The 71344-nt window shown below is 37.5% G+C and overlaps 4 protein-coding genes across 7 annotated transcripts; 1 reads left to right on the top strand and 3 right to left on the bottom strand.

Annotated features, from left to right (window-relative positions):
* Nucleotides 1-731: 731 nt before the first annotated feature.
* On the bottom strand, nt 732-8446 carry LOC141326045 (uncharacterized). Of its 2 annotated transcripts, none has more exons than XM_073834749.1 (8): nt 8319-8446; nt 4913-5087; nt 4643-4817; nt 4348-4536; nt 4179-4241; nt 3946-4038; nt 1027-1163; nt 732-867 (listed from the first exon to the last, which is right to left on the bottom strand). In XM_073834749.1, the coding sequence occupies exons 2-8, from the start codon at nt 5048-5050 to the stop codon at nt 814-816; spliced, it is 849 nt and encodes a 282-aa protein (XP_073690850.1). In that variant the 5' UTR covers nt 5051-5087; nt 8319-8446; the 3' UTR covers nt 732-813. The 2 variants fall into 2 exon arrangements, with proteins under 2 accessions (XP_073690850.1, XP_073690854.1); XM_073834753.1 differs by having other exon boundaries at nt 4913-5084; nt 8319-8386.
* A 6925-nt stretch (nt 8447-15371) lies between these two features.
* LOC141336787 (uncharacterized) lies at nt 15372-30033 on the top strand. Its single transcript, XM_073842517.1, has 16 exons — nt 15372-15397; nt 16002-16173; nt 16498-16692; nt 18551-18655; nt 18759-18892; nt 19306-19362; nt 19584-19660; nt 19863-20080; nt 20193-20449; nt 20945-21061; nt 21989-22105; nt 23046-23162; nt 27391-27507; nt 27875-28022; nt 28437-28484; nt 28565-30033. Exons 2-16 carry the CDS (start codon nt 16014-16016, stop codon nt 28837-28839), a joined length of 2142 nt encoding a protein of 713 aa, XP_073698618.1. The 5' UTR covers nt 15372-15397; nt 16002-16013; the 3' UTR covers nt 28840-30033.
* A 10416-nt stretch (nt 30034-40449) lies between these two features.
* Nucleotides 40450-47659, bottom strand: LOC141336808 (nuclear body protein SP140-like protein). Of its 3 annotated transcripts, none has more exons than XM_073842538.1 (16): nt 47404-47659; nt 47260-47313; nt 46506-46710; nt 46108-46209; nt 45813-45946; nt 45563-45610; nt 45417-45467; nt 43429-43459; nt 43160-43309; nt 42102-42235; nt 41551-41619; nt 41350-41465; nt 41166-41271; nt 40983-41042; nt 40737-40880; nt 40450-40615 (listed from the first exon to the last, which is right to left on the bottom strand). In XM_073842538.1, exons 1-16 carry the CDS (start codon nt 47449-47451, stop codon nt 40535-40537), a joined length of 1533 nt encoding a protein of 510 aa, XP_073698639.1. In that variant the 5' UTR covers nt 47452-47659; the 3' UTR covers nt 40450-40534. The 3 variants fall into 3 exon arrangements, with proteins under 3 accessions (XP_073698639.1, XP_073698647.1, XP_073698654.1); XM_073842546.1 differs by having other exon boundaries at nt 41166-41268; XM_073842553.1 differs by lacking the exon at nt 47260-47313 and having other exon boundaries at nt 40451-40615; nt 47404-47657.
* Nucleotides 47660-53381: 5722 nt separating this feature from the next.
* On the bottom strand, nt 53382-65714 carry LOC141336777 (uncharacterized). The gene is made up of 24 exons (XM_073842507.1): nt 65511-65714; nt 61921-62090; nt 61661-61826; nt 61387-61563; nt 61075-61245; nt 60683-60832; nt 60373-60534; nt 60080-60262; nt 59697-59882; nt 59385-59552; nt 58913-59074; nt 58578-58748; nt 58114-58230; nt 57874-58007; nt 57594-57650; nt 57455-57503; nt 57161-57376; nt 56928-57067; nt 56780-56848; nt 55590-55720; nt 55397-55505; nt 55195-55269; nt 54946-55089; nt 53382-54821 (listed from the first exon to the last, which is right to left on the bottom strand). Exons 2-24 carry the CDS (start codon nt 62056-62058, stop codon nt 54741-54743), a joined length of 3156 nt encoding a protein of 1051 aa, XP_073698608.1. The 5' UTR covers nt 62059-62090; nt 65511-65714; the 3' UTR covers nt 53382-54740.
* Between the last annotated feature and the right edge of the window lie 5630 nt (nt 65715-71344).

Below are 71344 nucleotides of genomic sequence, written 5' to 3'. Positions count from 1 at the left end.
GTCCTCTTTTCCCTAGACATGTCCTCTTTTTGGACTTAAAAAACTGCGTCCGGCCGGGATTCCTAAATCGCCCAATATGTCCGGGATTCGGCTTTTGCTTTCTACAGTCACCGTTCATTGTCTGCGTTTTTGTATTAAAAATCGCGCGGGAATATTTTTTTTAATTCCCGCTCCCGCAAACATTCTAATATTAAATATAATTTTCGTGAATCATCTATCAATATGCGGAATATTTAAATCGCTTTGGAATGATGCAGCTCGTGTTGGATGTAGGAAATCCGCATTTTCCCCACGGAATTGGGCTGATTTTGTTGTCGTGGGTTGTTGCATAAATTCCATTTGGCTGAAATGCTTGTATGAAAACTATTTGCATTCTACCTGTGATAAAACTGTAGTAGATATTAGTTTTGTGAAGGATGTGTTTAGCTGTGTTTATGATTAATATGCATAACGGTGACTGTAAGATGTGTAGATTTGGTATGGAAATGACATATTTTGATACTAAAACTAGGACCCCAACCACCAACACAACCCCCGCCCCCCATGGCTAAATTAATGCTAAAATAGGGTGGATATATCGGTCTTTACCTCACTGTTTTCAGTTATGCTGTTTGTCGGAGCACGTAATAATGCTGCATTTATAATTCACTTCCACGTTCTGTCAGTGAGCTTCTTATAAAACATTGCTGCCCTCTTCAGGTGAAGGCAACATAGTAATTAAACAGGGAAGCTTTATTTTACACTTGGCCGATTTTATTGAAAGTAAAACAAATATGTGGATTCATGAGCTATAAATAATTAATGCACAGCACATCATTTACGAAGGGTAAATTTTCCATTACATTCAGGTGTCTTCAAAATATTCATCTGAAAAAAAGAAAGAAAAAAACAGGTAAGAAAAGCACAATGTAGCTTTTTGTTTTGTTTGAAAGACTACCATTAAGTTACATAATTGAAGAAATAGTTTAGTTTAGGAGAAAATGCATTTGAGTACTAAGACAAATAAGCATCAGTTCATATTCTTACCTCCATGAGACTCTTGAGAGTTGTGCCTTGGCATAATATACTTGTTTTCCACGACTTGCATGATCCTTTCCCAGCCATTTTCTCAAATATATAAGGGGAGATCGTTTCTCTTCCACATTTAATGCAGTCACTCTTTCCTGAGAATAAAGTTAATGTTTTGAAATGTTAATAAAACATTTGTGTAAATGATCTTAGTACAATAAAGATTAGTAAATAATTAGCCTAATTTATTTCATTAATGATTTAATGAATAGTAAATCACTGTATATGGTGTAATGTATATTGGAAAACACACACACACACACACACACACATGTTTGTTTTTGTGAATTGTGGGGACATTCCATAGACGTAATGTTTTTTATACTGTACAAACGATATTTGCTATCACCCTACACCTTCCCTACACCTAAACCTAGCCCTCACAGGAGACTGTGCATATCTTTACATTCTCAAAAAAACGTATTCTGTATGATTTATAAGCCTTTTGAAAAGTGGGGACATGGGCAATGTCCTCATAAGTCACCCTCTCCTTGTAATACCTATGTCATACCCATGTTATTACACCAATTTGTGTCCTGATATGTCACAAAAACAAACACACACACACACACACACACACACACACACACACACACACACACACACACACACACACACACACACACATGTTTGTTTTTGTGAATTGTGGGGACATTCCATAGACGTAATGGTTTTTATACTGTACAAACGATATTTGCTATCACCCTACACCTTCCCTACACCTAAACCTAGCCCTCACAGGAGACTGTGCATATCTTTACATTCTCAAAAAAACGTATTCTGTATGATTTATAAGCCTTTTGAAAAGTGGGGACATGGGCAATGTCCTCATAAGTCACCCTCTCCTTGTAATACCTATGTCATACCCATGTTATTACACAAATTTGTGTCCTGATATGTCACAAAAACAAACACACACACACACACACACACACACACATGTTGGGTTTACATGTTTTTTGGGGACATTCCATAGGCGTAATGGTTTTTATACTGTACAAACCGTACTTTCTGGGGACCTGAGAAATGGGGACCTGAGAAATGTCCCCACAAGGTCAAAATCTACTGGTATTCCTATCCTTGTGGGGACATTTGGTCCCCACAACGTGATGAATACCAGGTACACACACACACACACACACACACACACACACACACACACACACACACACACACACACAAAAACTGAAAGACAATAGATCAGCCTTAAAAGATGTAGACAGATTTGAACAGATTTGGAGGAATTTGGCATTAAATTATTTGCTCACCAATAAATCCTGTGCAGTGAATGGGTGCCGTCAAAAGGAAAAAATTAAATGATGATCTTGTTTCTTTGAAAATCACAGATTTTTACACTTCACAACATTAATTGATTGAGTTGTGTGGATTACTTGTGGATTATGTTTTTATCAGATGTTTAGACTCTCATTCTGACGGCACCCATTTACTACAAGAGAATCCATTAGTGAGAAGTAATGCTGAATTTCTACAAGTCTGTAGATGTCCAATGAAGAACATTCACTGGGTTTGAGAGTGAATACATTTTCAGCAATTTTTTTATTTTTTATTTTTCATTTATGGGTGAACTATTCCTTTAACCCACTTAGTGTTAATTAAAGACAGACTTAAAATAATACTAATAGCAATAGGCCTGTTAATAAATAATATTTTTCAATATATGGTATTAATTATTTTAGATGTCAGAAAAAAAGCAAACAAAGGAAATAAAAAAAAAACTAAAACACAATAGATCACATTGTAAAAACGGGTTTTATGGCAATTGTAGCATCTGAAAAATACATTTTGTTAAATGAATTGTTCAATTTAAAATTAGCTTAAAGTGTATTTATCATAAGGCGTAAAAGATGTATACGAGTTTGTTTCTTTACCAGAACAGATTTGGAGAAATTATATTACATCATTTGATCACCAATCGTTCCTGTACAGTGAATGGGTGGCGTCAGAATGAAAACGTCTTAAATTATGATTTTGAAACACAGCTTTTCACTTCACATAACATTAATTGAGTGATTACTTGTGGGTTATTGTGATGTTTTTATCAGCTGTTTAAACTCTCATTCTAACAGCACCCTTTTACTGCAAGAGGATCCACTGGTGAGAAATCTGTAGATGCCCAATGAAGAACATTCACTGGGCTTGAGAGTTAGAACATTTTCAGCAGAACACAAACAAAGATTTTTAACGAAAACCGGTGCAGTATGCCAGCCAAATAATGGACGTGGATGGGCACCAGACCTTTAAAAGTAAAGAAAAACATGCACAGACAAATACATGACGATCAACGTTTAACGAGCCTGATGCTAAACTCGTGCTCAGGACAGATGGACGTGGCTGTGTATCAAAGGTAAAAAATGATATAAATACTGTTCAGTTTCTCGCAAAAACCAATCATTTCGTGTCTTAGGACATCAATGTATCGTCACGAGCCGCAGGGTGTAATTTGGATTTCTCTGTGCATGTTTTTGTTTACTTTTAAAGGTCTGGTGCCCATCTACTGCTATTATATGGCTGGCAGACTGCACCGGTTTTCCTTAAAAATCTTTGTTTGTGTTCTACTGAGGAAACAAATTCATCTACATCTTGGATGCCCTGGGGGTAAGCAGATAAACATCAAATTATCATTTTTGGGTGAACTAACCCTTTAATAAATATTTTTATGTATATGGTACTAATTAATTTAGATGTCAGGGGGAAAAATGCAAATCAAGTTTTTTTTTTCATTTGATTTTGAAACACCTATAAGGAGACTAAAACAACAGAGCATAAATGCAGGACTCTTTATTTTTATAATGTTATTGTGCCTTGCGACAGAAGGTTATGCTGCTTTGAGATATTTAAACATTGAGGGTAACTTACTGTTGTACAAAGCATCCCTGTCCAGTAAGGCCTTTTCATTCCCACATGTGACAGGAAGCCATCTCTTGTGTTTAGGCATGTTCCAAAGATCCTCTTTGATAGAAGAGAGGAAAAAGCATTGAATTCAAATGAACAAATTATTTTATGTGTTTCATTTCTGTTATAAATAATGGTGGGAATGCACACAAAGTGTCCAGCAAATGTGGTTTAATTGCCCAAAAATGAATAGCAACCTGCTTTCAAGGAAGGAGAAAAAAATGGCTCCCCTGTGCTGGAGTCTGGAAGGCTCTGACGTTCTGGAGAATTTTTCAAAATGCAAAACAGAATTTTTGGAATTTCATGTAATTATTTATACAGATAAAAATACAGACTAGTCAATCAGTTATCTGACTTAGAACTCACCACTCTTTATGTGTTTATTTGTGGTCTTCTGTCTGTTAGTACTTTGTGATGATGGTCCAGCTTGGTCACTCACAAAGTTGCTCTCTGTCTTTCTCTTTTTAACCTCTCTTTCTTTTCCTGTGCCTCCATCCTCAGCTCTTTCTCTTGTTTTTTTGTTGGACTGACTCTTAAGAGCCGAGGAATTCGTAACTAGAATTAGAAAATAAATCAGCAGTGCTGAAGACCTCAGTGCAATGTGATAATAAAACTACTCTCAAATGGTGAGACAGAGAGGCTGATGGATAGCAAGACATACTGTATGATTCCTCAGATTTCCTAAGAGATGCAATGACTTCAGAGAGCTGGGGGTAACGCTGTAAAATATGCTCCTGGGCCACACATTCCCAGAACTTTCTCACTTTCCTCTTTCCACGTTTTTCAATATAATCCAATGCACAATATACATCCTCATTGTCATTCTCAAGCTTTTCCTTAAAAAAAAAGAAAAGACAAAAATGTAAAATGTTAAACCTTTTTGCTTTTATAATGATATATTATTGGTTTGAAATTTGAAGATCAATCTCACATAAAGCTCATCCGTAATGAGTCTATGATCTTTGAGATGTCGGAGAAACATCAGCGGTGTTTCTATTGTTGACATCTTTGTCTTGTTTTGGCAGAAAAAATCAAACAACTTTTCATCCGTGAAAAATCCAAAGTCCATATTGTTGCCGTTGTTGTTTTTAATGTTGCTTCTTCTGCTAAAAAAAAGAACAGATTCAGAATGATTTAATTTGTGATGTGTACCTATGAATAATATTTGATTAATTGCATTTTATTAGACACAACATGCATCCAACCTTCAGTCACTCATTGTAATGCAATACAACACTCTAAAAAATGCAGGTTTTTTAACCCAAATCCTGGGTTCAGCTTGTTAGGTCACTTTATTTGGTTATTTTTAATATTTTTACCCAGGTGCTGGGTAGTTTTATTGTAACTCAGCTGTTTGGTCATTTTACTGTCAATACAAATGATGACTCCCCCCTCCCCTCACATATCTATAGGCCAGTGTAACCCAATGTTGGGTAGTCTGTGCCAAACCGGTTAAAACTGGTTACATTTGTCTTTGGCCATTTTGTGTTCTGTCCTGAGAGACAACCGACTGGCCAACACGTTCTCTCTTGTCACTTTTTTGTTGTACCCCTCATTTTTGTTGTCACTTATCAACTCTATTGCTTTCAGTTGTTCGCTGTAATTTATTGTTTTGCATGTATTTGTAAAATTAGAAATCATTTTATATAAATGTATACTTTCACTAGAGCATGTAACCCCACCCCTACCCTAAACCTACCCACTTCTGAGCAATAAAAAAACACGTAACAGACAAATAAAAGTCACTTCTGTTTACTACAAAAACAGACCATAAAAAAGCAGTATAAAAGAGTTACGAACAAATCGTGTTGCAATCCAAGTCTTCTAAAGCCATACAATATCTTAATGTGAAGACCAGGTTTTAATCGCTGACAATGATCCTGCTCCCTCAAGGTGCTCACATCTATTCCAGAAAGACACTCCCGAACATTAGAATTATGTAATTGGTCATGAAACACACAAGAGCCAATGGCGTTCCACAACCAAAGCTGACGTAAGGCTTGGTTACACTTTATTTTAAGGTGTCATTGTTACAGTGTAATTATACATTTCCGTACTGAGTAATATTAATTAACTACATGTAATTCCTATATAGTTAGGGTTTGGCTTAGGGTTGCTTGCATGTATTTATGCATTATTTATTGTTGTTATTATAATAGTAAGTACATATAACACGCAATAAGTGTTACCTATGGCTTCTTCTAGCGGCAATTTTTGAATTTGTGCACAGATCACATCTATTCTTCTCACAAATCAATCGTTTTGTCTCGGAAGACTTGGAATATTATTTTGGAATAAATTCTGACTGTAATTGTATCTGCCTGTTATTTCTTGTGTTTTATTGACAAATGGTAGGTTTAGGGGCAGGGGTCGGGTTATGTGCTTATAAATGTGTATATAGTGAAATGTAAAAAAAATTGTTGTGACTTTTTACATTGAAAAATCACACCCCAACATAAGTACCCCAAGTACTTATTATTTCAAATAAAATAATAAAACCTTAAGTTAACCAGCACTCTCTGAATGTCAAAAACAACCCAACAGGGGTTCCCAACCTTTTTTACTCCGGGGCCCCCCTCCTTCTCCGGCCAATTTTGCAAGGCCCCCCTATGCCTGACATGTCATCTTATACTGTACTTCCACAGTAAAGAAAAAATTATTTATTTTTAAAACTTTTTTATTAACCAAAACATTTGTTTTGCCTTAATTATTCTTCTACTGCATGTTATAAAAAAAACTTCAAAATTCAAATAAAATTTAAATTAAAACTTCAAATATACCTTATAATCTTTAAAGAAAACCTCTGCTCAATTCTAACTTTTAAAATTATTTTACTTCAGACATTCTTTACAACTTAAGAGTACTTTTTCTTAAATAAGTGAACCTGCTCTACAACAGGGAGATACCAAAAGACCACTAAACCTATCCCTTTGAACTTGACTGACTGAATAGCTACTGTTTGTATCCATTAAAAAAATAATACACGAATTCAAACTACAGCAAATACATTCTAAATCTGTTAAAACACATCGATGTGAAGGTTCGACCAAGACGGGATCAGTGAACTCTGTCAGTGCGCGCCTGATGCTCATAAACACCGAGCCTTACTCCTCTTCTGTGGGTGAGCATCTATTATAAAACACTCACATTAATTTTGACAACTAGGCAAATGTTTGTAATTTCACTCAAAAATACGATAGGGATCAGAGCCCCGAGAGCGCGCATAGTTTGTGAATCAATAGCAGACTTATGCGTGTCTCATGCACGACTCTGATTTACACGAGACATTAGGCACGCGCAAGTTCGTTATTATGACACACTAATCGTTTTTACCTTTTACCTTTACGACGGTTTGCTTCATGCGTGCAGCCGGGAGATGTAACATTAGTTTGCGTACAGCATTTGGAAGTTTTGAGCCGCCATTCAGTCTGTATTTAACAGTGCGATGTGGCTTGCTGCGCCGAGTCTGAAGCAATCAATCACAGAACACGAGAGAGGCTGTGCTTTTATTATTCTCATTTAGCGCATTAATAATGAAATTAAACAGTTATAGGATAATATTTACATCAATTTTAAGATATCTCGCGGCCCCCCTGGAGGATCACTGAGGCCCCCTAGTGGGTCGCGACCCCCCGGTTGGGAACCGCTGGGTTAATGTATAAAACCCAACAAGCTGAATGTGTTCTGTCCAATATTTACCCAGCGCTGGGTTGCCAAATAACCCAGAAATAGTTCTTTTTAACCCAGCATTTTTTAGAGTGTACATACAAAAACACTTCATAGAAAAAAATGTTGCAATGTTTAATATTGTGTGTCTGAAAATGGCTTTGACCAAACATGCAATGCTTGTCTATTCTTGTCAGCTGTTGCATTCATTCGATAATTTGAGAGTCAAATGCTTTCTTTTACATATGATTTTTGAATTCCATTTTTATATGAATTAGAATTTCTTCCATTCGTATATTTATGAGTTTATCATTTTAACCATTACATGCATTTACAATTTGGTGACTGCATGTTTATAATAGTCTTTATATAATGTTATTTTATATAACATAATTCACTTTAACAATATGTTAAAACTGCATGTATTCTTCCATAATACATTTCTTTCTAAATTATTTTACACTGTTTTATAGAAAAATAACATTTTTTTGTTCAACCATACAGTAATTACCCAGTTGAAAGTGAACCACTCGCTCTTATGCAGAAACAAAACTGAAAGTTGTTTCCCGGATGTTTTTTTTTTTTTTTTTTTTTTTTTTTAGAAATAAAGTACTAAAAAGTGATAAAAGAAAGACAGCAGCTCAGAATAATCGCATAAATAGTGTACTCACCTTGCTGTGTCCACGACTCTCTATTTTTCTGCTTCCCTTTTTCTCATGCAGTCAGTTATGCACAAACACTGTCTAATCTCCTTTCCTTTTACATGCTCCACCTAACCACACCTTTCATTAGACATGCCTTCCTATTGGTCAACTGATCACTTACTATTACTATTACAAAAACCTTTATATATATACAAAAAACAGTTATTTGAAATTAAATCGCAAGCAAACACTCTTTACATTTAAACAAAAAAAAGCAGTTTGTTTAAAAAAAAAATAAAATACAGCTGGAAGTAGAGACAGACAGGACTGCGCATGAAATGTGTGCCAAGCATATTGCGAAATGGTGAGGTAATTAGTCAGTGAATAGTGTGTTGATGAGCCAGATATCATAAATGGTAAACTTTAGACATTTATGATGTGAATATGACTTGAATGGTTTAAATGACTTTTACCTGAGTTGGTTCTGAATCTCATGACAGTTTAAACTTAGTTTAAACTGTCAGTTTAACAATTCAACATTTCACAAGTCACTTTTTTCTTATGCCATTTACAGGTTGACATGCTTATTTTTTGTCGTATTTTGATGAAAGATCTATTTTTAGATATTTACACAAACAAAACTTAGTACTAATATCACAACCAATCATCAAAACTGCACTCTTTTAAAACATTTTTGTATATTTTCAATTGACTTAATTTAATACACACAATCACAAAGCATCCTTTTCACTACACAAAATACTAAGTAGGGCAGGTAATGAGGGAGACACAGGTGGATTCACTGAAACAATACAGTAGGTAACAAGATGGGCGGGGTTCGACATCAGACAGGAAAGAGCACATGGCAACAAACAAACAAACACACTACAAGCCATGTGCTCACACATGATCACAGTGTCCCCTGGTGGCCATCCTTGATACACCAGCTGTGACATAAAGCTTAACTGAATTTGGTCTGGATAATCGACTCACGGTTTTCCTGTTTAACAATGTAAAACTGCATTGACACAATCTGAATTGTAAGTGCTATATATAAATAAGGGTGAGTTGATTTGGCAATTCTTCTTATAATTGTTTTTGTGCAGTCTGTTTTGAACATTTATTTATTTATTTTTGAGAATTGTATTATTAGCCTTCAATTAGTCAATAAAATAAGATGACATCAAATCACAATTGAGTCACAATTGAATAGTAATTACACCTATACAATAAGTTGTGGTAACTTAATTTTTTTAAAGGGGTCATTGGATGCCCATTTTCCACAAGTTAATATGATGCTTTAGGGTCCTAATGAAAAGTTTGTAATATACTTTGATTAAAAGTTCTCTATGGTAGTGTAAAAAACACTCATTTTACCTGGTAAAAAATGCCTCTGTTCTCTGCAAGCGATATCAGTAGCTGGCCCTTTAAATGATGTGAACCTCTGCTCACCCCGCCCCTCAGTTCTGTGGGGTGTGTCATTATATAGCACATGGGGTGTTGCCTAGACAACAGTTGGGGGTATAGTTGTATAGTTTGGGGAAAAATGGCACTGGGAGGGGGGGCTTTAAAGACACTGTGCAACCCCATCCATTTAAAATTTAATTTAAAAACTGGAGTTGGAACCGAAAAAAGATGACACCCGCAAAGAAGTTCGGCAATTACGGCTTATACAGGACATGTCTGAATGGTTAGTAAACTTAATGTCACTTTGATTCATCTTTGTATAAGGGTATGTCAGGGAAGCGTATTGAGACAGATACGAACGCGGTGTGTTTACTGAGGTATAGCTGATTGAATGAGAGCAAAAAAGTGATCGATTAACATAACTTACCCCGTCGTAATATTGAAATACATAAATGTGAGTGTTATGGTCTTTACTCACATGCAGTTGCGGGCTGTGAACACTTTTGCAGGTATTGCGTTAACGTTACCATTCTTAATGCAATTATTGTCACATTATATTAAAGATTATATTAAAGTTTGTTATATTGTATCTCGTCTCTCGTCTCATCTGTCCAGCACCGAACCGTTACAATTATAACTGATCCAAAACGATTTAAAATAATTTTACATGACATCTTAATCACTAACAGACACCGTTTTAAACAATCTAGCGTTACAAAGCTAAGCTTAATGTAGTTTTACTACAGCATACACAGTTTGTAAATAGACAATCACCTTAATGCACTGTTCATTATAAACGTGCCATTATGAATTATATTGAGACGGATGTACATAGAGAAGACGACATAACCATGTTCTCTGAGCGTGTAAGTTACACTTTAGCCGCATTCATCATGAAACGTGCTAACTTAAGCACATTATTTAAAAGGCGATTAGCAAAGATTCATATAAAAAGAAATTACACCCACTTCTTCTGGTGGAGATGAAGCAGGAACACAAATAGTTACAGACCCATTTTTCAGCAGCAGCTTCGCAAAAATGGCTTTATACTGACCCTCGTTTTTAAAGCTGTATGGTGAGAAATGATTTGCGTAAACATGAACCCATTTAGGTAGATCGGCGGCCACATTCCCTCAGTGCCGTCAGTTTACTTCTGACTCGGGGTGGGTCTATACTAAAACACTACTGTCTATCAACTATCGCAGGAGCGGCCTCTGTCAGTGTGACGGCAAATTATTTTACTTAATTAAAAGAAAACTACTGGGTGGGTCTTTGTCAGTCTAGGGTGGTTGTGCACACACACTCCTAACACACATTTCAGTTCAAACAGCTTGTAAAAGTGCATGTGGCACCCGATGACCCCTTTAAGGCAATGGGTTTGCTCAATTTTAGTAAGTAGACAGAACAGAAAAGGTTAAGCAGATTCACACTTTTAAGTAATCACAATTTAATACATTTAAGTTAGACCAACTAACAATAAAAAGTTACCACAAAACATTTTCTTTTGTTTCAAAATAATTTAGTAATAAAAAAAACATTTTTTCTCATAATGATATATTATTGGTCTGAAATTTTAAGATCAATCTTACATAAAGCTCATCTGTAATGAGTCTATGGTCCTTGAGATGTCGGAGAAACATCAACAGTGTTTCTATTGTTGACATTTTTGTCTTGTTAGAAAACCAAACAACTTTTCATCTGCGAAAAATCCAAAGTCCATATGCTGTTGTTGTTTGCTTCTTCTGCTAAAAAAAAGAACAGATTCAGAGTGATTTAATTTGTGATGTGTACCTATGAATTTAGTTCTGCTCAAATAATGTTTGATTAATTGCAATTTATTAGACACAACAAGCATGCAGTCTATGTTTCCATAAAGCACCGTTTCCATCCAACAAGACAAAGAGAACAAAATAGTCACTTCCTGATAAACTTCCACTAAATATCACTAAGAAGACTAGGAGAAGTCACTGAAAATAATATTTTTTAAATAAATATAATAAATTGAACCTTTTAGATTAAAGGCAACAGCCAACAGGCTTTTTAAAATCAAAATATTTTTAAAACAGGCGGTTTTGCATTTCGTTTCAAAACTAAATCTTTCACCACTTTTGCACTGTTTGTTCTCTAACGGAACTAAATGATTTTTATTACTATAAAATAATCAAAACGATGGCGGCGCAAGTGCCATGGTGGGCAAGTGACGAAACTGGTGAATTTCTGACGCTGTGCAACAAGATGGGTCGGCTGGTTAGTCAAGTTATACCGTTCCATTGTGCAAAGTAACATGACTTTTTTAATACGCATGGAGGAAAACACTTTTATTCGGTAAAAGTGTTTTCATCATAGTTTATGCACATTTTTCTTATTGTATAAAAAGTTTATCCTACTCAATTGTGCGCAAAAGTTTTTTATGCACATTTTTAGAATTTATGCGCATTTTCGCGTTTCCATTCAGAGATTTTTTTATGCCATATTCCAAAATGCACATAAAAATAGGTGGATGGAAACGCAGCTAGTGTGAACAAGTGACCGATCTCAGTCATAGCTTCAACGTCTATTTATAGTGTTGGGGGCGGGACGCTGCGGATTGTAGAGACAGAACGTTTGATGGGAATCTGAAGTGCAGCTTGCTGTCATAAATCGTTCATATTGGCGGAAGTGAGAGACTGTACGTTTTGAATGCTCATATCGTGTTAACGTGAATTTTGTCATTGTTTTGGAGCACACTATCTTATAGATAAGTTTAAGGCTAACATATCATACTAAAAGCCAAAAAACTTTAATTTTGATTTCATGGGGACTTTAACATTCGCTTTTTCTACACCACTTCCGTATTCTTCTGCATTCACTTTATTAACCAGGTTATCAGATGCAGGCGTGACATTTAGAAACCACTCTTTCTGTTTGACTACGAATCGTGCCAGGTACAGAAGTATAGCCTAATTCCTCCAGACAGCTCGACCGGTGACAGGTACGCAAGAATCATATATACAGCTGTTGTGTTTAATTTCGCTTTATTTATGTATGTAACAAAACCGTATCGGTTGCATTAAGCTACAGTCGTGGCAAAAATTTTGAGAATTACATAAATATTGGAAATTGGAAAAGTTGGTGCTTAAGTTTTTATAATAGCAATTTGCATATACTAAAGAATGTTATGAAGACTGATCAGATGACTTGCATAGTCCTTCTTTGCCATGAAAATTAACTTAATCCCGAAATAAACTTTCCACTGCATTGTTAAGAAGGCTTCTGGGCATCCAAGAAAGTCCAGCAAGCGCCAGGATGGTCTCCTAAAGAGGATTCATCTGCGGGATCGGAGTGCCACCAGTGCAGAGCTTGCTCAGGAATGGCAGCAGGCAGGTGTGAGCGCATCTGCATGCACAGTGAGGCCAAGACTTTTGGAAGATGGCCTGGTGTCAAGAAGGGCAGCAAAGAAGCCACTTCTCTCCAAAAAAAAACATCAGGGACAGATTGATCTTCTGCAAAAAGTATGGCGAATGGACTGCTGAGGACTGGGGCAAAGTCATATTCTCAGATGAAGCCTCTTTCCGATTGTTTGGGGCATCTGGAAAAAGGCTTGTCCGGAGAAGAAAAGGTGAGCGCTACCATCAGTCCTGTGTCATGCCAACAGTAAAGCATCCTGAGACCATTCATGTGTGGGGTTGCTTCTCATCCAAGGGAGTGGGCTCACTCACAATTTTGCCCAAAAACACAGCCATGAATAAAGAATGGCACCAAAACACCCTCCAACAGCAACTTCTTCCAACAATCCAACAACAGTTTGGTGAAGAACAATGCATTTTCCAGCACGATGGAGCACCGTGCCATAAGGCAAAAGTGATAACTAAGTGGCTCGGGGACCAAAACGTTGACATTTTGGGTCCATAGCCAACTCCCCAGATCTTAAAACTTGTGGTCAATCCTCAAGAGGCGGGTGGACAAACAAAAACCCACTAATTCTGACAAACTCCAAGAAGTGATTATGAAAGAATGGGTTGCTATCAGTCAGGATTTGGCCCAGAAGTTGATTGAGAGCATGCCCAGTCGAATTGAGGTCCTGAAAATGCATAAATGTCATGTAATTGTCGATAAAAGCCTTTGAAACGTATGAAGTGTTTGTAATTATATTTCAGTACATCACAGAAACAACTGAAACAAAGATATAAAAGCAGTTTAGCAGCAAACTTTGTGAAAACTAATATTTCTGTCATTCTCAAAACTTTTGGCCACGACTGTACATGTGTAACTGAGTTAAAATTGTAAATAGGTTGTTGTGAATCCACCTGAATTCAGCTGCAGCTATTCCATGTTGTAAGGGTGCCCTCATGTGGTTTGTTTTGGAGCTGCAGACGAAAATGTTCAGATTGACGGAACACGGAAGATGACAATACAGCAGTTGCCATGAGAAATGTAAGTTGTGGGTACGTATTTTCATGCTCCGTCTCAATTTGGCGATATTAATGTGATTAATGCAAAAAGAGTAGTGATTTCGGGCTATTTTGTTTATGATTTGGATTTAGTTAATATATTGAGCATTTAATCAGAGTAGCAACGTATATTTTAATAGTTATATTAAAACTTCCGTTGGATAACCTACTGGGGAAAAAAACAGCTAAATTAGACCATCTCAAGTTGGTATTAGCTGGATTTTACAGTAGGGTATATTGCTCTTGTTGGCAAGGCAATGACGGTAAATTTACCTTATATTTTATTTAGAAGGCTAATTTCTGCAGGGAAACACCACTAAAGGGATATATTTCACCTTTCAGTAAACTTCAGTAAAATTGAGATCGCTGACTCGTGTTCGTCGGAGATCGTATGAAGGGGTTCGCCAAATCACAAAGAAAGAGGAAGAACAAGACTTGTAACGCATGCTATTGTAAAGTAGCTAAAATTATTACACCTCGCACTGTTAAGTCAGCGGCCAAATGGACCCGTTAGATTTGAAAACGAATGAAGAGTTGTTGTCTTTCTTCAACCGGAAAAAGGCAGAGATGTCCTGCATACAACAGCCGCACAAACTCCTCACTCAGCTGCGCGACCAGTGTTGCCAGATTGGAAATGTCTAAGTATCGTACCAGAAGCTCAAAATTATCGTATTTGGGATAAAATTATCGTATTCGAGTCAAACGTTCAAAATAAAGATATTTATCTAGATGTTACAGCTATTTCTCTTTTTCAGCACTCATTTTCTATACCTTATTGCAATGCTAAACTAATTATCTTACCCGCGTCAAACGTTCAAAATACAGTACAGCTATTAATCTAGATGTTACAGCTATTTATCCTTTTCAGCACTCATTTTGTATACTTTATTGTTAAATTAACAACCTCAGTTTTGAAACAACTGACCTAAGTGCGACAGGAACGTTAACTTGTGCTCGTGAGAGAGCGCCATTCTCCACGATGATTGGTTGAGAAGACGTAAGATTGGATGAAAGACATGCGTAACGCCATGTTCACGTCTCCTCACAATCATAAAGGTAGACGTAGGATCCACACAGCTAGATCTTTGAGAATAGAAGCTCTATAATTACAACGACCATGGTGTCACAAAATTCTGAAATTATCGTACAGTGTGGTATTATTGATCGTACATCGTACAGAGGTCAAAATTATGGTACAAATACGATAATTATCGTACGTCTGGCAACACTGTGCGCGACCACCGTCTGGTGCCAGAGAAACATTTTGAGGTAGAAGCACACCCACCATAATCTCTCTCTCTCTCTCACCCACCATCTGCATTTTACTATCTGACTAGCAGTCACTTTTATATAGTAACTCAAGCTAAACAAAAAGTTCCATTACATTGTTTTTTTGGGCATAGTAACTTAGTATGCATGTTGCATGTTTGTTTGTTTGTTTGTTCTTCAACATGATACCATAATATTATTTTTTTTGCATTCAACCAAAGCAATACAATGTTTTGTAGCATGTACTGTGGCCATTTCAGTGTTTTTTTATTTTAATTTTTTCTAACAGGGCACCATAATGTTTTAGACATTCAACTAGTAACACAATGTTTTGGAGCATATAGTAAAACCCTGTTTTTTTTTTTTTTTTTTTTTTTTGGTGTGGTTTCATTATAATATTGTTTTTAGGCATTTAACCATAGTAATACCATTGTTTTGGGGCATGTACTACCATCACTTTACTGTGGTATCTCCACTGTATTTTTTTAGAAAAGTTTTGTGTCAAAGTGTGTCAGTTCATTGTTTTGCATATTTAGGCATAAGGCATCTGATAATACTGTACTTTCATCTTTCTTTATGTCTTCCTCTCTGTTTTTGTCTGTAGAATGTGAAAAACATGCATACTCGTAAGCAGAAAGAGAAGCACTTCTATGAGGTTCTGGACTGGCTGGAGAAAGATAGACCTCAGAACATACAACAGTTTTGGCGCTGTGTGTTTGACGATCATATGCAGCTGTATCCGACACTACGCATGCTCAGAAACAGTCTGCTGGACAGTTAGTAGTTTTGATTATTATCAGCTTTATGTTTTGCTATGTTACTAAGCTATGACAAAGCAAGTACAGATTCATATATATATATATATATATATATATATATATATATATATACATACATACATACAGGTGCTGGTCATATAATTAGAATATCTTTAAAAAGTTGATTTATTTCACTAATTCCATTCAAGAAGTGAAACTTGAAAGGCCTTTGCAGGTGTTTTGAGTTAATTAGCTGATTAGAGTGTGGCACCAGGTGACGTTTTTCACAGTATTCTAATTTTCTGTACAGTATCTTTTTTTTTATTCTTTTCTTTGTCCCAGGCCCTATCAAACTCTATGAGAAACCTCTGGATATTCAGACATCGACAGAAGAAAAGACAGAGAAAGGAAAGGAGAAGGGCTACACCAGAGAGGATTGTATAGTTGCTATTGATGATCCTGTTGTTCGTAGAATTTTGCCTTTTTCCCCACCAAGCCTGAAGACTCTGAAGAAACTACACAAAAACTTCTCATTCTGTGAGTGCCTGAACTGCAGCAGATACAAGTTCTCATCAGGGTTATCGTTAATTTAACAGTAAAGCTAAAACCATAAAAAAACATTTTGTTACTTGCAATAAAGTAACAAAACTTAACTAAAATAATATATATATATATATATATATATATATTCCTCTATGGTAGGGAGTTGCCATTTTGCAACAATTCATTTCTACTGATTTCCTTGGTAATCTGGAAAAAAAAAAAAAAAAAAAAAAAAAAAAAAACACTTGGAAAATGGTTAATTAAAGGGCCAGCCCTAAGGTAGTGTATGATGTGCTGTTTTTAGGTCAAATGACATTTCAATGTTCCTCCAACACACTTTTTCACACCATCACCCTGTTGATGTGCTCCAGAAATGGCTGTGTTAAACTAATTTCTGAGCATTTTTTGTCAGGGGGGATTTTTTTTTTTTTTTTCAACTTTTTTGGTTTAGTAAATTAAGTAATATTTTTATTCGCAAATCAACATTATCTCACATAGTTTTACTGTAAAAAAAAAATATCAATGTTTCCATATGGAAACACTGTACCACTACGGAAAAATAGGTACGTTGCCACATGGCAATGCTGTACCATAGTGGAATTGAAGTAATGTATTTCCCCATTGGGATTTTTTTATACAGTAGATAGTAACATCAATCATTTGATTGCAGTTATTTATTTATTTGAAGTGTTTATTGTGGTATAGTTGTATTTATGTATGAATAAGAAAATTATTTCACAGAAAGGGGAATAGGAAGAGTGCAAAGTTGGCTCTCCCGTGTGATAGCAATGAGGATGAGTTAGCCTTCATTGACCTTAACGATGAGTGTGAGTGTGTTTGTGCATGTGTATAAATGTCTGCATGTATGTGTGACCGATTTTGATAGAAATTAAGATTGGATGTATTCATTTTTTTTTTAAAGAAATGTGCATTTGAATTAAATTGAAAATCATAATTTAATAGAAAAACAAATTTTTGCCCATTTTCCATTGTGGCACACTGTTGCCATATGGTACCGTTTTCCTAAATACCCCCCTAAAAATCTTTTTTTTTTAAAATTGTTTTGATTTGTACAATTGAAGCTATTTTATGTAATAAAAGCTTATGTGAAAAAATATTTAATGGGGATTTTCAATGCTTTAACAGTTTTCTTACAGCCACTTTCTATTTTGTGAAGCTGAACAAACTGGTTCTGCACATCAGAACTACATTATTTGGTTTTACTCCTTGTGATGGATGATTAAGGGAATTTGGCCTTTGTGTTCCTCATATTTATAATCCTGTGGAACAGAAATCATGGCTGGACAATTTTATACTCCTAGCCACCCTGGTGTGCTAAAAAATGGGAATTAATGGGAATATACATAAATATACATAAATATATATAAATGTGTGTGTGTGTGTGTGTGTGTGTGTACCTGGTATTCATCACGTTGTGGGGACCAAATGTCCCCACAAGGATAGGAATACCAGTAGATTTTGACCTTGTGGGGACATTTCTCAGGTCCCCATGAGGAAACAGGCTTATAAATCATGCACAATGAGTTTTTTTGATGAAGTAAAAGTGTGCACAATCTCCTGTGAGGGCTAGGTTTAGGTGTAGGGCAATAGAAAGTACAGTTTGTACAGTATAAAAACCATTACGCCTATGGAATGTCCCCATAAAACATGTAAACCCAACAATTTTTTTGCCCATTCTCAATTGTAAAGTTGCCCAGTTTATCATCACCTTAAAGGAAAGTTTGACCAAAATTTAAAATCTTCTAAAAATGTACTGTTTGCTGGTGCCTGATGTCCTATTCCTGTATTTTTACTTTGTCCTGATCTGTATCCTCTTCTGTCTCTTTCTCAGCATCTCCTGTGAAGAAAGGAGACGAGCAAGAGATTTGGACTTGGTCTAAATATGAAACTCAGCTGCCTGTAACCTGTGGGGATAAAGAAGACAAACTGACCGGAGGTTCAACATAATTTGCTATAATTTCTCTTAATTTTATTACAGTATTATCATTTTTATGGGCAGATTGTTTGGTCTGAATGCATCCTGTCCTTGTCTTCTGTAGGGGGGAAGTGTATTTTGTCCAAGGGAGGCTGGTTCACCCCAGATGATTTTGAGAAGTTTTGGGGGAAGGAAACGTGCAAAAACTGGAAATTCAGCATCCGTTGCGAAAACATACTGCAAAAGAAACTCATAGAGGTAAATAATGCAAACACTTACAGATTGTTGGGTCAGGGCTGTTTACACAATATTAATTGAGTGTAATTAAAGTGTTTGTATATAAATCAGTTAATTTTACCCCACAATATTATAATGTAGTATTAACTGACTCTCATATATATTTTATAGCATTAGTTGACAGATTTTTTTGCTTGAAAATTTTTGCCATAGACTCTACCAAATATATATATCCAAATAAATCAATATCGAATCAGAATTCAATTTAATCAAATTGTAAGCTGGTAAATAGAAATCTATTCAAAATGTGGAATTTGTGTGAGTACCCAGCCCTAGTATCGACCCTTTAAGTTTATAAGGTAAATATGTAGTTGTATTAAATACAGCAGAACCCTCATATACATTTGTAATTACTTTCTTTCTCATTTTTTCAGGATGGCTGCCTTCAGTGTCCACAGAGGAAGAGTGAAAAGAGAACATGTGCCCAAAATGTACTTTGTCTCTTTATGTTCAATATCAGGTTTTGATTTTCCTCTGCTTTTCATTTGACATTCCTCAAGTGACTCAAGCTCACAATCATGTCATGGAGAAAACTTTAGCCATCCTAGATGCTAAATGTCTTTGTTTGTTTGTTTATTTATTTATTGTGTTGTATTGTATTTACCAAAACCGTTTTTTTACTCTTAAGCTTAAGCTCTTTTTTTAACCACAGTCCTCAGAAAATACAGAAGTTTTCACACCTAAAATACTTAAGGGAAATGATAAGGACAAACACAAAAATGTATACAGGTATTGAACACTTTTTTTTTAATTCATTACCCTTTTTTTATTCATTACCCCATTAAAGTTGTCTTTTTTCTGTTTCTGGGACGTTGCTGTTGTAGATTTAGTTGGGTTTATTTGACTAAAACCCTGATCCACACTCTGTATTGTCATAATAAAAGAAGCAGGCCATTATTATTTAATAACATGAAAATGCTCTGTCCTCCAGGTTTGAGTGTCCATATGCTGGTCAGTTTCGTTGCAGTCTGACCAGCCTTGTGTTTGTGATGGAGGGTGAAGGAGAGGTGCTGTATAAAACTGTCTCATGGGATCCTCGTCTGTTAGATGGTCTGGGCAAGATGGAGCCTGCAGGACCCTTGTATGACATTGACTGTTTTGATGGGTCAATCTCAGGACTGTACCTTCCACACTGTGAAATATTCTCTGGTATGGTCATTTCTACATGCTAAATGGGTTTAAATTATCAGCTTTGTTGGAAAATGAATACACCATCTGTGTATTAAATAATAAAATATATATTTTTTTATGTGTTTGACAGAGGGAGACATGGATGGTTTAGCTGTTGCACATGTCACTGATGGTAACTTGGCAAAAATGGATCCTCTGAAAGTGACTGAAACTCATGTGATGATTGACATCAAACATCTCTCCTTATTTGGGCTCATAAAATGGATTTTATTCCCTCCTTCCCCTGTCATGGCCCAAGTACATGTCTTTCAGCGAACAATAACTGATAGACTGAGAGAAAACGTACTGGATGTCCATTTGCTCCCGTCAAATGTTCCACTGACAGAGGTATTCATATTTTGTTTAAATAACCATTTTGTTATCATTATCATTTCACAATGCTCATAAATTACTTGGGGTTTACACTGTACATTCTTAAACCCTGGGTTTCCCATTTTCCTACGGCACGCTTTAGGGGTCTGTTAAAACTCAATGGGCTCAGGGGAGGCAAGAGATGCAGATCTCTGCTGTAACTTTACCTGCTGGTGTCGCTGTTAGACAACGCTACTTTAGAAAAACGAGTCATTTGTACACTTTATAATGGTATATTTTGTAATATTGTTTTTTTTTCCTCATCCAATATTTTGAGGAGGCTCATGCCACCCCTGACTCCTCAGAGGAAACGCCCCTGCCTAAAAGGGAAATTTTGAATTGTGTTAAAAATAAAGCTGTTTAGTAATTAATTAAGGTGCCATCGTCTCATTATGTTGAAAGGGACCATTTTTGTTACCTAGGCTCTGGCTGGCCTTCAGAGCCTCTTCCTAACCTCAACTTTTTCTTAAGGTCAGGGACCAGCATGTGGAGTATATGGATGTTGAAGCCAGTCCACAGTGTAGGCTCACCCCAGGAACAGATTACCGCCTGTACTGTCAAGCAGAGACATTTACAGTGCAGCCAGAGGTAACATCATTTTTCATTTAAACATTATTCATTATATTTAGTTGCAAAAATCTCTACAACAGTAGCATAGCCAGAAAAATATTTTTGGGTATGCATCAGAAAAACTGTGTGTGCCACATTTATTGTCAGATGAATGTGCAAAAAAATCTGACTCGTATAACGTTAAAGATAGTTACATATTAAAATGACCATAGATGTGGTTGTAACTCATTTTCCTTGTGCGGTGTGCATCCCACAACTCCCCCCTCACTGACAGAATTACATGTGAAGTGTTTACGCCATACTACCATCATCTTAGATTCCGACTTGTAAAAAGCATTCACGTCCTCTCTTTTTATGCACCATTTTCTGAAGCTTTCTTGCTGCTCAAGACAGCCACCGACAATCAAAAAATGTAATGCCGCAATAGACGCTTGATTTTTCATTTAATATTCACTTTATTCACGACACACGCTGCAAATTTTTTTTATTCGTATGTGTACATACAATTTGCACAATCTGCATTAAATTATTAATAGCCGGAAAAAAAAAAGAAAATAGCCGAAAAAATTTAATTGAATGTTGCATTTATACTGGCTAAAATAAGCTTTTTTCACATATGCGTTAACACAAATTAAGCAGTTTAAAAGGTCACATACGCTTGATGTTTAAACGGTAAAATATGTTGTCCCTGTAAAGATGTTATATTTTGTAATATTGGCATTGTTTTTTTTCTCATCCAATATTTTGAGGAGGCACATGCCTCCCCTGACTCCTCGGAGAAAACGCCCCTGCCTAAAAGTGAAATTTAGAATTGTGTTGAAAATATAGCTATTTAGTAATTATTTAAGGTGCCATCGTCTCATTATGTTGGAAGGGACCATTTTTGTTTCCTATAGGCTCTGGCTGGCCTTCACAGCCTCTTCCTAACCTCAACTTTTTCTTAAGGTCAAGGACCAGCATGTGGAGAATATGGATGTTGAAGCCAGTTCACAGTGTAGGCTCATCCCGGGAACAGATTACCGTCTGTGCTGTCAAGCAGAGACATTTACAGTGCAGCCAGAGGTAACATCAAATTTAATTTAAACATTATTCATATTTAGTTTCAAAAATCTCTACAACAGTAGCGTAGCCATAAAAATATTTTTGGGTGTGCATCAGAAAAACTGGGTGTGCCACATTTATTGTCAGATGAATGTGCAAAAAAATCTGACTCGTATTACTAACATTACAGATAGTTACATATTAAAATGACCATAGATGCGGTTTTAGCCTATTTTTCTTGCACGGTGTGCATCCCTACAACTCCCCCCTCACTGACAGAATTGCATGTGAAGTGTTTACGCCATACTACCATCATTTTAGATTCTGACTTGTAAAAAGCATTCACGTCCTCTCTTTTTATGCGGCATTTTCCAAAGCTTTCTTGCTCCTCAAGACAGCCACCGACAAATCAAAAAATGTAATGCCGCAATAGACGCTTGACTCTTCATTTCAGTTTCACTTTATTTGCGACACACGCTCCACAATTTTTTAATTCGTAAGTTTACATATGATTTGCACAATCTGCATTATATTATTAATAGCCCCCCCCCCCCCCCCAAAAAAAAAGCCTAGAAAAAAAATTTACTTGAATGTTGCATTTATACTGGCTAAAATAAGCTTTTTTCACATATGCGTTAACACAAATTAAGCAGTTTAAAAGGTCACATACGCTTGATGTTTAAACGGTAAAATATGTTGTCCCTATAAAGATGTTATATTTTGTAATATTGGCATTGTTTTTTTTTTTCTCATCCGATATTTTGAGGAAGCACATGCCTCTCCTGACTCCTCGGAGGAAACGGCTCTGCTTAAAAGTGACATTTTGAATTGTATTAAAAATAAAGCTGTTTAGTAATTATTTAAGGTGCCATCGTCTCATTATGTTGGTAGGGACCATTTTATTACCTATAGGCTCTGGCAGGCCTTCACAGCCTCTTCCTAACCTCAACTTTTTCTTAAGGTCAAGGACCAGCATGTGGAGAATATGGATGTTGAAGCCAGTTCACAGTGTAGGCTCACCCCGGGAACAGATTACCGTCTGTGCTGTCAAGCAGAGACATTTACAGTGCAGCCAGAGGTAACATAATATTTAATTTAAGCATTATTCATATTTAGTTGCAAAAATCTCTACAACAGTAGCGTAGCCATGAAAATATTTTTGGGTGTACATCAGAAAAACTCTCCTAGGTTACGTATGTAACCCTAGTTTCCCTAGGGAATGAGAGTTTCTTCCGAAAACTCTATGGGGAAGACCATAGCAAGACCATGCTCTGAAACACGTGTGAAAACCAATATATAACGCTACATCACAGGCAGATGACGTAGAGACTCGAAAGCTATAAATGTCGAGGCCAGAGAACTTCACAAACGACCAGTCCGCACCGTCACAGATGTCAGACAGGGAAACGCCTGACAGAAAGGCCTAGAGGCAGCCATACTCCTAGTGGAGTGAGCCTAAGGAGTGGGGAGGTCAGAGGACTCAAAAGCCATAGAGATGGCCTCCAGTATCCATAGACTAAAGCCGCTTTTCCACTATCGGGCCGAACCGTTCTAATGCTTAACCGTTCTGTTCCATGCCGATCCGGGCCAGTCAGCACGGATACGGTTTGATTTTCCACTGTGGTGCAGATAACGGAACTCTTTGGAATGTAAATACAAATGCGTTGGTCGTTGCCTTGGTAACGCAAGAGTAGGCAGCCCCGCTTCTACTGTTATTGTCCTTTTGGACGCGATATGTATGTTTGAGTTTTTTTATTTTTTCGCGGCACTGTTTTGAACTTTTCTTAATGCCCTTCTCTGCAAGACACTGCGCCATAATTTTAAAAACTTTTTCGTTTCTCTTTGCACCCTTCAGTTTTTTTTTCTTTCTGCCCCAAATATCAATATTAGAGCAAATGTTTCATCCACAGACCAAGTGTCTCAGGCATTTTTATTTATATTTACTGTATCTGTTTACTGCGCTTCCGCTTAGCCATAGAGAAACTGGTAGCCAGGCAACAGAGTGGCGACGTCATGCACACACATTTTACCAGCCCGGCTCAGCACGGTTGTCTAACCGTGTCGAGAATTCCAGGCCGAGAACGGTGTGTAATCGCGCTGTGCCGTACCAGGCTCAGGTGGAAACACAACTGGAACCGTACCAGACCGTTCTAAGAACGGTTTGGCCCGATAGTGGAAAAGCGGCTTAAGGGCCTGCTTAGAGGCGAGAAGCCCTTTCTTATAAGGACCGTAGCATACGAGCTCGCACTGGACACACACAATTAAGCTTCTCTTGGTCTGAGTCCAGAAAGGGAGGATGACAGAAGGCTTCGAGCACGACAGGCCGTGGCGTAGAGGAGGGAACTTAGGTACATATCCCGATCTGGGGTAAATAAAGGCTTTGGTCATTCCAGGAGTAAAGTCAAGAAAGAAGGGGCCACAGAAAGGGCCTGAAAGTCACCCACTCTCTATAGTGAGGTAAAGCCAAGGAAAGACAGTCTTTAGTGTCAACGCTCTTGGAGAAATCTCTTCGATGGGTTTCGAAGGGAGGTAAAGACATAGCCTCCAGAACCACGACAAGATCCCACGAGGGGATGCAAGAACGTGCCACAGGCCTCAGCCTCAGCGCACCGTGGAGGAAACGGACTACTAGGGTTTTTTTCCCACTGAATGATCCCGATAAGGACATGTAAGCAGAAATTGCCGCCACGTATACCTTCAGGATGGAGTGGGTCAACCAAGCAGCAAACCGCTTTTTGCAAAAACCCCAGCACTGTACCAACTGGGCAGTGGACTGGGTCGAGCTGGCTATTGCTGCACCATGAAGAGAACGCATTCTACTTCAGGGCATAGTGTTTCCTTGTAGAAGGAGTTCTGGAATGGAGAATGGTCTCTACAACCTCGGTTGAGAGACCAGGCGCCATGAGTCCTGTCCCCTCAGGGTCCACACCCACAGCTTCCACAACTCCGCGAGAGGAGGTACTTCCTGACAGGAATCTCCAAGGAGAGCCGTCGAGGAGAGCGACCAGGTCCGAGAATCATACTCGGGCCAGCCAGAACAAGGCTACTAGTAAAAGACGGACCCCGTCCCGGCAAACCCTCTCCAGAACTCCCGGGAGCAGAGCGATCGGGGAAAGGCATACAGACGAAGCCTCTGCCAAGTCGGTACCATAGTACATAGCCAGCCTGTAAAGGGGGCGCGAACGCAGACCTCCCTGGTGGTTGATATAAGAGACCACCACTGTGCTGTCAGTGTGCTCCAGCACATGGCGATCTCTTAGGTCTAGGAGAATGAACCTCAGAGCCTAGTCTACAGCCAGCATCTCTAGGTGATTGATATGCCAAGTAAGATGGCGATCGCTCCACAGACCACGGGCTGAGCGGCCACTCCTGACCACTCCCAAACCGGTGAGGGGTGCATCCGTCGCTAGCATTTGGGTGAAAAGGAGCTCCCAGCACCAAGCCCTGGGCAAAAACCAAGGTTTCCTCTGCATGTCTAAGGCACGAAAGCATCGCTGCATGACCTTGATCATGCATAGCGGGTTTCCCCTCGAGGAGAACCCTTTGGTTTTGAGCCACCACTGCATGGATCGCATGTACAGCAGGCCAAGAAGTATCACATTGGACACAGCTGCCATAAGACCCAACACTTTCTGGAATTGTTTTACAGTGAGTGACCTGCCTTCTCTGACTCTCCCCTGTACAAACAGGAGACATGCGCGCCTGCATCGATATATTATATTATATTATATATTATATAGACATAGTGGCACTCTCAAATAAAAATTGTGCAAACTGGCACAAAAAAAAACTGAGTAACACACACACACACAGAGCGCTTGCTGAAAGACAGAAGCTGCCGGCTGCACGAGTCCGTGCTTTATAGCGTCCGGGTCTCTACGTCATCTGCCCGAGACGTTGCGTTTGTCTATTGGATTCCACACCTGTTTCAGAGCATTTTCGGACGCAGCTTGAGTTCCCGGTGGGGAACTGGGTGTGCCACATTTATTGTCAGATGAATGTGCCAAAAAATCTGACTCGTATTACTAACATTACAGATTACAGTTACATATTAAAATGACCATAGATGCGGTTGTAGCTCATTTTCCTTGCGCGGTGTGCATCCCACAACTCCCCCCTCACTGACAGAATTACATGTGAAGTGTTTACGCCATACTACCATCATCTTAGATTCTGACTTGTAAAAAGCATTCACATCCTCTCTTTTTATGTGGCATTTTCCGAAGCTTTCTTGCTCCTCAAGACAGCCACCGACAATCAAAAAATGTAATGCCGCAATAGAAGCTTGACTTTTCATTTAATTTTCACTTTATTTGCGACACAAGCTCCACAATTTTATTCGTAACTTTACATATGATTCGCACAATCTGCATGATATTATTAATTACCCACAAAAAAAGCCAAGAAAAAAATTTAATTGAATGTTGCATTTATATTCGCCAAAATAAGCTTTTTTCACAGAGGCGTGAAAACAAATTAAGCAGTTTAAAAGGTCACATACACTTGATGTTTAAACGGTAAAATATGTTGTCCCTGTAAAGATGTTATATTTTGTAATATTGGCATTGTTGTTTTTTTTTTCTCATCCAATGTTTTGAGGAGGCTCATGCCTCCCCTGACTCCTCTAAGGAAACGCCTCTGCTTAAAAGTGACATTTTTAATTGTGTTAAAAATAAAGCTGTTTAGTAATTATTTAAGGTGCCATCGTCTCATTATGTTGGAAGGGACCATTTTATTACCTATAGGCTCTGGCTGGCCTTCACAGCCTCTTCCTAGTCTCGCGTAGCCAGACCTTCAGTCTGAGGGCTGAAGGTCTGGAATTCATTGCAGCTTTCATTGGCCAAGGCCCGCCCATAAGGCCGTTTGATCGACATGTCAAACAACCAATCACAGTTTGTTTCGTTCAGCGTCACGTTTCTGTGCGTGTAAATGCCCCCACAACAACAGACTGGAGTGCAACAAGTCAGTCATGGAAATAACCAGCATTGAAAGTTAACGAAGAAGAGGGAGAACAAGCAGTAAGTCAGTAATTTTTTGCGAACGTCGCAAATGTGTATAACAACAATGGCGTCTGCATAAGCAAAAGGCCGAGTAAATCAGTCTGTGCTTTGTTTCCCGGCGGACCGAAAATAAATGCGACACTCGCTTCTCCCGGAAATCCGATCAAATTGAACTAATCAGATGACGACTTCGACATTCCTGAAGTGTTTCCAGTTAAGTGTACCATATGCATCAGACGTTTAGCCAACGTTCCGTGACGTCTGACGCTGAGACTAGCCTCTTCCTAACCTCAACTTTTTCTTAAGGTCAGGGACCAGCATGTGGAGAATATGGATGTTGAAGCCAGTTCACAGTGTAGGCTCACCCCGGGAACAGATTACCGCCTGTACTGTCAAGCAGAGACATTTACAGTGCAGCCAAAGGTAACATCATATTTCATTTAAACATTATTCATTATATTTAGTTGCAAAAATCTCTATATTTTGTTATGATTAAAGAGTTAGTTCACCCAAAATGAAAATTAAGGAGAAAATTAATTTGTTTTCGTAGTTCAGTAAAAAAAAAAGGGTTATACAGCACTGAATCAACATCAGTAAATAATGACTACATTTTCATTTTACGGTAAAACATCTCTTAAATGTCACTAACATGTCACTGAAGTATAAATTTAATTTATTATTCTTCTCAATTTAATTTCTTGATTTTTTTTAAGTTATTTTAGCACAAAGTTTAGCACTGGTCTTTTAATTTTTTTCCAAGAATCACCTTCATATTCTTGTTCTTTTTCAGACTAAGGTGTTTGAGTTACATTTTGGTACAAAATATTATCCCACATTTGAAGTGTTTGTGGATGTCAGAAAAAAGAAGGTCAAGCTAAGTCTTATGGACTACACTGAAAGAAGGGAAGTGTGGCATCGCCAACAAAACCTTCTCACAGGTGAGAATGAATGACACAAATAAGTGTTTCTAACAGTGCTAGAATTGATCATGGATATGAAGTTGGGTGTAATTATAACACTAGTTATGAAATAAAATGCATGAATATAATGGAATTTAACCCATATCACATGATTATATGTAAGCTTTTGCTTCAGATGCATTATTCCTTACAGCTAAATGAATTAGTGCCATACAGTATAAAGCTGAAACATATTCTGTAATATTAATAAAAATTTAAAGTAATCATTTCTTTCCCTAGTTGTGCACTTTTATTTAAAATACAGTCGATTAGTGTTTTTCCCAAAATATTTTAAGATGACTTTTAGATGTTGACTTAAACTGAACTGGATTGCCCCGTTGATTAATTCCTAATTGGATAAGGTTAATTGGACTGATTTTTCTATTTTGTTAGTAACATCAGGCCAAGAGGTAGATCTTCCAGCTCACAGAAGGCTCACAGGTATGAACTTAGTTGCAGTAGTTGACCATTTTTTTTCTGTTACACACAAAAGTTGAATCTTTTTTATTTGTTTTAATCAGAATCGGAATTTGTGGACAAAAACAGACATCACCTCATTCAGAGAGTTTCATCAGTGATGGTGATTGCTGATGGTCTGAGGGCCAAAAACATGATTACAGATGAACTGTACAGTGAAGTTGAAGTTGAAAAACCACACCAAAAGCAAATGAGACTCTTGTTTAAAGCTCTTGACTCTGGAGGAGCTTCTGTAAAAGCAGAATTCTACAGATTGCTGAAGGAGAAGGAACCTCATCTAGTAGATGATCTGGATTCTGAAGCCAGTAGACCACAGTAATGCTGACTAAACATTAGAGAGGAACTTCAGTCAGTTTAAGACATAAAAAAGCAGCTACAGTTTCTTTACATGTATATAAGAGAGATGTATATAAGATTTACAAATGATATTTCTGACATGAACACCACAAGTTTGTGTCAAACCTTAAAGGTCACATATTGTACACCTTTTTGGAGGTTTATTTTAGCAGTTGATGTCCTTAAGATGTCCAAAAACCATCTCAGTTTATTTTTACAGCTCCTCTCTTGGGAGCTCTGTCAAGAGCAGGTCGATTTTGACCCGTCTTGTTAATATTCATGAGCCTCTCTTCTGATTGGCCTGTTGTTTTCTGAGTGACACTACTACTGTCATGTATGCTAGCCTGCTGTGACTTGGTGATATTTAGAGGTGGGTAGTAACGAATTACATTTACTTAAGGTTAGCCCGCATTTAAGCTGACCCCTCACATCCAAGCCATCCTCTCTTTGAACTCTTACCATCCGTGTTACGTACGCTGCTACGTACGCAAGCTGCGTGAAGTTTGTGTGTGTCAGTCTGTTGTGTGTGTGTGTGTGTGTGTGTGTGTGTGTGTGTGTGTGTGTGTGTGTGTGTGTGTGTGTGTGTGTGTTTCAGATTCTCATTGGTCCACCAGCTTGTCACTCTTCCACCTGGATGATGACGCCCGGGTTACGTTATCCATTCATCTCACGCCAGCCGGTTTAAAGTCCCGTTACTATCAAGCGCTCGACAGCTGTGGCTCATTTGTGTCATTCCTCCTGTTACGCTTGTATGTTCTGTTGTTACTGGTATTGAGGTCTAGTGTTTTAGTATCTTGTGTTTGTTTTTTCACATGTCCTGAAAAGTTTTTTTGTACAACAGTGTTGGTACAGTGTACAGTCTAATTACTGTTCCGCCTTTGCTGTTCTCCACTGTACGCTAGGTTGGGAAGGCGTGAGCAGGTAAGTAGGTCGCGCGACATACATTGTACAACACGTAGGACATTTTGAATGTATTAGATACATTAGTTAGGAGAGAGTGCCACCCGTTGTATGTTTTGTTTTGTTAGTTAGAGTAGTTTAGTCAGGGCGTTGTTACGCCGAAGACTCCTTTTTTTATATATATATATTTTCTTTTGGATAGTTTGCTTACTTTATAAAAAGCTAGCTAGCTGTGTTTTTGTTTTGTTTATTTCTTTTATTTGGCACCTCTCGTGCTCCCTCCTTCCCACCTTCTTTTTTTTTTCTGTATCGGTGTTTGAATGTTTGCTTTGCAATTATTGTAAATATTGTATATACTTTGATACCATTGGTTTTTTTTTTCTCTAAGCACTGTGCAAAATAAATGGTTACTAAAATCGAGAGTTATTTGCCTGCCAGCATTTTTGCATACTCACGCACACACATATGAATGTTATTTTCCCCTTTACCCCTAAGGGGCGTAACATTTTATGGGGGCTCGTCCCGGATCCAAACAATTGGTTACCTGGTTATTAATTTTGTGTGTGTGTTTATGCTTTTGTGTTGGTTTGCGCTGTAACAAAGAGAAATCGTATGTGTACAGTACTATTGTATATATTCAAAGTGGCACGAAAGAAAACATGAATACCTTTGATTTACAGTCATTTATTGATAATCCAACATTAGACAAATTTGACAGGTGTAGGAAGGATGATTTATTGAAAATCGCTGACCATTATGGGATCTCTGTGGTGAGGCAAGCATTAAAGAAAACAATTAAAAGTGTACTTTATCAAAGGCTGGTTGAACTAAATGTGCTTGTGTTGCCAGATGCGGATGATGGTGAGGCCGCCCAGTCGGCTGGTGATACGCGCCCAAGTAGCCCTGTTGTGTCGGAAAAGGCACTGAGCGAGACTGCCGAGGTGGAGGTGGAGTCCGATGCCAAGGCTGCATTGCCACCCTTTTACCCCTTTTCTCCGCCTTCCAGCGGGTCTGAGAGCGATGTGCGGCTTAAGGCCCGGCTCGCCCGTATGCAGATGGAAGCGCAGGAGCGGGCTCAGACGCGTCAGGCCGAGATGGAGCTGCGCCTCAAGGTCCGCACGTTAGAGATTGAAGCTGAAAAACAGGTAAAATTGCGACAAATTGAGCTGGAGGCGATGAAGGTTACCTCTGGCACAGTTGCGCAACCTAGTCCTGTTCCTCATGTAAAAGTGACAAGCGATAGTTCAACAGCTGCTTTTGATATTAGTAAACATATCCCTCTAGTACCTCACTTCAGAGAAACCGATGTGGACACTTACTTTATCGCTTTTGAGCGTATAGCGTCCGCACTTCGTTGGCCGAAAGAGGTATGGCCTCTTTTATTGCATTGTAAGCTTATTGGGAAAGCCCAAGAGGTTTGTTCCGCGCTATCGTTGGAAGAAAGTTTACAATATGAGTCTGTAAAGAACGCTGTTCTTCGTGCTTATGAATTGGTACCTGAAGCATACAGGCAGCGTTTTCGAAATCATAAAAAATTAGCGCAACAAACATTCGTTGAATTCGCTAGGGAAAAAGGAATTCTTTTTGATAAATGGCTAACGGCCAGTAAGGTGCACGATTTTGATTCCCTAAAAGATTTGATGCTTCTAGAGGACTTTAAAGGTTGTTTACCTGAAAGGGTTGTTACATATTTAAACGAACAAAAAGTCACAACTCTGTCACAAGCTGCTGTTCTTGCAGACAAATTTGTTTTAACGCACAAGAGTGTGTTTGTTTCGGCTCGCACTGACAAAGCACCGGTTGGGATTCCGTCACAGAGTACGAACCCCCGTGTTAAAACTGGCCCATCACCCCCTAAAGAATTGAGGGAATGTTTCTATTGCCATAAAATAGGTCACGTAGTTGCTGATTGTTTGATTTTAAAACGAAAGCAGCAACAACAACAGCCAAAGCCAGTGGGTTTCGTGAAAACGGTGTCCGTGCATTCTGATAATATGCACAGAGCTGATGAGGTTGACGAAAATTTTAAACCATTTGTAATGAAAGGGTTGCTGTCATTAAATGGTAGGCTGGAGGACCAAAAAGAGGTCCAGATCTTAAGGGACACTGGTGCAAGCCAGTCCTTCATTATATCTGACGTCATTCCATTATCAGAACAAACATCTTGTGGTTCCAGTGTGTTAATTCAGGGTATTGAGATGGGCATAGTAAAAGTACCGCTACACCGCGTACACTTACAGTGTGAACTGCTCACAGGATTTGTTAAAGTCGGGGTACGTTCCTCGTTTCCTGTTAAAGGAGTGGCTTTCATTCTTGGTAATGACTTAGCTGGAGGAAAGGTAGCACCAGTGGTAGAGGTTGTGGATAAGCCCGATTGTTTTGTTGGTGCAGATGATATTGCTGATCAGTATCCGGATGTTTTTGCAGCTAGCGTTGTGACTCGCGCACAAGCGCAAAGAATAGGCGAGGACATTACTTTAAACGATTCATTTATATTGCCACTCTTTGCACATGAAAGCGTTTTGCCTGAGCCACAGGTTGTAAATGATAAAATGTCTGGTATGGTGCTGCAAGATGCGGAAATGTTGACTGAACCAGTCACTCGTAAAGTGATGATCGCTGCGCAGCGCAGCGATTCCTCCTTGGTAAACTGCTTCTCCGCAGCTGAACGTCCAAAGTCTGTAAAAGACCACAAAGTTGAGTATGTTTTAGAAGATGGACTACTCTTACGTAAATGGAGGCCTGTTGCAGGTATGAGAAATGATTGGGATCTTACCTGTCAAATTGTTCTGCCTTCAGCTTATAGACAGCAAGTGCTAAGTTTGGCTCATGATCATTGTTTATCTGGTCATCTCGGAATTACAAAAACGTATAATCGAATTTTGAGGCATTTTTTTTGGCCTGGTCTGAAAAAAGATGTATGTCATTATTGTCGCACTTGTCATGTTTGTCAAGTAACAGGAAAGCCAAATCAGAAGATCCCACCTGCCCCGTTAGTTCCGATTCCAGTAATTGGTGAGCCGTTTGAGCATGTAATTTTAGATTGTGTCGGTCCTTTACCCAAGACAAAATCAGGAAATCAGTTTTTGTTAACAATTATGTGTTTGGCAACTCGATTTCCAGAAGCAATTCCGTTGAGGAACATTACTTCTTCTGCTATTGTGAAGTCGTTGATTAAATTCTTCTCTACATTTGGACTACCCAAAATTGTGCAGACAGATCAAGGGACGAATTTTCTCTCGAAACTGTTCGCACAAGTGGTAAAAACTTTGGGGATTACTCATAGAGTCTCCAGTCCACACCATCCAGAAAGCCAAGGCTCAATTGAACGCTTTCACCAAACGCTAAAATCAATGTTGCGTAAATACTGCCTAAGCTCCGGTAAGGACTGGGATGAGGGGGTCCCCTTAGTTTTATTTGGCATTCGTGAAACCGTTCAAGAATCGCTTGGTTTTAGTCCAGCGGACTTAGTGTTTGGGCATACCGTGCGTGGCCCTCTCAAGATGTTAAAAGAAGGAATGTTGGATGAAGGGAAATCCTCAAAAGATAATATACTAGATTATGTTAGCCGTTTCAGAGAACGATTACACACTGCCTGTACGTTTGCAAAAGAGTCATTGGCCGAAGCTCAGAAAAACATGAAGAAACGCTTTGATAGAAGGGCTGTCTCCCGTATAATTAAACCTGGAGACCAGGTTTTGGTACTTCTGCCCGTTCTTGGTTCTGCTCTGTCAGCCCGTTTTGCTGGTCCGTATGTAGTATCTAAAAAACTGAGCGACACCGATTTTGTAATACATACTCCTGATCGTAAGCGGAAATTTCGAACCTGTCATGTTAATATGTTAAAGCTGTATTGTTGTAGAGAATCACCTGAGAGGGTTGCAGAGGAGATGGTTAATTCGGAAACTGGCTCTGTGTCGATTCCTGCTGCGGTTGTTTCCAGCACCACTATCGAGAATTGCGATTTATTATCGCCTTTTGCTGGTGAATCACTTACAGATGATGGTATTTCGATTGGTAATGCTCAGATGAGTCCTAGGCTTTCTAATTCTGAAATACTACGGACTCTGCCGTGTTTTCTGACTAATTTAACACAGACACAGAGACAGGACATCGTTGAAGTAATTAATGATTTCCTCATGCTGTTTAATGATATTCCCACTCAAACGAATGTCTTACAACATGACATTAAAATCACTGTTGCGTCTCCGATTAAGCAACACGCCTATCGCGTAAATAGTACAAAACGATCTGTAATGAAAGCAGAAGTTGAGTACTTACTAGAAAATGGACTTGCTGAACCTAGTTTCAGCCCATGGAGCTCTCCGTGTCTCCTCGTCCCAAAACCAGACGGTACATTTCGTTTCTGTACCGACTATAGAAAGGTAAATTCTGTTACAGTCCCAGACAGTTATCCTCTGCCTAGGATGGAGGACTGTATTGACAGTTTGGGCTCTGCAAAATTTGTAACTAAATTGGATTTACTGAAAGGGTACTGGCAAGTCCCACTCACCCCTCGTGCTGCTGAAATATCTGCGTTCGTAACTCCAGATAATTTCCTGCAATATAAGGTTATGGCCTTCGGATTAAAAAACGCGCCAGCAACATTTCAACGTCTTGTTAATACCGTATTATCAGGAGTACCAAATTGTAACGCCTACCTTGATGACCTGGTGATTTATTCCTCTGATTGGCAGGAACATTTGACTTTGCTTAGGGCAGTGTTTAAACGGTTAACAGATGCATCCTTAACTGTTAATCTTGCAAAATGCGAGTTTGGAAAGGCTACCATTACATACCTGGGAAAGACAGTCGGTCAAGGTCAAGTTCGGCCTGTGGGTGCCAAAGTCTCCGCTATCGCTGATTTTCCTGTGCCCTCCACACGACGAGAATTACGTCGGTTTCTAGGTATGGCAGGGTATTATCGTAGTTTCTGTAGAAACTTCTCAACCATTGTACATCCTCTTACCAGCCTCTTAAGTCCTGCCATTGATTTTGTGTGGTCTGAGTCTTGCCAGCATGCCTTTGACTGTGTAAAGAAGTTGTTAATCAGCGAACCTGTCCTGAAGGCCCCGAATTTTTCTTGTCCATTTAAATTAGAAGTGGATGCTTGTGCTTTAGGAGCTGGCGCCGTACTCCTTCAGGAGGACGATGCCGGTTTGGACCATCCTGTTTGTTATTTTTCTCGAAAATTTAACAAACATCAAGTAAATTACTCCACTATCGAAAAAGAGGCCTTGGGGCTTCTTTTAGCATTGCAGTTTTTTGAAGTTTACATTGGCTCGTCTCCGTTACCTGTGACTGTATATACAGATCATAATCCATTAGTATTTTTGTCACGCATGTGCAATCACAACCAGCGGCTCATGCGGTGGTCATTGATTGTTCAGAATTATAACTTAAATATAAAACATAAAAAGGGTTCTGAAAATGTGGTCGCAGATACATTGTCTAGAGCATAAACCTGTTAATGCGGTGTTGTGCTTTCTGCTGTTTATGATTTATATTTGAGTCTTTAAGGGGGGAAGTGTTACGTACGCTGCTACGTACGCAAGCTGCGTGAAGTTTGTGTGTGTCAGTCTGTTGTGTGTGTGTGTGTGTGTGTGTGTGTGTGTGTGTGTGTGTGTGTGTGTGTGTGTGTGTGTGTGTGTTTCAGATTCTCATTGGTCCACCAGCTTGTCACTCTTCCACCTGGATGATGACGCCCGGGTTACGTTATCCATTCATCTCACGCCAGCCGGTTTAAAGTCCCGTTACTATCAAGCGCTCGACAGCTGTGGCTCATTTGTGTCATTCCTCCTGTTACGCTTGTATGTTCTGTTGTTACTGGTATTGAGGTCTAGTGTTTTAGTATCTTGTTTGTTTTTTCACATGTCCTGAAAAGTTTTTTTGTACAACAGTGTTGGTACAGTGTACAGTCTAATTACTGTTCCGCCTTTGCTGTTCTCCACTGTACGCTAGGTTGGGAAGGCGTGAGCAGGTAAGTAGGTCGCGCGACATACATTGTACAACACGTAGGACATTTTGAATGTATTAGATACATTAGTTAGGAGAGAGTGCCACCCGTTGTATGTTTTGTTTTGTTAGTTAGAGTAGTTTAGTCAGGGCGTTGTTACGCCGAAGACTCCTTTTTTTTATATATATATATATTTTCTTTTGGATAGTTAGCTTACTTTATAAAAAGCTAGCTAGCTGTGTTTTTGTTTTGTTTATTTCTTTTATTTGGCACCTCTCGTGCTCCCTCCTTCCCACCTTCTTTTTTTTTTTCTGTATCGGTGTTTGAATGTTTGCTTTGCAATTATTGTAAATATTGTATATACTTTGATACCATTGGTTTTTTTTTTCTCTAAGCACTGTGCAAAATAAATGGTTACTAAAATCGAGAGTTATTTGCCTGCCAGCATTTTTGCATACTCACGCACACACATATGAATGTTATTTTCCCCTTTACCCCTAAGGGGCGTAACAATCCGGCTGGCGCTACAGAGCCTCAAATATCAGGACTACCAGACGAATGAACAGTTTTTTTCCCCCAGGCAATCCACCTTATGAACAGTTAAAATGTTCCTCCCATTGTGCAAAGAATGTGTGGAATAATCTGACATCTACTGCTACCACCTCCACCCTAACACATCCCTGCATTCCATCCTATCACCTATAGCACAACTGTACATACATATTTATTTGTCAATTAAATTTTTACAAATTTTTATTATTATTTTCTATTTTTATTTTTTGTCTATTTATGCTTACATATGGGTAACTTTTCTTATTCTCTCATTTTTATTGTCTGTGCGTTGTTGTCTCTGTGTACTGGAAGCTAATAACACTGAAACAAATTCCTTGTATGCGCAAGCATACTTGGCAATAAAGCTCTTTCTGATTCTGTTTCTGATTCTGCTGATTTTGCCTAGTTAATGTACCTGTGAAATGCAGAATCTAAAATATTTCTTCATTTATGTCATGCTTTAATGTTTGTTTACAAAATTCTCAAACTGTATGTCCAGATTTACATTTTAGGTTTAATGTGAATCCCTATATTTGGTGCTCATTGTATGATGGATGCTTATGGATTAGTTTAATATGAGGTGTAAATGATGCTGTTACTGTATGATGATATGAGTCACTATGAAAGATGTTTTCATTTTATAATACTGTGAAAAAAAATACCACATACAATAAAAAAGTAAGTTTTTAGCAGATGAATAAAACAAACTAACAATAGTTCATCATAAAATGAAGTACAGGTCTTTGAGGAAATGAGGAAATGGATCTTGAGTCACATGTACTCACGTTGACACACTAAAAACACATATTGCACGTTCATTTCTTAATTTTTCCGCCATATATGAATTGTCATTCATTGTCCTCATGTCATAAATAAAGTAGGCTATGTCAAATAAGTCATTTATAGTTAATGAAAACACATTTTGTAAATGTGTGGCAGCAAAGAGAGCAGCTCAGTGTAAAAGTTTCTGCTTTCAAAAAAAAAAAGAGACAAACTTGTTGAACCTAAAAACTAAAAAAGATAGGAGCGAGGGTTGTTGAATTCCAGCGGGAAAAATAAACAATGGAATTGTTATCTATATTGGAAAGCGAGAAAACTGTGGAAGATCACTTAAGCACTATATTTATAACATGTTATCATTTTATGGTTTATATTTCTTGTGGAAGTTGATTACTTGGCACTGACATGATAAAATTGATTGCATGTATCATTGAAAAGGTGTGTAAAATACAAAGCAGTATTTTTAATGTCTATTATCTCAGTTTAAGTGATGAAGAATACCTAAATATATAATTTAAACCATTTCCTATAAATATGTGACCTATAGAGAAAATGTGAATAAGCATATCATAGAGACAGAAAAGTCACTGGATAAGAGGAACGTCCCACATAACATTTCTTTTTAACAATGTATTTGAAATAGAACTGCATCTGTTGCATTGTAATAATCTACATGCTGCACAATAGCTAAAATTATTACATTTCACAGTGTAGATCGCAGTAAAGAGTCAGTGGCCAAATGGACCCGTTAGATTTAAAAACGAATGAAGAGTTGCTGTTTTTCTTCCACCGGAAAAGGTGGAGATTGTGTGCATAGAAGAACCACACAAACTTCTCACTCAGCTGCGCGACCACGGTCTGCTGCCGGAGAAAATTTTTGAGGTAGAAGCGCACCCACCTTTACACAAACACTCTCTCAGCTCACCCACCTCGTGTCAGGTTTATGGACTGTTTTGTTAGTGTTTCCTAGTGTTTCTCCCCCCATGGACTTCATGTTTTGGTTTTTCCTTTGTCTCCCCCTATTGTTCAGTTTGTATTGGTTTCCCCTGTTGCCCATATTTGGACTTTCCCCTCGTTTCCTTGATTGTTTACACCTGTCCTTGTTAATTTGCCACTCCCCTCTGTAACTCCTTAAATAGTTGTTTGTTCCCCATTTTCCCTTGTCTGGTCTTGAAGTTACATCGTGGTTGTTGTTTTCTGTGTTCCTGGTTTTGTTTAATTAAATAGTTTGTTTTGTTTGTACTCCTGGCTCCTGTCTGTTTCCCTTTGGCTCCTCACCCCCAGCACACCTTGACACCTCGTGAATTTTACTAGTAAGCCTTATTTAGTTACTTACTCTAAAGAAAATGTTCCACTACTCTGGTTTTATGGGCATAGTAACTTAGTAATTACATATTTTGGAAGCATGTACCACCATGGCAATACAATGTTTTTATTTGGAACATGATACTATCATAATAATACTGTTTTTGGACATTCAACCAAAATAACACAATGTTTTGAAGAATATATAGTATGGTACCCTGATATTTTTGGTGTGGTATGGTGGTATCATGATAATATTGTTTTTGCATTTGCATTTAACCATAAAACCATGTTTTGGGGCATGTATGGCAATACCATATTGCTCGTCATTGTACCATAGAAATTCTATGTTTTTTCATATTACACCCAAAATAATATATATATTTTTTTACTTGTACAAAAGCAATACCACATTTCCAACATTCCATATAGTGTCCTTGCAGAACTGTGGCTTTACTATGTTGTGTTTATACACCAGGGATACACAAAGGCTGCATTTATTTGATTTATTTCATTTCATTTTTGAATGTTATTACATGTATATTATTACATAATATTATTACAATTTAAAAGGTATATTATTAAAAATTGTATTTATTTCTGCAATGATAAACCTGACATTTCTCCAGTCTTCAGTAAAGCTGGGTAAAAAAAAAAAAGATTAATTTCTTAATTTTAATTGATTCATATGGATTCTTAAATCTCAAGAATCGATTAACCTGTTTTCAGTTAATAAACGGGATAAAAAACATAATTATTTAATTGTAACTTTATTATTATAAAACCGTCATTGAAGTTTATTTTAACCTTCAATCTTATAGTAATGTAGTACCAACTGACTTTCATGTATATTTTACAGAATTACTTATTCTTAAGAAAATTTGGTATGTACTGTACCTCATATATATCCAAAATAATTGATATCAAATCAGAAATCCAATTGAATCAGATCACAAGCTTGTGAATCAGAATCGAATTGTGAAATTTGTCAAAATTTGGTCATACATTCATTATATATTATTCATATAATTTAAATAATTAATAAATGTATTGTATTTTTTATGTATAATTAGTATATTTAAAGGTTTATGAAATATGTTTCAATTGTATTAAAAGTGATAACAAAATACAATGCAGAGATAGTATGTTAAAAGCACATTTAGTTCATCTTCATGGTGTCTCAAAATAGCACAGATGAGTACACTTAGATGATCTTAAGTTTATCTTAAGAAGTACTAAAGAATAATTTTAGCATATTAAGTACAAAATTAGAGCGTAAAAAAGAGCACTTTAAGTACATTAGGGAAGTGCACTAAGTGTATTTTAGTGCATTTTTTTTCACCTGGGAATGTAAGTGTAGTACTAATTAGTGTATTAATATTAAGTATACTTAAGTAGCACATTCTGGAAAATGTCATTTTAAATTACATTACTAATATATTTTAAGTAAAATCAACTTAATTCTGATTTTTCTGACTACACTTAAAATATATTTAAGTATTAGTGCTAATTAGTATATTTATATTAAGTCTAAAGTAGCACATTTGGGAAAATGTAATTTTAACTATTACATTGCTAATATATTTGAAATAAAATCAATTGAATTTAAACTTACGGTAACTATCTACAAGTGTGCTAACATTGAACTAATTTTTAAAGCATTCAAAACATACTTTTAAGAAATACATTAATAAAACTCTTTATGTAGATTTTTGCAGTAGTACACTTTGTTGCTATGTACTAAAAATCAAACTAAATATCAGTTGTATTTAGTATACTTTCACAATTGGACTAAAGTACTACTAAAGTAAAAGTATTTTTAACTAGTGTATTTATAGTGTATAATTTTTACAATTTTATTTAGCACAAAATATAAGATTGTACTACTAATGTACTTTCTTGTATTTAAATATTTTTTGTGCACTCAATAATACTTTTTTTTCACCTGGGGGTTGGGAAATGTATCATTTCAAGGCCAGACTAAAGGACTTTTTTTTTGTATTAACATTAAACATTAAATTGCTTTTGTACATCTGTACATGTGTATTGGTGCTTAGAATATAATATTTTCATCATATCATTGTTTTTGCTCACAATTGTTCACAAATGCACATTTTTGATGAAGTCTTGATTTTTTTTATTTGTTTTGTACAATACACTCAGATATTACCATAATGTTGTGATATTACTGGAGCTTAAAGATGCTTTCAAACTCCCTTTTGAATACTTCTTTCAGCCTAGAAGTCATTCTAGTGGAGTCATTATCCTACAGAAAAGAGAAAGATAGAAAATAGACAGAATTTAGCCTGTAAAAATAAGATGGCAAGTGCAAATGGTTAAGACTGCTGTCATTATTAAAAGTTGCATATCTTTCCACTTATGCTCACCCTGCTGGAAGTGCAAAAGTTGTCGAGAATAAGTTTAATATCTGAGACAAACTCTTCCACTGTTTGATAATCATTATTCTCCAAGTTCATCTTCACTCTGCCCAGCATCATGGGACCACAGATGTTCTCACTGTATCCTGAAACCTAGACACCAGCAGTGCAGACATCACATGTTGTGTATTTATATTACATATAAGAGCTTTAAATAATGATTAAAAGGCAGATGAAGCTAAATGTGAGAATTACATTGGCAGAGGGTTCAGTCATGCTCTCATGTAGCAGGTGTAACAGCAGGTACTGACAGTGCTAGAAGAGAATCAACCAGACTGTAAGTGTTAAAGAATTGTTTCGTCTATACAATGCAAGAAATGTTGTGTTGGACCTCATTGACCTCCACTGTATGGGCTAAAAATTTTGCATAAACTTTACCAGTTTGTACTGAGAGACTGGACTGCTCAAAACATCCTGTTGGGTCTTTTGAGTAGAACTTTCACACAAATTCTTCATCACACAAAACGTGCAGCTCCACTTGCTTCTGTACACACAAAACACACAATATTACACAAGATCAAATGTTTACTTTGTCTAATCCAGCATGATTTCTCTCTCTCACCCAGATAAGTCTCCATCTGCAGCTGGTAGGTGACAGTGTGAGTGAAAAGCTTGTGGACAATCATCACAACACACAAGATCTCCCCCAGAGTCACAAATGAAACACACGTCATCATTCTGTTAAAACAAGAGTTCACAGAGGACGTTTAGTTGTCATGTTGAAGTTCTGACATGCCTGTAATTGTAGGTGATGGTGTCTTACTTGGTACTGATCCAGTTCTTCACAGATCTCACAATCACAGCTCATTATATGCAGCTCCAAAACTCTTTTCTGAAAAGCATGTATGAACAGTGTTAAATTACTTCAAAGAGTTTAAATGTAAATTTCAATGTTTTTTTATTTATTTATTTGGTCTTACATTTGTTTTTTGATTTAACAAACAAGAATCAGCTTCAAAATAAAGTCGATCACTGAATAACAATCAAACTTTGAGGAACACATAGCATGTATATACATGCGTAACAAAGTAGTGCAACGGGAGAATGTTATATGATACACATTTGTATAAAATTATCTATGAAGATTCTATGAAATGATAAAGAATAATATCATTTTAGCTTCATCTCTTGTCCAAAACTAAGCATGCTGTCTAAAATAAAAGTTATGACTGATGCGCATTTACACTTCAATCAGTACAAAATAGTAGTTGTAACTTCCAATGCAAGGTACACTATTTTTCTGAAACAACTAATATTTCTCTGGCACATGGCTGAAAAATCTATACCTACTATGTGAGAAAGAGTACCATTTACCATTATAAGTTTCCCCAGGGGTACCCCATTGGATAAAATGTCTTTTCTCCACGTTCCATCTGGTTTGCTCACTCTGATAAACTCTTCAGGTGTCAGCCAGAGGTCTTTCGTTCTTATGCATCTCCCACGGCATCCTGGAATAACAACACTGAAGCTCTGTATTATAGTGTAAAAAACTTGTATAGCTATGCATTAGTCCTAGATGGATTTGAGCACCTAGTCAAAGATAAATGTCTTAATGTCACTGCAGTAGACACACAATATCAAACCAAGAGGCACTTGCAAATAAATTGTTGACAGAGCTTCCCTTTTCATATATATATATATATATATTTTTTTTTTTTTTTTGACCGGAAATGACACAGGCTTCTCCCAAAAGATAATAACATGATGTACAAGAGGCATCAGTGTGGAAAAAAAATATTTCTCAGCTTTTATTTACATTTGAACAAAAAGTGGCATGTCCAAAATTATTCATACCCTTCTCAATAATCTATAGAAAAGCCTTTATTGGCTATTACTGCAATCAAACACTTCCTATAATTGCTGACCATCTTTTTGCATGTCTCCACTGGTATTTTTGCCCATTCATCTTTAGCGATGAGCTCCAACTCTTTCAGGTTGGAGGGTCTCCTTGCCATCACCCTGATCTTTAGCTCCCTTCACAGATTCTCAATTGGATTTAAGTCAGGACTCTGGCTGGGCCACTGCAAAACGTTAATGTTTTTGTCTGCTAACCATTTCTTCACCACTTTTGCTGTGTTTTGGGTAGTTGTTGTGCTGAAATGTCCACTGGTGGCCTTCTGTTTTTCACCTGTTGAGTTGATTAAAACAGCTGTTCCCAATGAATCAGGGTAATTAGGATGCTTTAGAACAGCTTGGACTATTTGGAATCATATAGAACTTTGGATTTTCCCATAGGCTTTGACAGTTACAAAGGGTTTGAATAATTTGGGACATGCCACTTTTTGTTCAAGTGTAAATAAAAGCTAAGATTTTTTTTCACAATGATGTGAAAATTTGTTTTTTTTTTTCATTATATATGCTCACTCACACACCTGTGGCAAAGCGATATTTGTGTAGTATGCCAGAGCCAGAATTACAGGTAACAGGTAGGGTTGGACCTTCAAACATGGTCATGTCAGGGATATCTTCATCATTCTCATCAACAGCGTCACCATTGTCATTATGGTTCCTGCCATTTGATTCTACAACAAATGCACAAACACTCAGGAAACAGAATAAATAACACCAAAATAGAAAACTATTGATATTATTGAGCATATTGTCTGGTTATGTGTCACTATTTATATATATTGTCACTGACCTGAGCAGGAGGGGAACAGCTGTCTCTGACACTGTGAAAATTAAGACATGCAGGCATGTCAGTTTAGCTGAGATTCAGTGTCCTAAACATTTAAGCAAAATCTCTGTCTGGATTTTTTTTTTAATGCACAGTTGAGGTCAAAAGTTTACATTTCCCTTTGAGAATCTGCTAAATGTTAATTGCTTATTATAATATAATAAATATTAATTACTGATTATTATTAAACCAAAATGCATGTTATTGTTTATTTAGTATTGACCAGAATAAGATATTTCATATAAGATGTTTACATATAGCCCACAAGAAAAAATAATGGTTAAATTTATAATAATGACCCCGTTCAAAAGTTTAGATTTTTAATAAATAATGGTTAAATTTATAATAATGACCCCGTTCAAAAGTTTAGATTTTTAATACTGTGTTGTTACCTTACTGTTACCTGTGTTTTTTAGTGATAGTTGTTCATGAGTCCATTGTTTGTCCTGAATAGTGGTGTTCTTCAGAAAAAATCCTTCAGGTCCCACAAATTATTTGGTTTTCCAGCATTTTTGTATGTTTGAACCCTTTCCGGAAAATGACTGTATAATTTTGAGATCCATCTTCTCACATTAAGGACAACTGAGGGACTCAAATGCAACTATTACAGAAGATTCAAATGCTAACTAAACCTCCAGAATGAAAAACTATGCATTAAGAGCCGGGGGTGAAAACTTTTTGAATTTGAAGATCAGGGTAAATTTAACTTATTTTGTCTTCTGTAGCCTCTGAAGGGCAGTACTAATTGAGAAAATATGATATTTAGTCAAAATAAGAAAAATTTACATATTTCCATTCCGTTCAAAAGTTTTCACCCCCAGCTCTTAATGCATGTTTTTTGTCTTTTGCAGCATCAGTGAGCGTTTGAACCTTCTGTAATAGTTGCATATTAATTCCTCAGTTGTCCTCAGTCACAATGACTGAATGATTTTGAGATGCATCTTTTCACACTGAAGCTCAGTGTGAAAAGATGGATCTCAAAATCATTCTGTCATTGTTTGGAAAGGGTTCAAGGAATTTGTGGGACCTAAAGAATTTTTCTGAAGAACAGCAGACAGTTTAACTGTTCAGGACAAACATAGGACTCATAAACAACTATCAAAAAAAAAAAAAAAAAAAAATTCAGGTAACAACACGGTATTAATAAGTGTATGTAAACTTTTGAACAGGGTCATTTTCATAAATTCAACTATTTTTTTTCTCTTGTGGACTATATGTAAACATCTTTTATGTGAAATATCTTATTCAGGTCAGTTATAAAAAAAAAAAAAAACATGCATCTTGTATGATCCCTCTTATTTTGGTAAAAAAAAACAACAACATTTTGCAGATTTTGAATGGGGGAAGTAAACTTTTGACCTTAAATGTAAAATCATGAGGACTTAAATTAGTTCACCCAAAAATGAAACAAAATTAATATTTTTTATGATATCCAAGAGCTTTCTGACCCTATAGACAGCAACACAATTGACACGTTCAAGGCCCAGAAAGGTAGTAAGGTCGGACAACGTTAAAATAGTCAATGTGAACATCATGTTATTGTGTTGTTATTGTTATTGCTTTGTATAACAAAGCGCAGCGCATCCGGGTTCTACGTCTACGACTTACAAAATAAATAGTTACATGGAAGAAAATAAATGGTTGAATAAAGTTTTTTTTTTTTTTTTTTTTTTCTTTTTGCACACAAAAAGTATTCACACAGCTTCATAACATTACAGTTGAACCACTGATGTCTCTTGGTCTATTTTAACAATGTCCTTACTACTTTTCTGGGTCTTGAACGTGTCAGTTGCATTGCTGTCTATGCAGGATCAGAATCTTAATTCAAGTTTCCCAAAGATAAATTCTAAAGGTCTTACGGGTTTAAAACGACATGAGGGTTAGTAATTAATTACAGAATTTTCATTGTTGAGTGAACTAACCATTTAAAGTTAAAGTGATCAGGCTCTAACCTTTCTTTTTCTGAGTCTATCATCAACAGGTGGGGATTCAGGAGAGCCATTCTGTGCAACAGACAGAGATTAAGTGAATATATGAGAACATAATATAATACAGATATTTGTGGTCATTTTTGAGCAAAAAACAGTAACAGTCAAACCTGTTCATTCTTAACCCCACTTTTCCTAAAGGATGACAGATGTCCAGCCTATGGATGCAAGACATGCTCAGCTTATCAACACTGATATATGTTATTGTTTTACATGAATTAACACTCAAATATTTACATTTACTAATAACTTAAACATAAAATTAGATTCTGTTAAATACTAACATTGTTTATTTTAGCAATAATTGAATGCTGGTTATAATTGCACTTGATCGTGGATAATTTAAACCATTTTACGCACCTCTATGAGTTTCTGGAGTGGAGTATTATCACAAAAGATGCTGGCCTTCCACTTTTTGCTTCTCTCCTTTCCACCAAACCTCTCAAATTCGGTGGGCATGAACCACCGGTCTTCACTGAAGATGCACTTCTCCACTGAAAACATAAATATTTATTTAAAATAATACTGGATTTTCTTTTGGATTTGTTTCAGACCAAGAGTTTTGAACATGTCAAGATGCTCAAGACATTCTTCAGCAAGTGACTGTACACATGTTTATTTAACATAACTGCAATCCTGAATTATCTGCACCTACTGTTATCATATTTCTCCACATGCAGAACGCCTTTTTTATCTCCACATGTGACAGGAAGTTCAGATTTGTTTTCAAATGTTTTTGTTATATACAGGCTGGAATCTGAAAGAAATATCACAAATATCAAATATCACACAGACTTGTTCTATTAAGCAAATTTACTATGACACTATGAGTTCTATGACACTTTTTTAGTTTTTTAATCTGAACAATCTATTGTTTTGTCATTTAAATTTAAACAAACCTTATATTAGGCATCAGCTTTAAATCAGACACATTACATGCAGAACAGCATTAATGAATATCTTCAGAATTCATCTAATTGTTTTGTAATGTAATCAAACTTTTTTTTAATGAAAAAAGTGTATTTTGGAAAGCTCATTTGTGGACATTGGTACCTTCGGCTTTTCTCTTCTTGGGTGTACAAAGGGAAGACGGCCCTGTTTGTTTACATTTATCTGTGTTTATTTTTCTTTTTTCCCCTCGTTTTACTTTATCCGAGCCATCACTCTCACTGTCAGATCCTGTGCTGCTCCTTTGATCCCATTCTGATTCGGTTTCTGAGTCAGATGTTGTGTCTATGTCCGACTCTTCTTCCATGTCCTGTGGTTCAATGAAAAAACACAACATTGATTACACATTTTTCAAAGAGGAAATCTTCATTACTTTGTACTTCTAAACATGATCATGTGAACTTGTTGTCTGTTTTTTTTTTTGTTGTTGTAATAATTAATCTAAATTAATTAAACAAAAATGGGCATGATATGATGAAATGAAAATGTCTCTTAGCAGTAGTTTACAGAATGTAAATGTCAATATAAATTTATTATTTTTTAAGTACTAGTATTGTATAATTTTACAGTAATGTTAAATTTATTCTCTCTTTTAATCACTATACTTTATGTGGTACAGTAATTTAACTTTTTACAGTGCACAAAATGCTGTGATCACAAAAGTGGCATCAGATTATCTGTGTTATTGTAGCTGCATGAAGCAAACTGAATCATTCATGCTGTTTTGTTTGCAAAATAAAATAAATGAATAACTTAATGAATAAATAAAATTGCATGAAAAATCCAAGTCATATAAAAAATGGTTGATACACTCCATACATTATAATGAGATTAAAATCTAAAGAAGCTTCTCCCATACTGAAACAAAACTGAAAGTCGCTTCCTGGATTGTTGATTGTTGTTTGAAATCTGCCTGACAGACAGAAAAAAAAAACAATAGAAAGACCACATTCCAGAAAATATTCACAGCAAACTGAATTTACTGTTTAATAAATGTACTTACCTTGCTTTGTTTAGACTTGCTGCCTGTTTTCCTGGTTTCCTCTCTCATACGCACAGATTATTACGTAAATACAAACAGCGTACTGTCCTTTTCTTTAACATGCTCCACCTAACCACACCTTTCAGCAGGTGTGCCTTCCTAAAGCGCCACTGAGGAACTATTCCACTTGAAAAAACAAACAAACAAAAAAACAAAAAATAAAGTTGAACGACTGATTATTTGAATGACGGAAAACTAGAAACTAGAACAGACTCTAGTAAAACTCCTCCTCTTCAATACGTCACGACTTTCATTACGCAACAGAGCGCCTGCAGGGAACTTTGATCTACTGTATTTGCCTCAGATACACATTGACACAGAAAGGAAACTGAAATTTAAACTGAAATAAAACCATATCACTGTGGTTTGACTGACTGAACAATACAAATGCCATTATTAGTCACAGTATCCTTTAAAACCAGAACTTCTCCACACATGATCAAATATTAACTTTTAAAAGCTTAAAAGTTTGGTGCATTCAACTACTGAATATTTTGCAGTTGTTTTTATTTTAATATCATAAACAGACATAATAAAACAATTATGACTGAGATAATTAACAAGGATGATTTTTTTTTATCACACACAAATAAAAAAAATAGATTAGTCTCACATTTTTAAATACTTAGGGGAAAAACATAAATATTAGTACCATTTAGAAATGCAGTAATGGACACTGGTAAGACTTTTCAAAGGCAGTTACTATTTATCTATAAATATTCATACTCCAATGACAAGCAAAAGCGTCTCAGGTTACATATTTAACCATGGTTTCTTGAGATAGGGAACGAGACACCGCATCCTCTAGGGGTCGCTAGGGGAACGCCCTCAGCGTGACTCATGTCTTAAGAATACATACCAAAACGACAAGGGAATTGAGAGGAAACCAGGGGTCTCGTTCCCTATCTCAGGGAACCATGGTTACATACGTAACCTGAGATGTTCCCTCTCGAGGGTACTTCGAACCGCGTCCTCTAGGGGTCGCTATGGGAGCGGTATACCCACGCTGCCATGCTGAGAGCAGTGCATGCTATTAGAGTGAGCACTTGGGACGTTAGTGACGGCTGTCGGTGACGATATCCCCCTTGGCCAAAGGCCTGAGCTCTTACCTGCATGGGGTCAGAAGGCTGGATCTGGAGTACAGCTTAAGGCTTGGAATCAAGGAGATTCCTTTAGGGTAGGGCTATCAGAGGCACCGAAAAGCTCAGAAGGCAAAACCGCCAAACTGCCCATGTGGGTGGCGGCCTGCTTAGTGGCATGGAGAGCAAGATCTGTGGTGCAACACAGCTCAGCCACTTCTTCAGGGGAAAGACCCTGACCTTTATCCAGGTCCTTCAGCAGGTCAGCATGATAAGCTTGAAGCACCGCCATAGTGTGCAACACACACAAATGATGGATTCAGGAAGAAAACGGCTTTCTCCATACCTTCTCGATCTCAGTATGGAGATCGGGAAGAAATGGAAGACTCAATGGAGCTGGGAGTTTATGGTTGGAAAGAAAGCGCTCGAATCAAGTGGTCAAAAATCATGGGTAACCTGTACAATGGACTTTAGAAGCAGACTAAAGGAGCACTTTTGACCCTTCTTGCACTAATGAGTTTTATGAATTAGGGGTGGGGTTTTGTAGAATGTGCTTGTTAAATTTAGTACTGTTTGATGCCTAGTCAGACCTGAACTATATTACTGAAAGTAATTCTGACTATAAACTATGTAATAATGACTATTGTCATTATTTCTGGTTGTGGTTAACTAAAGTCAAGCAGTTAGTCATAAATCTAGAATTTCACCTGATGTCCCCAAAGCTCAAACCTGAGATCTAGCATGTACATGCAGATTTGTGGGAACATGTGCCTTCACGTACATGAAAATAATTTTAGAGTAAATCAGAATAAAATCAAATCAAATCTAACAATTTATTAGTGAGGTAATTTATTTATTTATTAGTGAGGTAAAAATGTATGGAGACAGGAACTAAACATTTGAATTAGTGTTGGGCGATATGCTCAATTTTCATATCGCCCTATCGTCACCCTGAGAGATCGCCGATACACGATACTATCGTGCTAATTTAATTAATTATCTATGTACTAAATTCCTTATTCGTTTTGTAAAGGTAGACTTTCTTTTGGCATAAGATTAAGTTGTGCGTGTACAGAGCGCTATCTGCCGGAGTTGTTCAAGTTACTTTCGGTTTCATTCTCTGCTATCGTCAGTGAGTGAGTTGTAAATGTGCGTGCCAGAATGTAAATGAATGAATCTTTCTTTACCCGTCATATTGCAAGTATGTTACCGCTGTATGTCTGACCGTTGTCATCAGGTGATGGTGTAGTTCAGTTCATATTGAATGCGGAGAAGTGATGCGCGTGTAATTCACGTGCGTATTTTTAGCGCCATCTGATCGCATCGTAATTCTAATTAACGCCTATAGACATTACTGAGATGAATGTTTATGTTTACTATATACAGACTGATTATGATACATCGTAATTAATTCAGCCTGAACCAGGTTTTACTACCTCTGTTATCCTAATGACTGCAATGCTAATATAATATAACACTCCCTTTAGAATCTACCACCGTACTGTATGATGAAAATCTCCCATTTTCACTGCACGAGGTGCGTTAAGGCGCTGTGGCCTCTCTATGCGTGTGTTTATACCGCGGCAAGTTTCTGAAGCATCCTAGAACAGACTCTCTGTGCTGCATTGCTAAAGTTAAGTTCTTTGTTGACGGATAAAAATAATAATCGTCTAACTATCGTCAAAGGCATCAGCAACAGGCGATATCTCTGACTATCGTCGATACACGATACTATCGTCTATCGGCACAACCCTAATTTGAATTTACATCGATCAATGCCTGTGGAGGTGGAGAGTTTGCCTTTGGGGACAGACGGTAATTAGCATGAAAGACAATGGGAAAGGGAACACCTACAGCAAACAAAATATCTCTAAACTGTCTTCAGACTTGAATGTATACTTCATTCCACTTTTGATGCTCTTGCATCAATTCAAGATATTCTTTGATCCATCTTCTCCAAAACAGGGTTACTATATGTTTTGCACCTGCTTTCAGCGTCTACAACTGTAGATATCATCCCTTTCAAAGAGTCCAGGAGGTAAAATAGCATTGGCTCTTAGCTGAAAAATGTGGTTTCGGGGTTAGTGCCTCAAGGTTGTTTAAAGGGATAGTTCACCCAAAAATGAAATTGTGATGTTTATCTGCTTACCCCCAGGGCATCCAAGATGTAGGTGACTTTGTTTCTTCAGTAAAACACAAACAAACATTTTTAACTCAAACTGTTGCAGTCTGTTTGGGCACCGAACCTTTAAAAAGTAAAAAAAAAAAAAAAAAAAAAACTCACATTATACCCTGTGGCTCGTGACGATACATTGATGTCCTAAGACACGAAACGATTGTTTTTTGTGAGAAACTGAACAGTACATATATAATTTTTTTTTAGATCATTTATATAATTTTTACTTTTGATACACAGCAGTGTCCAAATGTCCTGAATGTGCACTCAGCATCCGGCACGTTACCTGTGTATGCGCACTGGCTCGTCAACGGTTTGAGTTAAAAATCTTCGTTTGTGTTCTGCTGAAGAAACAAAGTCACCCACATCTCGGATGCCCTGGGGGTAAGCAGATAAACATCAAATTTTCATTTTTCACTATCCCTTTAAATAGTTTGAGGATGGGTAATTCAGCCCTATTGGTCGAATTTACAATTGTTAAAATGGGTTCAGATAATGCTGTGTGAGAGCTTCAAGTGTTTAAAAAGACGTGACATACAACGTTAAAAGTGAAAATAAAATATGTATTTACAATATTCACAAGAGACTTAAAACAACACAATTAAACTAGAATAACTTTAAAAGGCTGTTAAAAGCACAGTCTTTCAGTTCCATACCCTAAAACAGTGTGCTGTAGTGTCCACCGGTGTATAAACTAGTGATGGGTGCTTTCGAAGCACTGCTTCATGAAGCTTTGAAACTTTTGTGAATCAATTGGTTCCAAACAGAGGCTCTGAGCACGTATCAAACTGTCATGTGAAAAAGTCGTGTGATTTCAGTTTTCAGGCTTCAATTCATCATAACTGTTTCGAAACGTTTCAAAAATGTAATGGTTTGGGTTGGGGGCGATCTATGTAAACCTGTGAATCATGCAGTTGTCAAATTTTTTTCAATGGAAAGTATAGCTAAACCCAGCTTGAAAAAACGCCAAAAATATCGCTAAATGACGTCATACATTAATTAGCATATTCATGACGTCCTGTTGTCTTGCCTCTCTGTGCTCACATACTGCATTTTAATGCAGCCAAATTCTCCATAAAACGGTTTTCATTTATATATTTCATAGATATATTGATATATTTTGCGTTTTTTTTTTATTTATTTATTTATTTATTTTTGTTTGTCTGTTTTTTTTTCCAGACAAAGGGGTAAATATGAAATCCTCGAAAATATTAATCTACACTAAAACCCTGATTCATAGTCACGACATATATTGAAATCAAATACACATACAGTAAGGACAATGGCTGTGCTGTGATTTCGGCTATACTTGCATGCAAAATAGAGTCAGAAGCAACAGAATATTGTTTTTTATCTTAAAGTGCTGCTCCTCTGCCACTCACTACACAGAGCATATGCAGATAGAGAGAGAGGGTGCTGGTGCCCATCCATTGGCTGGTGCCAAGCAAAATAATTAAAGATTATTTTGTGTGTTATTGTGCATGTGCTATTGTTTTATCTTGCCCAAATGTCAAAACTGTTGTCCTACAATAATAGCTACATCTTGAATATATCTTTAGTAAAATCCTAATACTGAATTTTTTTTTTGCATTATCATGGGTCATGTTTTGTCCTTAGGAAAATTAACCATGGTTTAATAAGGCCTATGGTGAAAGTATAGTAGTAACTGTGTTTTTTTGTTTTGTTTTGTTTTGTTTTGTTTTGTTTTGTTTGTTTGGCATTTTGATTACAATTTGTATAACCAGAGTTTTACTACAAATACCATAAAGTGTAGCAAAACCTTTTTTAATTTGTGGTTACCATAGTTTAACTATAGTAAGTAGTTTTAGGTTTTTAGTGAAAACATGGTTAATTTTTGTAAGGGTTGTATTGTTGTTAGCCTTAGCTCCCTCTAAACGTGGTATAAAACAATGTGAATATTTGTCTGCTAAATTCCTACTCTTTACAAAATTATGCCATTTTGTTAATTTTGCAGCAAACTGGCTGCTATTGATAAAGTTTGCAAGCAGTTTTCATGCTTAACTAAGAAAACAAAACTACAATAGTCTATTTACAGATGTATCTGACCTGTAAATGAAGTACTGAACAGGACAGTTTCGACCCTCTGCTCCACCTGGGCGCTCCATTCTCGAGTCTTGCATTCTTTTGGCGGACGCGCGGATGGGCGGAGGTGCGCGTTGCGAGTTGGTTGTCAGTCAAGACGAACCGGATTACGATTTATTAGAGTATTATTATTGAATGGCGAAATAATCACTTTAGTACATTCGGCAGGCAACAGAAACAACAACAACAATATATAAATATGAAAATAAAATAATAATAAGAAAAATGTCAGCGGGCCAAATTGGCTGCCAGGCCTATCGTGAGTGAAATAGGCTAAGGTTTGTCTAAGAAGTCGCTAGATTTGTCTTGCCATTTTTTTGGAAAAAAAAAGTCGATAAGGGGGTCTGAAAAGTCACTAAATATGGGCAACACTGGAATCATGCGAGTTCATTAAGATAATTGAGCCATCGTGTATGTTTTTTACCTGTTCTCGGATCAGTTTTATCAATTTGTAGACATTTCAAACGGGTTAGAAGTTGTAAATAGTCTCTTACTGGCCTCTACATACAAGCTCTCCATAAAACAAATAAAAAAATTAATTAATAATAAAAAATAAAAAAAACACACACAGACACTTCGTATTTAATGGTGTTTTATCATTTTTATTGTATTTAATGTACTATACTTTCAATAAAACATTTGCAATGGGTTTTTAAAAGCTGTTTTTATGCATGTTTTAGCCTGAGTTTTTGTTGCATTTACACAATTTTGACCAGCAGGCAACTAATCCAGTTTTCAGGTGATCATGAAATGGTCATGAGCAATGCCCATGATTATTTGACATGCTGCCTCATTTAAATGTTTATTTCCTGTTTTCAACCCAAACTCACTTAAAGACATACACACAAATTTAAATGTTTAAGAGGAATAAAATGGCCAAGACAACATGAAAACTTATTAAAACTCAAGTATCCAAAAAATCATAATATATTGAGCAGGTTAAAAAATGTGTCCTGTGTGACAGTGTCACAACTGAACAAAGCATCTTCTTGCAGTAAGCGCTCTCAGACTTCACCATGATGGGCAGCATACAGTGGGCTGAAAGTCCCCTTTATTTCATCCTGTGCAAGCTTTCAAAGCTTGTTGCAATTCACACTAACAAAGTTAGCTCCATTATCTGGCCTGCTTTCCTTGACTTGGCTCCTTGACTTGGCTCCTTTGACATATATATCTTTGATTTGCATTTATGCAGGAATCAATATACACTATATGGCATGACATGTCAAACAGGTAAAGATAATGCTTTTTCACAATATTCTGTCCTCTTTTGACCTCAATTGGTCTGAAGTAATCCACTCCAGTGTATGTAAAAGGAGGAAGATCAACAGAGATTCTGTCTATAGGTAGATCAGACATGTTTTGCTCACGTGGCCTGTGGAGTAGTCGCTGACAAACTTGCATTTGCATTTGCATTTTTGATTACTTTTCTACATGCAGCATTGGTATGCGGTATCCAATATTTTCATTGTAGGTTGGAGAGCATGTGATTTCTCCCTCTGTGACCAACACTTTCAGATAAGCATCTCCCTTCAGTGCATACTTCAAGTCCAAAGATTTTGTAACAAGAAACTGTTTTTTTTTTTTTTCTGACTCATGGTATATAAATTTTTCATCCAAGACAGGAGTATTCAACTCTTTCATCAGAAGCGCCGTGCAAAATGTTGCTGAGCTGCCTGGATCAAGTAAAGTCATTATAGTCCTTTTTCCTCCTTTCACTTTTGAAAAAATTGTTTGCAACAAGCCCCCGATTGTTCAGGGGTGCGAATCAGGCTTTAAAATTGTATAGTGTGCAACCAGCTTAAGTCATATACAGCATATATTCATTCTCCAAATTGCAAAATTAAAAATTTAATGCATCTAACATACACTATAATGAGATATAAAAAATATTCAAAGCTATCCAGCTTGTATCTTGAAACTTGTAAGACTTGTAAGAGCTGTTATTGGATACTGAAGATTCTCTGGAACTCTTTCTCAAACATTTGCTTCAGCCTGGCACCTATTCGGCCAAACCTATTGTCCTTTCAAGAGCAAGAGAACAAAATAAAACATAAAATAAATAAATAAACCACATGTCACACAAAACAAGCTTTTTTAACAAGCTTTGGGTGATTACTTAATTGTGTAACATGCTCCAGATCTTACCCCATTGAACGTGCTGCAGTTGCTGAAAATGAGCTGAAGATCAGAGATGAATGCTCCTACTGTCTGATACGCGCCACTTTCCAACTTCTGCTTTATTTTGTCCAGCCACATTGGCTGAGTTATGAACTCAGAGTATCTGCGCACCTGGATGTCATTTTATTTTATGTATTATTTATTTTTAAATTAAACAAAGGCATGAAAAGAATAGCAAATATAAAAGACAACAAGAAGGAACAATGAAAATCTCACCGTTTTGTGTGGATCCTTAAAAAACAGTTTCTGGATGTCCTCTCTGTACACACATAACAGGAGGTAGTGGCAGTGCTAAAGATGACAAACAACACACATATCCACAATTAGGCCTATAATTGTTCTGTTTCTAAACCTGCTGAGCAGCCTATGTAGGCAGTACTTTAAGGAAATAAAGGCTGTTACAAAATGTTGTGTTTACCAATATGTACTGAGCCACTGGGGCATTGAAAGCCTCTTGTTCAGACATGTTAGTGGAGTCATGCCTATTTTGGCTGTTTCTTAACGTACAAAAGGTACAAATCCATTCCCTACAAGCAAACACACACATACACAGGATGAATGTACAACACACATACTTGCTGATTTAATGACTTAACCTGTTTCTCTCTCACCCAGGTGAGTCTCCGTCCGCAGCTGGTAGGTGACAGTGTGAATGAAAAGCTCGTGGACACTCGTCACAACACACAAGAAGATCTCCCTCAGAGCGACACACGTAACACTCGTCATCATTGTTCTGGGCCATCTAGTCAGGGGATGACATAACACAACATAACATTTGATCATCTCATATATATATATATATATATATATATATATATACTGTATATATATCCACAATGGGCTTGGGCACTGGGTCTGGCACGGTGACTGATTGGGACCTGATGCTTGATGCTTCTGATTGCGTATCAGAGCGAATCAGACAATTTAAAATTCAATCACAACTGTTGAAACACGAAGAGCCGAATTCCACATGGTCGTAAATCAGCCAGCCAGCCAGCCTGAAGTAAGCCTTAACAATCAATTCCTTCACTTTGAACAACTTGCAACAAAAAAAAAAAGCCATGCTCGCTTGCCGCTGCATTTGCCTTTAAATTTTGCGTTCGTTGAGTGCTTTTTCTTTTACTTTAGTTTCTTTTCTGCTTAGAATTTAGTGTTCTAAGTTAACTCCGCATCATCCTTCAGCCAACGCCCAAGACTTCACATTGAACGACCACAAAACTTCCAACCAATCAACAACCTTGGGAAACCCCCTTTCTGCAATGACAACAACAAAAGGGAACCCCTTTACACAAAGGCAATGCAAGTACAACCTCCACATTCTTGAACGGGTGCATTTAATATAAAGTTTAATAGCCTCAATGCGAGGGTTTATTAGATGACTGATGGTTCTTCAAGTCTAAGCAATTGCATAAATTGCAATAAACTTGGGATTTCATATTTTCACTCTCCTAAACTCATTCCTTCCTCACTTTTTCTCTTTACGCAACTTGTGTGAATGCGTGTGTTTATGTGTTAGACTAGTTTATATGTTTTTGATTTATCCAATAAAGTCTAATTTATATTGAAAGGAGAAGTAGAAGTGTTTTGTGCTTATAAATTAATCTTAAACTGCCGATCTTGTTACTGTGCGAGTAAATAGTGCTTTCACTTTTTGCAGAGTTGAGGCATTTAGTCTATGACAGTGAGTTTAATGATCATGTACACATTAATGTTTACATTTAAAAGACTGTTAAGAATTTAAATTAATATCAAATTATTTTTATGATGGATTATGTTTAAATATGTCAGGTATGTTTCTTACCGAGTCTTTCTCTGGAATACAGCATTTCTCACATTCACACTGAGACAAATGGATGCAGAGGATATCTTTCTGTAATCAATCAAACAATCAATCAATCAATCAATCGATCAATCAATAAGCTTTTTTATTGCTCTCACCCGTCTAATACCTGGAGTAAAAATTTAAGTGTTTTTCCATGGCACAGTATATCTTTCTTCCAGTGTCCATCAGTGAGAGTCGATTCCTGCTTTACAAATTCCTCCGGAGTGAACCATCTTTCCTCAGTACGTATACACTTCCCACGACTCCCTGCAACACAACAGAAACATAAACACTTCCCACTCAATCCTTCGACACAGACAAAACAAAGTAAGTTCTACACAAATCAGTGCAATAACGTACCTGATGCAAACCTGTATTTGTAGAGAGTCCCAGTAAGTGAAACACAGGTGACTGGTAAAGAGGAAGCCTTGAAAACTGACAGATCTGCCATGTCTTCTTCTTCTTCCTCTTCTTCCTCAACTCTCCCTCTAAACTCTGTTCCTCCTCCTTTCCCTCCTTGCTCCTGGAAATCTTCACCATCACTTTCCTCCATCGAACCAGAGCTTGTTTTTGAGTCTTGAGGAATAAAAAACATTATTGCAGTCAGACAGACAGCAGAGAGCATGTGAATGAGCGAGGATGATGGCTACTCACCTTTACTGGATCTTCTGTTTGAGGTGAGAGGAAACTGCTTATTCATGTTCTGCAGGAAAGAACAATGTCACTTAATGAATGTCAAATAAAAAAAAAAGGATAACAAAAACTTGATATCACACATAGAGAGACAAAGTACTTTTTGGACACATTTTCTCTTTCTTTTGTTCATCAGTGGACACTGAAGATGCCCCTCCTGAAAAAAAATAAGAAAGGAAGTGATGTCAAATCATAGACTTGATAGTGAGGCAACAAAAATATATTGTATATTAGGGATGCAGGAAGCCAATAAATACAACTAATATGTCTTAAAGTATATAAATAAAATAACCATAAATGCTATCTGCCTAATTTAATTACCAGACCCATAATAATAACAGTCAGCGTATGCAGCATCTGTAAGTGTCCATATTATTTACCTCTATGAGTTTCTTAAGTGGTGTGCTTCCACAACGGATGCTGAATTTCCAGTTTTTTACCTTTTCCTTCCCCGCAAACTTCTCAAAACCAGTTGGGGTGAACCAGTGTCCGTGGAACAAAATACACTCTTCTCCTAGGGAAGAGAAAGATGGGATGCATTCAGACCCATAAAAAGTATGGCAAATACATACTGTGATCAAATAAATAACAATTTTAGTAAAAACTCAGTGATGGTAAACCTTTGGTCAGCTTTTCGCGAAATAGGGTGCCTTCTTTATTCCCACAGTTTATAGGCAGCTGGGTTTTATAAATAGGCCTCGTCCAAATCTGCTTGTCTTCTTTCTCCACAGGAGATGCTGAGAAAGAAAAAGTGTAAGAAAACACATTGAAGAGAATGGAAATACAAGAATAGGACAGGCACCAGGGAACACAGTGAGAGTGTTATTTTACAGAATATTTTAAGCAATAGACAAGGAAGAATGAAAATATGAGTACATATGAACAAGATGATGATTTTCTCTAATACAGGCCAAACTATATGTAGCCATTTAAAAATAGAGGCAAAGACTACTACAGTATACCACTTTAACATGCAGTATACATCTCGATATGACTGTTGCCATTACACAATGCCGCACAGAAGCTTTTTCTGATCCCATTCGATTTTTCTTACATTTTTTTCACATTTTGTCAATTAACTCACTTTTCTCCACACGTTCAGATGTCTTCTTTTGGTTGTTAGTAATTTGTGATGATGGGCCAGCTTGGTTGTTTACAGAGTTGCTCTCTGTTTTTTTAGCCTCTTTTCCTACATCTTGTTCAGTTGATTTCACTTTAGTCTTGTTGTTCTTTCCCAAAGAATTGTTCTGAGGAGCTGGAGAAACTTTAATAATGAAACAAAATGGCTGGAGATGTCGGTCGAATCATTCAGATATAGACACAGACAGATCATTTGACCAGCCAGTTGATCAATTGATTGTTGGGACTGTCTGCCCGATCAATAGTTTTTTTTTCCCCACCATTTCTCGGAGAACTTACCTTTCTCCACATGTTCAGATGTCTTCAACTGGCTGTTAGTGATTTGTGATGACGGGTCGGTTTGGTTATTCACAGAGCTGCTCTCTGTCCTTGATTTTCCTTTTGATTTCACAATAGTCTTACTGTTTTTCCTCACAGAATGATTCTGAGGAGCTGGAGAGTCTTTAGAAAAAAAGAAAAAAAAAAACATTACAGTTGCAGATTTCAGTCTAATTATTCAGACATGCACAAACACAGACATATCAACTGACCAGCCTATCAACTGTTTCATTGTTGGGACTGTCTACCTGATAGCTAAACAGCATAAACAAACTTTTAGCATTAAAATAGAATATACATGTAACTGTGCTTATAAATACTACTACATTATACATTTTTTTGTGACACAAGACAGAGCTGCCTCACAGAAGCTCTTTGGTTTTTCGCTATTCGGGTTTCTTTGATTTTTCTCACCATTTGTCAGAGAACTCACCTTTCTCCACATCTTCAGATGTTGTCTTCTGGTTGTTAGTGATTTGTGATGATGGGCCAGCTTGGTTATTTACAGAGTTGCTCTCTCTTTCTTTTCCTACATATTGTTTGGTTGATTTCACTGTAGTCTTGTTGTTCTTTGAATAATTGTTCTGAGAAGCTGGAGAAACTTCAGAAATGAAACAAAATGGCTGCAGATGTCAGTCTAATTATTCAGACAGACAAAGACACTGAGCAGCCGATTGGTCAATTGTTGGGACTGTCTGCCCGATATATATAGTTTTTTTTTTTCACTATTTGTCAGAGAACTCACCTCTCTCCACATGTATCTTCAACTGGCTTTTAGTGATTTGTGATGACGGGTCGGTTTGGTTATTCACAGAGCTGCTCTCTGTCCTCATTTTTTTAACTTCTTGTACTTTTCCTACATCTTGTTCATTTGAGTTTACTTTAGTCTGACTATTCGTCCTCACAGAATGATTCTGAGGAGCTGGAGAGTCTATAGAAATAAAACAGTTTGGTTTTAGAAATATAACCGCACAGTTGCAGGTCTAATATAGCATGAATATAAACATAAACATGTAGCTACGTAGCATCTCATTAAGCCATAATACAGAATCTTGTTCTGACAGGTTTTTCAGCATTTGATTATTCTTAGACTTTTAGTTTTTTTTCTCCATTTGTCAGAGAATTCACCTTTTTCCACATTTTCAGATGTCGTTTTCTGGCTGTTAGTGATTTGGGATGATGGACCGGCTTGGTTATTCACAGAGCTGCTCTCTACCCTCATCTTTTTAACCTCTAGTTCTTTTCCAACATCTTGTTCTTTTGATCTCACTTTAGTCTCATTGTTCTTCCTCACAGAGTGATTCTGGTGAGCTGGGGAGGTTTTAGAAATAAAACAGTATGTTGCAGATGTCAGTCTAATTATTGAGATATGGACCAGCCAGTTGTCTGCCTGATTTTTCACCATTTCTCGGAGAACTTACCTCTCTCCACATGTATCTTCAACTGACTGTAATGGCTTTGTAATGACAGGTCAGTTTGGTTATTCACAGAGTTGCTTTCTCTTTCTTTTCCTACATCTTGTTCGGTTGATTTCACTGTAGTCTTGTTGTTCTTTGAATAATTGTTCTGAGAAGCTGGAGAAACTTCAGAAATGAAACAAAATGGCTGCAGATGTCAGTCTAATTATTCAGACAGACAAAGACACTGACCAGCCGATTGGTCAATTGATTGTTGGGACTGTCTGCCCGATATATATAGTTTTTTTTTTCCACTATTTGTCAGAGAACTCACCTCTCTCCACATGTATCTTCAACTGGCTGTAATGGCTTTGTAATGACAGGTCAGTTTGGTTATTCACAGAGCTGCTCTCTGTCCTTGTTTTTTTAACCTCTTGTTCTTTTCCTACATCTTGTTCATTTGGTTTCACTTTAGTCACAGGAGCTGGAGAGGTTTTAGAAATAAAACAGCACAGTTGCAGATGTCAGTCTAATATAGCACGGACATAAACATGTAGCATTAAAATAGATACATGTAGCTACATTTATAAATACTACTTTATATGCATTATACATCACGGAATGACTATCAGATTAAGCCATAACACAGAATCTTTTTGTGACAGGTTTTTCACCATTTGATTGTTCTTAGATTTTTTTTTTTTTACCATTTGTCAGAGAACTCACCTTTGTCCACATCTTCAGATGTCTTCTTCTGGCTGTTAGGGATTTGTGATGATGGACCAGCTTGGTTATTTACAGAGTTGCTCTCTCTTTCTTTTCCTACATCTTGTTCAGTTGATTTCACTGTAGTCGTGTTATTATTTCCCAAATAATTGTTCTGAGGAGCTGGAGAAACTTTTAAAATGAAACAAATGTCAGTCTAATTATTCAGACAAAGACACACATATTAATTGACCATCAATCGATTGATTGATGTTAGAGCTATCTGCCCAATAGAAAGTTTTTTTTTTTTTTACCATTTGTCAGTGAACTTACCTCTCAACACATGTTCAGATGTCTTAATTTGGCTGTTAGTGCTTTTTGAAGATGAACCAGCTTGGTTATTTAAAGAGCTGCTCTCTGTCCTCATTCTTTTAACCTCTCTTTTTCCCTCTGTGTTGCAATCCTCAGAACTCTTTCTTATTTTGTTTGACTCCTTAGGCTTCGGAAGAACTAAGGAATTAGGGACTAGAATTAAAAATCATAGGAGATAGACAGACAGACAAATGGATGGATAGATGGATGGATGGATAGATAGATAGATGCTCACCATTCTTCAAAGTTTTAGTGATTTCAGAGAGTTGTAGGTAACGCTGTAAAATATGGTCCTGGACTACACATTGCCAGAACTTTCTAACCTTCTTCTTTCCACTAGTTTCAATGAATTCCAACATATGATATAAACTATCATCATCAGCATTGTTCTCCAGTTTTTGCTTCAAACAAAGAAGAGAAAATAAATGTTTATGAGATGTATAAAGTCTTGACATATCTCATATTATTAATCTGAAATTCTAAGATCAAGCTTACAAAATGTTCTTTTGTAATGAGGTTATTGTCCTTGAGGAGGCGAAGAAACATCAGTGGATTTTCTATTGTAGATATCTTTGTCTTGTTTTGGCGGAAAAAATCAAACAACATTTTATCTGTGAAAAATCCCAAATCCATATTGTTTGTTGGTGTTGCGGTTCCTGCTTGTGCTGCAGAAAACAGATTCAGAGTTATTCAGTACCAGTGTTGGGTAAGTTACTTTCAAAAAGTAATTAATTACACTTACTAATTAAATCATCAATATTGTATTTAAATTACTTTACTAATTATTCTGTCTGTGCATAAGTGCCTTCAGTGCAGCTGGAAGAGATCCGCGTTCCAGTGCACACAATCGGCTAAAGCTTGCTGCAAAGCACCGTAATGCTTGAGCTGTTTTATATCTATGGATTTTATTTTAGGCAAGTCGTGATGATTTGAAAAGGTTAAATTGATCAAACAGTCTATGATCAACTCACAGTCTGGCGCTGGCTGATTGGTCGTATTTTAAAAAACTAAAACTTATATTTAACGTACAAAAAAAAAAAAAAAAAATGGTCCAAACATTTTTCTAAACTAACTCAATAAAATAAAAAAACTAAATATAATCACTTTGCCATTACATTTAAAGCTGAACTATTTTAATAGCTGGAACAGTTGTATATATGGGTAGATATGGGAAAACCTTCATACGGATTTTACATAATCAGAGAATATTTGTTTTCGATTTGAATTAGTTAATTTAAAAGCAGAAAGGGCATCCTGTTTGTTGTGTTTATGTTACAAAAGCACAGTGTACATAAATAAAAGTAGGCCCTTTTTAGATTCAATCAATTTTAGTTTCTCTGTGAATTAGGAAATAATGAAAGTAGGGTTAAAGGGTTAAAGACGCTGCTTTCAATTTTATCTTGAGACTGTAATTTTAGATTTCAAATTTAATATTGATTTTAGAATGACTGACATTATATACGGTATGTAACACAAGTACTTATTAAGCAACTGTTATTATATAACCTAAAAATGTAATTCCTTACTTTATTTTACTTTTTCAGTGGATAAGTAGCCTAATTTAATTACAGTAAAGCGTTACACCCAACACTGTTCAGTACATAATGGCCACCGGGGGTGCAACTCTGGTCTCTGTTAAACTCAAACTGGACCAGCAGGTTGACCAAAACCGAGTAATCAATTTTTATTTGAAAACAACAGTCAATATACAATTGAAAACAACAACAACAAAATCAGCAACTTATTATTATTAACATACCATAAAACATAAAAAAAGATAAAAAAAAGCCTCAAAGCTACACCTGAACTGCCTCTGACTGGGTTGACTGGCCTATTTGTACCTGGAGTAGCTATATAAAATTTGCTAGCCAGTTACATTAGCCTTTCCTCAGTGATATCAGAGGTGTTTGGGCTCCCAAGTGGTTTATAAGCTGTTTGAAACCCTACAATGTAAAAAATGTCAGGTTTTACTATCTTTGTCGAGACGTTTGGTCATCACAATGGTTAAACAAGTATTTTGCTGAGTATTTTTAAGTTGCGGTTTAAGTAAGTTGTGCTTGATCTATTTTGAACAATAAAAAGATAACAAGATCTACAGCTTTTAGACACTGTTCTGTTTTTGTTATAAGTCAGAAATGACAAGGAGTCCGATTCCCGCAATACAAAGTCAATGGAGAGCATTGGGCCATTCAGTTGGATCATTTCTCCAACAAAAGGAAGGTAAGGAAAAGGTGCATTAACATAGACCAATAAAATGTAGTTTCTCAATATATCTCCTCCTTTCAGGGTGGTGAAATAATCCTTTGACATGGTTAAATAATGAATGTTTACTGTCGCAGTTAAATTTCCCTCCAGCGGGCGTAGTTCTCAGAGTAACAAGACATGCACTTTACTTTTGTTCTTAAACACTAATTTTTTTTTTTCAGGTCGACAGCTTATAAAAACGCTTTATTTTATTTTATATATAGCTTGTTTACAGTTGACCTTGTCACATAACAGCTTTTAGACATTGTTCTGATTTTTGTTATAAGTGACAAGGAGGCAGCTTCCCACTATACAAAGTCAATGGAGACCGTAATAATTGCGGTGTTTTCAAAAATCTTTCTCTTTCTTAGGTCCAAATGAGTCCAAATGGGGTCAATAATACACAACTGTGCAGCCTAATCTGGACTGTAACCTACTGGCAGTTATGAAATTCTTCATTGGACTTCTTACGGACTACTGGGATGGATGAAGCATCATGGACACATTTCTGGAAACACAGATCACCTTTACAGAGAAAAGGTTAAAACAGCTTGCTTTAGGCCAGTGATTTGAATTTGACTGAAGCCTTCTTCTCATGTGAGTGGATATCATTTTAAACATTTTTAAAGGTACTGTTCATTTCTTGTAAATACATTTTGTATTATGTTTAAAACCTTTTAAATGAAAGGACCTAATTTGTAAAGTAATGTTTTTAAAATGAAGATTGTTAATGGGATCTGTTATGTAGGATGTGCATTATGGAATACACAGATGTGTCAGATGTGTTTGAAAACATTTTAAGGATGTAGGCTGTGTGTGTCACAGTCTTCAGCTGGTGAATCAAGGATGGCCACCAGAGGACACTGTGTTTATGTGTGAGCACATGGCTTGTAGTGTGTTTGTTTGCTGCCATGTGCTCTCTCCAGTCTGTTGTCTGACCCTGCCCATTTTGTTACCTTTTTATTGTTTCAGTGGTTCCACCTGTGTCTACCAGTGTTTGCTGTCCTATGCTGGTTCGCTAGTTGTATGTACGTGTGTTGTTGTACCTTGTACGCCAGATCCTGGCCTGCCTGCCTGTCTTCCCCCTTGGGGTTTCTGTTGTTGTTTTGTTTTATTTTGCTTAATAAAGACCCCATACTTCCTGCATTTGAGTCCTCACCATCTCTCCATATGGACTGTGACAGTATGATACTGTGTCTTTAAATGTGCATTACTAAGCCAAGTTTATTTGCTTTGCTGACCAAACAAGCAACATGTAAGTGTAGTGTACATTTCTATATTTATTTATTTTATAAAACGTACTGTTAATTTCTGGAGAGATAAAGTAATTTGTTATTCTGTTCATTGCACAACTTTTTTTTAAGTGTAATACAACCTACTTTAGTAAAACTGTGATTACTACAGTTTTACTCTAGTACTATAATATTACTATAGTAGATCCATAGTATCAAAACCATGGTTTTGAAAACTATGGTATGCACCAAAAAAACAAACAAACAAACAAACAAAAAACACGGTTACTACAGTCATAGTTTACTACAGTTTTACTATAGCATTCCTACAGTATAACAGTAGTAAAACTATGGTATCACAACCATGTTTTTCTAAAATCAAGGATCGCACCAAAAACACAGTTACTACAGTCATGGTTAGCTACAGTTTTCTTATAGTAAAACCATGGTTAATTTTTGTAAGGGGAAGTGTATTTTGGCCTTAAATGTAGGCTCATTTGGAGCACTGCTTGTACTAAAACGAAACTTTCTGAACTTTTGTTTTGAAATCTGCATGACACAATAACACAAGATTAAACTTGAATTTACAAATTGATTAAATGTACTTACCTTGCTGTTATTTCCTTGTTTCATCACCTCTTTCTCTCTCTCTCTCTCTCTTACGCACAGATCCTTAAATACACTAGATAATCTCCACCTGTGTCAGGCAATATGCTCAATATTCATATTCGTCCTATCGTCAGTCTGAGAGATCGCCAATACTCAATACTATCGTGTTTATTTATTTATCTATGTACTAAATTCCTTATTCGTTTTGCAAAGGTTTTGCATGGGCATGTGACTAAGTTGCGCATGTACAGAGTGCTGACGGCAGATCCGCGGTTTCCGGGCTACTTTCAGTTCCCTCTCTGTCATTCACTTTGATGTTGTGTCGAACGATACGACACTAGGGATCGCTCTTGGGAGCCCAAATGCCTCTGAAATCTTCAGAAAAGGCCAATGAAATTGGGTGTGCAGATTTTGCATAACTGGCCACTGGCCACGGGACATCTGGGTATAAATAGGCCAGTGTGAGATCTGCTCATTCATTTTATTCTTCGGAGCCAAATGCAGCGTCTCTCTGTGAGAAGCAGCAACACTCACCTCTTCATTGTTGGATCTAAAGGCACGAACAGTAGTCTCTGCCTTCTCACACTAAGCTAGCTGCTTTGAGAGCCCCTCTATCGGCCAGAACGCAATATACCATCTCCTCCTCATTTACCACCCTCAATGGGGGTCCAGTGGGGTATATGGAGGTTACCCCAGGTGGACAGCGCGATTGTGATCCATCTCTGCCTGTAAAATGCCGCCATCTGTCAGGAATTGCCCGAGACTCCTGTCCAGGACCTGTAAGTTCTCCTCCACTCTCGTGGTGAAGGCTTACATGGCTTCTGGACAAGCTGCATTTGCCCTGCACGCCATGGCCATCCTTCAGGTATATCAGGTCAAGGTGTTAAAAAATATGCATGAGGGTGCTCCCGACCCAGAGTTAGTGCAGGAACTGTGTTTGGTGACTGACTATGCTCTCTGAGCTACAAAAAATCATGGCGCAGGCTCTGGGGAGGGCGATGTCCACTTTGGTGATCCAGGAGCGCCACCTGTGGTTAAACCTAGCCGAGATGCTAAGAAAGCCCGCTTTCTTGACGCCCCCATTTCCCAGGTTGGTCTCTTTGGTGATAATGTGGAAGAATTTTCCCAGCAGTTCTCCAAGGTAAAGAAGCAGACCTAGGCCATAAAGCACATCCTGCCTCGACGGGGGTCAGGCTCCAGCCCTGCCCCTCTTAAGCAGCAACCCCCACCTGCTCCATGCCGAGGACGACCCCCTGCCAGAACGGCTCAGGCCCCACAGCAAGCCGGCCCTTCAGCTAGACCCGTCGAACGGTCCAGTTCCCGCAGGAAGGTGGCGCTGCCAGCTTTTCCTCAGGATACAAGGAACCCTCGTCAGGCTTCGAAGCATTCCTGAGAATCCAGGCAATCCCCTGAGTTCAGGCGATTTACTGGTCAAAAACGGTCAAAAAATCTGACAGATTCATCGAGCAAAACACACTGGGGCCTTCGGTGCTTCTTATTGCCAGCCATGGTGTCTTTAGCTCAGATCAGTTACAAGATCTCCACCCCAGGTACATCGGGCGTGGTCCCCTTGAGACTGCTAGTGCAGAGTCAAAAAGATTGACTTAATCTACCCATTCCCTCTCGTTGGCTCCTCAGAACTATCCGACTCAGTTGCGCAATCCAATTCAAAGGCGTCCACCCAAGTTCAGCGGCATTCTATTTACCAGGGTTCAGGGTAAGAATGCTGCAGTTCTTCAGGCAGTCCGCTCAGCCAAAATGAGGTAAGGGTTTTATAGTCCCTACTTTATTGTACCCAAGAAGGATGGCGGATACAAACCAATCTTGGATTTGAGGGTCTTGAATCAGGCTCTGCACAAGTTCCCGTTCAAGATGCTAACTCTCAAACACATGATCACATGTATCAAGGAACAGGATTGGTTTGTGGCAATAGACCTGAAAGACATGTACTTTCATGCCCCGATTCTTCCAAGACACAGGCTGTTCCTACGGTTTGCCTTCGAAGGTCGGGCGTTTCAGTACAAGGTCCTTCTCTTTGGGCTCTCCCTATCCCCTCGTATCTTTACAGGAAGTGGGCATATGCATTCTTAATTATCTCAACGACTGGGTAATCCTAGCACACTCACAAGAATTTGTTTGCTCACACATGGAAATGGTTCTCAACCACCTAGCTCAACTGGGACTTCAGGTCAACTGGTAATAGAGCATACTCCCCCCAACGAGAGTATCTCTTTCCTCAGTGTACAACTGGACTCGGTCACTATGACTGCATGCCTCTCACAGGGCCATGCTCAGTCAGTGCTAAAATGCGTGAGAGCACTTAAGCACAGAACAGCAGCTCCTCTGAAATACTTCCAGTGGCTTCTGGGGCACATGACATCCTCAGCCGTGGTCACACTGTTGGGTCTAATGCACATGAGACCGTTGCAGCGCTGGCTGCATGCTCGAGTCCCGAGATGGGCATGGCACCGAGGTACATTCCGTGTAAACATCACCCCAGTATGAAAACAAAACCTTCAGGCCTTGGGGAGACATTTAGTTTCTATGGGCAGGGGACCCATTAGAACAAGTATCTAGATGCATTCTGGTGACAACGGATGCTTCTAAGACAGGCTGGGACGTCTAATTCAAGGGGAAGGCAGCCTCAGGGGTTTGGACAGGCCCTTGGCTGCACTAGCATATCAATTGCCTGGAGTTGTTGACAGTGCTTTTGGCCCTGAAGAGGTTCCAACCTTTGGTTCAGGGCAAGCATATGTTGGTCCAGACAGACAACACAGCGACAGTAGGGTACATCAACCACCAAGGCGGTGTTCGCTCAGTTCGCATGTCACAACTGGACCGCCTTCTCCTACTTTGGAGTTAACACAGACTCAAGTCTCTACATGCCAACTATATCCTAGGTGATCTCAATCTTGTGGCTGATGCGTTCTCACGACAGACTTTGCTCCGGGACGAGTGGAGGACTTCAGAGACCTTCCACCCATTGTGGTAAACGCCCTTGTACAGGCCAGAGCTCCCTCTATGAGGTGACTGTACGACCTAAAATGGCACAAGTTTTCTGACTGGTGTGCTTCCCAAGGGAAGGACCTACAGAGATGTGGCAGATTTATCAGAGGTGCCCGGAGACTGAACCCTCCTAAGCTGTGCATTGTCCCCTCTTGGGATCTGTCTATGGTCCTCCAGATCCTACAGCAGGATCCGTTTGAGCCCCTCTCAGTCAGTTGACCTCAGTGTTCTTTTTGAAGATGGCCCTCCTGACTGCGCTCACATCAGTTAAAAGAGTGGGAGACCTCCAGGCCCTCTCCGTTGATGATTCGTGCCTAGAATTTGGGCTGGCAGATTCTCATGTTATCTTGAGACCACGGCGTGGATATGTGCCCAAGGTAGAGGTCTGCGCGGGACTGCTTTTCTAGTCCTGCTCCCGCGAGGTTTTATTCCGCACCCACCCGCTCCCGCTATATATTCAGGCTCACCCGCTGCCCGCTTAGAATAATTTTTTCCTGACCCGACCGTTCCCGCTAAATTTAGTTCTCGTTTCCAGAATCTCACATTTAACCATTAGGAAACAATACCGGGTATATAAAACTTGTTTCGCAATATATCCATTATATTTCCATGTTCCACTTTTAAAATGATATTTCAGACATTCAATGGTGATAAAAAATGCAGTGCTGGTGGAAACAACAGACCAGGCTACCATGACTACCTTGAACATGATCAAGAGCGGCTTGGACGGTCCTGTCTGCAGCATTGAGCGCATCTTCAGCGCAGCTGGAAGGGTTATTCAACTCAAGTGCACGCAATAGGATAAAGCTTGCCACAAAGCAAAGGCAAAAATAATTACCATGACTGTGAAATGTAGTAAGGAGATATTTTAATTATTTATAAACTGTTTTCTAAGTCAGTGATGATGAAGTTAACGATCCTCCTCATCCATCTCCTCATTGGACGCGTCTTTAGAGAAAAGGGTATCTTTACGGATTAGCTACATAATAAAAGAGTTTTGGTTTTCGATTTGTTTTATTTCGTTAAGTACTAATTTAAAGCTTTCTACAAATATATTTATCATGTCTGACAAAAAAATAACGGTTAAATAGTTTCCACTGAAAAAAATGTAACTGATCGCACTTGTGCCTCCGTGTCCTAAAACGCGTTTTGGTTTCCACTCCCCGCAAAAACTATTGGGAATGCGCCTAATAGCGAACATTTATATATTATTACTCTGGAGAGTAACGCTGATAAACAGTTGCCCACAGAAAAAACACTAGTAGTACCCTAACTTTATGCGCCTATGAGACATTGCCAGTAAAATGCATGATTCTGAAAGCACTGGTCCATGAGTGTAGCGAGTGCATAACAGTTTTGAGCGCAGGATGTAGCCTACAGTAAAGCGTAGATTTGCATGTGCATTTCCAGGATTTGTTGGCATCTTCCCATCTTCCTTCCTGTGGTAAATGTGCGTGCATGAATGTAAATTAATTTATCGTAAATTTAATTTATTTATTTTATCGCATGATAATTCTAATTAACGCATATAGATGTTACTGTGGTGAATGTTTATGTTTACTATATACAGACGGACACTGATATATCGGAGGCTATTTGTTTATTTCAGCCTACAGATCTGGCCATTAAAAATGCGTCTATTTTCACGCGGCAGCCTGCAATTCGGCACGCGAGGCCACGCGTCATGCCGCAGCGGCTTTTTTAGATTTTTTTACAACGTGGTTGCACTTCATACAATATCCACCAGGTGGCGCAAGGAACAACATTCTGTAGCCAAACCCTGCACAAAGAGGGATATTTGGACAGTATTTACGTCTGTATTTCATTCTGTATGTAACGGCAAAGTATTTATAATTTCGTTTCTTTTTTATTAAGGTAATTTAGAAAAAAAAAGTTTGGAGCATTTTTGTTCGTTAAACGTAAGCTTTTTGTTTCTTAAAGACCAAGCGGCAGACAGTGAGTTTACCTACTCTGTTTTTCAATTTGCCTTCTCAAATCACGAATTGGCTAAAATAAAATCCATAGATGTAAAACAAAAGATTTAAATACTAAGAGATATAAATGTGTGCTATTAGGTGCCAATCGTTTGTGCGGAGAGTGCAAAACACATTTTTAGGACATGAAGGATCAAGCTCGATCAGTTACATTTTTTTCAGTGGAAAATATGTAACCACTATTTTTTGTCAGACATGATAAATAAATATGTAGAAAGACTTAAATTACTACTTAACGAAAAAAAACGAGGATTTGAGGAGGACTGTTAACTGCATCATCACTGACTCAGAAAACAGTAGTTTCTAAATAAATAATTAAAATATCTCCTTACTGTTTGACAGTCAAGGTATTTACTTGTTCCAGTGTTTTGTGGCAAGCTTTAAACAAGGAACCCTTCCAAGCTGTGCTGAACGTGCGCTCAATGCTGCTGACAGGACCGTGTTTCCACCAGCGCTGCAAGTTTTTTTTTAATCACCACTGAATGTTAAAACATAATTTTAGCCCGCATTTGATCTTTGACGGACTAAAATGCAGGGCTATACGTCTTAAAAGTGTAACATGGAAATATAATGGATGTACTGCGAAAAAAGTTTTATACTCGACAGTAAGTAGGCCTACGTTTACATGGACAACAATATTCCGATTTTAACGCGATTAAATACTCTGATTAAGAAGTAACCATGTAAAATGATATATTTTAATTAATTTAATCCGACTAAAGTCATATTTTGAGTAAACACAAATCGAATTAAGACAGGTGGAGTATTCCTATTTTAGTCGCATTATGGAAGACATGTACACACCTTAATCACACTATTCCCCTTGTGTAGGAT

The sequence above is a fragment of the Garra rufa genome, chromosome 1, assembly GCF_049309525.1.
Source record: "Garra rufa chromosome 1, GarRuf1.0, whole genome shotgun sequence".
Lineage (NCBI taxonomy): Eukaryota > Metazoa > Chordata > Actinopteri > Cypriniformes > Cyprinidae > Garra > Garra rufa.
The sequence above is the reverse complement of the archived record's forward strand: the minus strand, read 5'-3'. Positions and strand labels throughout refer to the sequence as shown.

Coding starts and splice junctions, on each gene's coding strand:
- LOC141336777 (XM_073842507.1), bottom strand. CDS start 62,058: ATGGATTTGGGATTTTTCACAGATAAAATGTTGTTTGATTTTTTCCGC. Junction 55,721..56,779: donor GTATTCCAGAGAAAGACTCG/GTAAGAAACATA, acceptor TCCCCTGACTAG/ATGGCCCAGAACAATGATGA. Junction 55,090..55,194: donor TTAAGGATCCACACAAAACG/GTGAGATTTTCA, acceptor AATGACATCCAG/GTGCGCAGATACTCTGAGTT.
- LOC141336808 (XM_073842538.1), bottom strand. CDS start 47,451: ATGAGAGAGGAAACCAGGAAAACAGGCAGCAAGTCTAAACAAAGCAAG. Junction 46,210..46,505: donor CAAGAAGAGAAAAGCCGAAG/GTACCAATGTCC, acceptor TATTTCTTTCAG/ATTCCAGCCTGTATATAACA. Junction 40,616..40,736: donor ACTTTTGCACTTCCAGCAGG/GTGAGCATAAGT, acceptor TCTTTTCTGTAG/GATAATGACTCCACTAGAAT.
- LOC141336787 (XM_073842517.1), top strand. CDS start 16,014: ATGCATACTCGTAAGCAGAAAGAGAAGCACTTCTATGAGGTTCTGGAC. Junction 16,693..18,550: donor ACACAAAAACTTCTCATTCT/GTGAGTGCCTGA, acceptor TCTCTTTCTCAG/CATCTCCTGTGAAGAAAGGA. Junction 19,661..19,862: donor AAACACAAAAATGTATACAG/GTATTGAACACT, acceptor TCTGTCCTCCAG/GTTTGAGTGTCCATATGCTG.
- LOC141326045 (XM_073834749.1), bottom strand. CDS start 5,050: ATGGACTTTGGATTTTTCACGGATGAAAAGTTGTTTGATTTTTTCTGC. Junction 4,039..4,178: donor TTCTCCTTCCTTGAAAGCAG/GTTGCTATTCAT, acceptor CTTCTATCAAAG/AGGATCTTTGGAACATGCCT. Junction 1,164..3,945: donor CAGGGATGCTTTGTACAACA/GTAAGTTACCCT, acceptor CTTTATTCTCAG/GAAAGAGTGACTGCATTAAA.